At 48.3% G+C, this 72089-nt stretch overlaps 1 protein-coding gene across 1 annotated transcript; it reads right to left on the reverse strand.

Moving 5' to 3' along the window:
* Window positions 1-13946: 13946 nt before the first annotated feature.
* On the reverse strand, window positions 13947-47557 carry PLEKHM1 (pleckstrin homology and RUN domain containing M1). The gene is made up of 12 exons (XM_069750815.1): window positions 47446-47557; window positions 35979-36058; window positions 35340-35581; window positions 33978-34586; window positions 33278-33569; window positions 32869-33037; window positions 31932-32789; window positions 31714-31859; window positions 17605-17798; window positions 17214-17277; window positions 16942-17099; window positions 13947-15434 (listed from the first exon to the last, which is right to left on the reverse strand). The coding sequence occupies exons 2-12, from the start codon at window positions 36024-36026 to the stop codon at window positions 15326-15328; spliced, it is 2889 nt and encodes a 962-aa protein (XP_069606916.1). The 5' UTR covers window positions 36027-36058; window positions 47446-47557; the 3' UTR covers window positions 13947-15325.
* Between the last annotated feature and the right edge of the window lie 24532 nt (window positions 47558-72089).

The following is a 72089-nucleotide window of genomic DNA, read 5'->3' on the forward strand; positions in this document are numbered from 1 at the left end:
TTGGAGGGGAGATGCCAAATTGCGGCCTGAGGGAAGCTATCTCTGGGAACCATCTCACATGTGTCTCCAGAGGAAAATAATATATATTCATTAGTAGAGCGGCCATGCCCAATCAAACAGACCGCAATTATGATATTAACCTGGGAGGCCGGTCTGGAAACCTGACCTCAGACCAAAGCTATAAATTTAGGCTGCAGACAGAGAATTGTGTTCACATGTGAGGGCAGCCTGAGAAGCTGATGTGTTCCAATTCCATTCACCCCCCGCTCAGGGAGCAGAAAGCAAACTACCAGTTAGATGATTTCTGTAAGTTTTCTCCTGTTTATTTTGACATTGTTTGCATAAGTTGTATGTCTTTTTATTATCATATTTTTATACCTTTTTCTTATTGTAAGCATTGAACTTTTTGCTATTAAAGTTTAAAACTTTATTTTCTTGCAGCTCAGAGTCCACATTTAAAGGGCTGGGCGCATGATGGGTCATCTGGAGCGGTACAGCGGTTGATGGAAGTGGTGACAAAAAGGCCAGTGGTACAATGTTTGGAGGATGGATCCCTGGAGATTCTGGGGAAGTTACATCCGACTGTGCTGTTGATACGCAAGCTGTGGAGTAGATTGAGGCATATACGTGGGATCACGGATTTGACTAGATACTTGCCGCTATGGCATAACAACAATCTGAAGGAATTTGAGGCACTAGGGGTACTGATAGAGTGGCTGGGCAAAGGGATTCAGTATGTGTATCAAATAATTGAGCAAGGTGAACTGAAATCATTTTCCCAATTGCAGGCGGACTTTGGTCTTGGGACTGCAGGGGAGTATCAGTATTTGCGGATGAGGCATGCCTTTGGAGCTTAGAGTAGGGACGGAGGTATTAGGATTCAAAGGGATATAGTACTGGAGTATGTGTGTAATGACGGGACGACTGGAGGCAGGGCCGGCGTCAGCACCCGGCGCACCTGGGCAAATGCCGGGGCCCTGGGGAGAGAGGGGGGCCCACTCACGCGGTCATAGATACAGCTGGGAGAGCAGAGCAGGAGATAACATGCTCTCTCCGCCCACAAAGTCACTGCTGGCTGCGTTCTCTTAACCCCTATGTGCCAGCTCTGACACAAGCATCTTCTCACTCAGTCAGTGCAGCCAGGCAGGCACACATAGGGGTTAAGAGAAGGCAGCCAGTGTGACATTGTTTGTGGGCGGAGAGAGCACGTTCTCTGCTCTGATCTCCGCCCCTGGCTGGCTGCAGTGCTGCTGAAGTTATGAGGCAGATTCAGGAGGAGCTCCTAGTCCTACCAGTGCCTGAGTGAGTGGCGCTGCTATATACTACGTGGGCTGTGCTGCTATATACTACGTGGGCTGCGCTGCTATATACTACGTGGGCTGCTATATACTACGTGGGCTGCGCTGCTATATACTACGTGGGCTGTGCTATATACTACATGGGCTGCTATATGCTACGTGGACTGCTATATACTACATGGGTTGCTATATACTATGTGGGCAGTGTTATATACTACATGGCTGTGTTTATATGCGATCATGAATCGGGGTATGTGTTAAAGGGGGGCCCACTGAGACTCTTTCGCCCGAGGCCCTCAAAAACCTGGAGCCGGCCCTGGAGGGGTCATATCCACTCTGTATAAAGATTTGTTGCACACTTTCCTATTGGGGTTTCCAATAATGGCGAGAGCTAAATGGGAAAGGGATCTGGGTCCAATGGATAACGAGACTTGGGAGTCGGTGTTAGAATGGGTCCCAAGACTGTCGCTGAGTGAACCGTATAGACTGTTACAACTTTATGTGATACACAGAGTTTATAAGTCTCCGATGGTGCTATATAAGGCAGGATTGCGTAATGACTCTGAATGTCCGAGGTGTAAATCTACGGATGCTGATATTTTTCATATGATGTGGACATGTCCGAGGTTGGCTGCCTTCTGGGTGGTAGTTTTGAATCATATGGAAGGTGCGTATGGATGTAAGGTGCCAAGGGATCCAGTTGTCTGTTTTTTGGGATGCGTGGATGAGATTGGAGTAGATAAACACCTAAAGATAGCTATTGCCAGATTGTTATACATGGCTAGGAAGGTAATAGCTCGAAACTGGATTAGGGAAAAGCCGCCGTCAAGAGGAGAGATCCTCCAGTATGTGAAACAGGGCCTGACACTGGAAAAGGGGATTTATAAGAAGAGAGGGAAAATTGAAACGTTCAATAAATTATGGTCTTCATGGATTGCTATGGGATAGTAATGTAAAGTGTGGCTTATACGATCGGATGAGGGATTGGATATTCTATTGTCTTAATGATGGAAGTAATTAGCAAGGTGAGCTGCTTTGTGGGGTGGGGGCGGAGGGTCTTGGAATCGAAGGGGGTTGTTTGAAGGGGGGGGAAACTTTGTATTGAAAATGTGAATGTAACATGTTAATTGCCTTGTTATTCTTAATAAAAATCTATTTGAACAAAAAAAAAAAAAAAAGTTTAAAACTTTAACAAGTTGAACCTTGAATGTTCTAAAAGAATCCATAGCCAGAAGGTGTGTAAGCCTTATGAGTGATAGACATATTTTTATTAGTATTATTAGTTCCAGGACTCATCACCTGTGTATTCGATGAGTGGTGGCAGCGCGTATGAGCGGGTGTGTGGCCTGGGTCGGTGTGTGATTTATGCTCCCATTACAGCATAGGACAGAGGTCGAATGCTGGACTGAGAGTGGGGAGATAGATTAACCCTTGCAGGCACAACCCCAAGTCACGTGTAAGAGCAGGCACGTGACGAATAAGTGACACCACGGAAAAGGGATCCATGACAGAAGGTCTTTATTATTAAGGGAAAAAGAAATCTAAACCGACCGTGCCCTGTGTGAAAAAGTGACTGGCCCCAAAACCTAATAACTGGTTGGGCCGCCCTTAGCAGCAACAACTGCAATGAAGTGGCAATGAGTCTTTTACAACACTCTGGAGGAATTTTGGCCCACTCATCTTTGCAGAATTGCTGTAATTCAGCCACACTGGAGGGTTTCCAAGCATGAACCGCCTTGTTAAGGTCATGCCACAGCATCTCAAATCAGATTAAGGTCAGGACTTTGACTTAGCCACTCCAAAGTCTTAATTTTGTTTTTCTTAAGCCATTCCGAGGTGAACTTGCAGGTGTCTTTTGGATCATTGTCCTGCTACATAACTCATAAACAGATGGCCAGACACGCTCCTTAATGATTTTTTGGTAGACTGTAAAATTCATGGTTCCTTTTACCACAGCAAGTCTTTCAGGTCCTGAAGCAGCAAAGCAGCCCTAGACCAGCATAATTTACTGTTGGTATGATGTTCCTTTTCTGAAATGATGTGTGACTTCTACTGCAGATGTAATGGAACATACACCTTACAAAAAGTTCAACTTTCGTCTCGTCAGTCCACAGAGTATTCTCTCAAAAGTCTTGGGGATCATCAAGATGTTTTCTGGCAAAAATGAGACAAGCCCTTATGTTCCTATTGCTTAGCAGTGGTTTTAATCTTGAGCTCTTCCATGCAGGCCATTTTTGCCTAGTCTCTTTCTTATAGTGGAGTTATGAACACTGACCTTAATGTTGGCAAGTGAGGCCTGCAATTTTTTCTTTTGTGACCTCTTTGATAAGTCATCACCGTGCTCTTGGGGTAATCTTGATAGGCTGGACATTCCTGGGAAGCTTCACCACAGTTCCATGTTTTCTACATTTGTGGATAATGGCTCTCACTGTGGTTCGCTGGAGTCCCAAAACTTTAGAGATGGCTTTACAACCTCTTCCAGACTGATATATCTCAACTACTTCGTTTCTCATTTATTCCATAATTTGTTTGTATCACGGCATGATGCCTGGCTTTTGAGAATCTTTTGCTCTACTTCACTTTGTCAGACAGGTCCTATTTAAGTGATTTCTTGATTGAGAACAGGTGTGGCAGTAATCATGCCTGGGAGTGGCTATGGGATTTTAACTCAGCTTCCCAAAGATGTGATAAACCACAGTTAATTTATGTTTGAAAGGGAGGGGGGAAATCACTTTTTTTTTTTTTTTACACAGGGACCTGTAGGTTTGGATTTCCTTTTCCCTTAATAATAAAGACCTTCATTTAAAAAGTGCATTTTGTGTTTACTTGTGTTCTCTGTTTAATATTTAAATTTCTTTGGCTGATCTGAAACATAGTCTGACAAACATGCAAAAGAATAGGAAATCAGGAAGGGGGCAAACACTATTAACCCCTTTCTGACATCAGATGAAATAATCAGTCCATGTGCCCCGGGCCAATTTGACCAGGGATGGATTAATACTTCGGAATCAAGGGTGAAGGGGGGGGGGGGGGAAACAGATATAGAAGATGGAAGTGACTCCAGGGGAGGACCAGCGCATCCACCCTGATGGCTCTCGCGTCCCGTGATCGGGCCACAAACTCGGGTACCTTGGCATTGAACCAAGAAACCATCAGGTCTACGTCCGGAGTCCCTCAGCGAAGGCAGATCTGTTGGAAAATTTTCTGATGGAGAGACCACTCTCCCGAGGCCAGGCCCTGACGGCTGAGGAAATCTGCAGCCCAATTTTCCACTCCTGGAATGTGAACAGCCGATATGACCGAGTGGTTCCTTTCGGCCCAGCGAAGGATGTGTTCCACCTCGCGCATTGTGGCTTTGCTGCGAGTGCCCCCTTGATGATTGATGTAGGCCACAGCTGTGGCATTGTCTGACTGGATATGGATGGGGTGGCCTGCTGGAAGATGATGGAAACGATGCAGGGAAAGCCAAATCACTCGGCTCTCGAGGACATTGATGGGAAGATGAGACTCTTGCGGGGACCAACTCCCCTTGGCAGTGTGATGATGAAAAACAGCTCCCCATCCGAGGAGACTGGTGTCGGTCGTGACCACCAGCCAATGGACCGGGAGAAAGGACTTCCCATGAAGGAGGGAGGAACGGAGAGTCCACCACTGGAGTGCCTTCTTGACCCGTGGGGTCAGTCAACATTCGAAAAAAGTTGATTCAGCTCACCCATTAGAAGTTAAATCGCTGTGGTGGTATCATCCGAGCACGAAAATGACATCTCTGCCAGGACGTGGAAAATTTGAGAAGAAAAATGTAGGAATCCAGCTCCAGGATGTAAAATATCAAAAAATACTTTATTCAAACATTTAAAAATTGGAACAAGGGCTTACAAATGACCAGCAAAATAGTTAGGGAGCAGCCATGGACGACTGAACGCGTTTCGAACAACTGCTGTGTTCTTAGTCTTCAGTACAAAAGTGGAAAATCCACACCTTCTTTAAAGCTGTGCCCAACAGATGGAAGATAATTAGCAGACCACATGTGAAAATTACAATAAAAAAACAACTAATCAAATAAACACAGAATGTGAAAAAAAAACAATACAAACACATAGAATAAATCTACACATGAAGGAGAGAAATAATATAACTATAATTAATAATATAGCATCATTTATTTTCTGAGATTCAATCCCAAAGGTGCCCTGGTATTAAGACAAAGGATCCAAAAGGTTTCTCTATCACGCAGTTTCCTCTCTCTATCCCCACCTCGTATGTTTTTATAAATTTGTTCTATTGCAAAAACTCTCAAAGATGAGGTTTGTCTATTATGAACTTTTATAAAATGATTGGAAGCGTTAGACATGTCGAATGGTGGGTTGTACAATGTCATACAAATGTTCACGAAATCTGTCCTTGAGTTTTCTTATGGTAGAACCAACATAAAGCAGTTCACAATTTACACACTCAATGATGTAAACCACATAATCTGAATTGCAGTTTAAAAATTTTTTTATGATTTTTTTTTTAACACATGAAAAAGCTGCAGTTTTTTTTTTTTTGTATAAGAACAGGTTTTGCAAGGATATGTTCCACAATTGAAAAAGCCTTTTGTAGATAACCAATTTGAAAAACTTAGATGTAGTGGATTGGAAAAAACTTGGGGAAAGTGAGTTACCCAAAGTGGGCGCTCTCCTAGAGACTATTTTCACACCATTTGCAGTCAACATGGACGATCGAAGGAAAAAGGATTCTTGTCCCATGCATCCAAGAGTGCGTGTTGCAGTGGCCGAAGATGGAGTTGGGTGAACGGAAATGCTTCCATTGCGGCTACCATCTTCCCGAGAATCCTCATGGCGAAAAGGATGGAACAAGGAGATGAATGACAGAGCGCCCGGACTCCCTGTTGAAGAGCTAGGACCTTGTTCCAAGGGAGAATCACCAACCCTAAAGAAGTGTCCGGGATCATGCCCAGGAAGGAAATCTGCTGAGCCGGAACAGGAGAGGACTTGTTCAGGTTGATTAACCAGCCAAGCCGAGAAAGAGTATCCAAAGAAATGCAGACGCACTCCTCTCAGGCTTGGAAAGATGGCCCTTTGATCAGTAGGTCGTCTAGGTAAGGTTGAACGGCTAAGCCAAGGGTAGAGGAGTGTAGAATGGCCATGGCAGCCGCCATGACCTTTGTGAATATCCTGGGGGCGGTGGCGAGGCCGAAGGGCAAGGCTGTGAACTGAAAATGTTCTCCGCGAACTGCAAAGCGAACAAATCTTTGGTGAGGAGGAAAAATTAGGATGTGAAGATGCGCATCTCGAATGTCGATGGAGGCTAGAAACTCCCCTCGTTCCATCGAGGAAATGACGGAACGGAGGGACTCCATCCTGAAATGCCAGACTCTGATGAATCTGTTTAGAAGCTTTAAGTCCAGGATGGGTCTGACTGAACCATCCTTGTTTGGTAACGTGAACAGATTTGAGCAGAACTCTTGGAACCTTTCGTTCTCTAGGACCAAGCCCGCGTGCCCACCTTGGGTGAACGGTAAGAAAAGAATCGGGTTGGGGAGGGGAAAAAAATTCTATTTTGTACCCGAATTACACCAGATCTCTGATCCACTCGTCGTGAATGACTGCAAGCCAGACATGGCGAAAGAGTATTAGGTGGCAGCCTACTCTGATGGTGTCGTCCGGGCAAGGTTGCGAGTCATTTAGTCAAGGATCTGAAGGGTCTGGATCCCCCAGATCTGGACTGCTTGGGGCGGACCTTCCACGAGTGGTTGAGTTTGCGTGAGGACGGAGGACTCTTGTCCCCATGAGCGGGGCGCCCCAAACCAAGGGAACTAGACGTCGAGGACCACCCGTATTTGCTGTGAAAGGACCAAAAACGAGTCTGCAGCTGACGGCGGATAGGGAGCTAACTCTCTGCTGGGGGAGGTATTTACTCTTCCTGCCTGTAGCGTCCGAAATCAGTTGGTCCAGCTTTTCTCCGAATAAACGACCGCTGATGTTAAGGACTTTTTAGATGCAAAGTCCGCATGCCAGTTCCTCAGGCTTACTGCCCTTCTAATAGCTACTGCATTGGAAGCTGTAAGCAATTAGCCGCATCCAGGGAAGCATTTACTAAATAATCACCGGCCAAGAAATTTGATTGGCCAACTCCGCTACCTCAGAAGGAAGATCACTCTTCTGTATGGCCTTATGCAGGGAATCTGCTTAGTAAGTCACTGCTTTGGCTACCCAGGTCGCTGCAAAGGAGGGAGACGCTTCAAAAATCAAACGAGCGAGCCTGTCAATCAGACGATCTGTGGGATCTTTAATGGAAGATCCATCGGGTAGGGATAGCAGAGTCTTGGATGAAAAACGCGATACGGTAGGATCCACTGGAGGAGATTCTGTCCATTGTTTGCGGAGGTCAGGGGAGAAAGGATATCTGGTCTCCAACGATCTCTGACCTGCAAAGCGTTTGTCTGGGTGCTCCCTATGTCGCTGGACTATGTCCTGAAACTCAGGGTGATTGGCAAACACCCTATGAGGACGTTTAGACCTTTTAAAAGACATTGCAGTATCCAAGTGTGATGAAATAGGCTCTTCGTCGACCTGCAGTGACTGGTTGACAGCCTCAATCAGACTATCCACAGTAGCCTGATAACCTGGGGACTCTAGGTCAAGGGGCCCATCCAAATGATTCAGAGTCACGTTCGCTGTCCACTCCTGGAGCGGGAGAGCGAGAAACAGAACTAACGGACGCCGAAGCTACAGAGGGCCTGGGGGGTGAGCTATGTACCCGTTTCCTCAATGCCTGTCTGTGCGTTAAGCGAGGATGGCCCCTGCGGGCCGATGGTTCCCCTGATGTAGGGGAATTCTCTGAGACAGACGGATTAGCAGTCGTGGTCCTGGAAGTACTTGATGACCTTAGTCAAAGAGGCCATAGATTGCGGAAGTGACAAGGCCCACTCAGGAGGACTGGTCACCGTGGGTTCGGTTGCAGTGGGGGGCTCCTGAGCTCATTTGGGATCGCAAGCCTGACAGAGCGGAGCAGTATGCCCACTTGGTAACGCAGCCTGACAGGAGGTGCATGAAGCGAAAAACACTGTATGTGTTTCAGTGGTCTTTTTAGAGGTTTTAGGTAGAAACATGTTGTATCCTTGTTAACCCCCAAAATGCTGCAGGAAGCTAATTGTGCAGCTGAAAAACAGCAAAGTACTTGAGGAAAAAATTGGAGGGAAGCCTGGCAGAGCACTTACCCAGGACCTGTTCCCCGGAGAGTTCTGTCCCCAAGCGTGCAGCACCAGACCTCAAGGGTAGAGGAAACTTGCCGTGCTGAGCCTGCTGAGTGGCGAAATATGGCCGCCAAGAACAGGAGAAGCGCTTCTCGCAGCATGCGAGAAGCACCAGGTAGGTGGGAGGGACCGTCGGAGTGACGCACAGAAGGGGGCGGGATTACCGGATTGCGGCCTAGCAAGGGCGAAAGCCAGCCACTAGATTAGCGGTGCCCAGCCAGAAATGACCAATGGGCCCACAATGCGCTCAGGAGCCCCCCCAGGATGAAAAACTCACTGCCGGATGATCTGTGCAGTGCTGGATCTCCTCCTGGAGGAAGCGATGGGCAGATCTGCTACTCTGCACGCAGGTCTGGGCTGCAATAGGGACGGTGCAGGAACCCTCAGTCCACCATCCCTGAGAGTGACCGTCCAGCTCCCTGCAGCACCGCTTTTCCATCAGTGGTGGTGCAGTGGGAGCAGCACGGACTCCATGGGGGGAGAGCCTCTGTGTGTCCTAAGGGTTCACTCCCCTAGGATTTTACAGGGCAGGTTGTCCGTCTGTGGCCTGGCTCAGAAGGGGGTACATGGAGGAGACACTCTGTGTTCCAGTCTGTTGCAGGGAGATCGGCGCACTGAAGGGAACAGTCGCCCCTAAAATAGTTCAGGCCTGGCTTGACACGTCACAGGAGAGTTTACGGGGAGGTGACACTTGCCGTGTTCGCATGTTGTTGTTTGGGGGAGATTGACCCCTTGAAAAAGGGTCCGTCGCCCCAGTCTACCTCTTGCGCAAAAAGGTTTATAAAAAATATTTAATATAAAAATAATAAAGGTATGGTCTGAATAGCAGACCCCAGTGTGCCTCCTACGGACACGAAGCATGAATTGGTTCTATCCGGAGCCAGTGGGTGGTGTATACTGCAGAGGAGGAGGTAACCCTTTTTGTATTTATTTAGTGTCAGCCTCCTAGTGGCAGCAGCATACACCCACGGTCCTGTGTCCCCCAATGTAGCGAAGGAGAAAAAAGATATAAATGAGGTATCGCTGTAATCATACCGACCAGAAGAATAAAACTGCCTTATCAATTTTAACACAAACGGAATGGCATAGGCCCCCTACCCCACCTTCCCAAGAAAAACCCTGAATTGCTGGTTTTTGTTCATTCTGCCTCCCAAAAATCGGAATAGAAATGGACCAAAAATGTCATGTGCCCGAAAATGGTACTAATAAAAACGTCAACTCATCTCGCAAAAAAAAAAACCCTCAAATGACTGTGTGGCAAAATATGTGAAAATATATAACAATTATATATTATATAATATTATGTGAAAATATATATATTATGTGAAAATATGGAAAAAAATTATAGCTCTCCAAATGTGGTGATGCAAAACTACTTTTTGCAATAAAAAGTATCTTTTAGTGTGTGACAGCAGCCAAACTTAAAAACTCAACATAAATCTGGTATCACCTAATCACATACTGCACGAGGAGTGGCATAAAAAAAATAAATAAAACCAATTCTTCACCTGCTATTGATTTTTTTCATTCTGCCTTACAAAGATCGCAGTAAGGCTCGGCGCACATTTATCCTGCACTCTGTGCTGAGCGCTTACACCGGGGTTTCCCTGTAAATCTCTGAAATATGTGATTCAGAATGAACCTCTGGCGGAAGATTCACTATAAATGAGGCAGATTGAGGCACTGTTGATGCCGTCTAACCTGTGATCCTGAAATGTCCGTCTTTTTAGGGTTGCATAAACGTGCCATCGGCCACAGTTTTGTGCCACTCTGAAAAGAAGAACACCGCTGAACAGAGGCCAGACAGAGTCCACAGTAACTCTGCTGACTCAGTGAATGAATCCCCAGGGACTTTCATCTGAATCATGTCACTCAGAGATTTATATGGAAACCCCAAAGTAAGTGGTCAGTGTAGAGCCCCGGATAACTGTAATCCCAAATGTCATGTAAAATGTTCCCAATAAAAGCTTCAACTCAATCCACAAAAAAGCAAGCCCTCACTCAGATCTGTCATCTGTTAATGGAAATAAAGGGGGCTTCCACTTTACTGGTAGCACAAAGGCTCTGGAAAAGCAAAATGGCTCCTCACCCACCAAAAGAAATTCAGCAAATTCTCTGCTCTCATCCAAATGCCCCCTCCCTTCTGAGCACCACAGAGTACCTAAACCACATATTGCATCCACGTTTGGCATTTCTGAAGGGATGAAAGCCCGCCTAACTTACGGGTGCATGCCTCCAGAAGCACGGGCTGGGCATAATATACTGGTGACTACAGCGTACTGGTCACTACAACGCCAGTTTGCAATTTTCGGCAACATTTATTGCTGCTTGTTTCTGGAAAATACCCATGGAGTCAAAATCGTGACTACACCTGTAGATAAATTCCCTAAAGCCGGAGTCACACTAGCGTATAATACGAACGAGTGCTATGCGAGAAAACATCGCATCGCACTCGGACCAGTGTTAATCTATCTCAGACGTATTCTACGTGCGAGTGAAATCGCAGTACGCTGCAATTTTACGTGTATATCGGCCGAGCCTCGCCAATGCAAGTCTATAGGTGGAAGAAAAAACAGTACACCACACGGACCATCAGTGTGACTTGCGAGAAATACACACACATTGTCCTCATTTCAGCCCATTGAACCATTAAATTAATTGGGGAAAAGCAGTGAGAAATGTAAAGCCATATGCATGTCACACGGATTCCATACGGATACATAGGTGCAAGGAAATCTCATCAGCGCATTGCAAACGCATTACACATGGATGACCATACAGAGAAACAGACCGATTTTTCATACGTTAAGTGTGACTCCGGCCTAAGGGGTATAGTTTCCAAAATGGGGTCACTTCAGGGGGGACTCTGCTCTTCTAGCAATTAGGAGCTCTGTATATGGAGTCTGCAAACTGTTCTAGGAAAATCTGTGCTCCAGGAGGCAAATAGCGCTCCTTCCTCCCGAGTCTCTCCGTATGGCTAAGTAGTACTGTGCAGTCACATATGGGGTATTGCCATGTTCAGAAGAAATCATGGAACAAATTTTGGTGCCATTTTTACCCACTTCTTGTGAAAATCTAAAATCTGTCGCTAAAACAAAATTTTGCTGGTAAAAATGTATTTTTTTTCCTCACTGGCCAATGGTATAAAATTCTGTGACACACCCGAGGTGTCAATATGATCACTGCACCCCTAGATGAATTCATTGCAAGGTGTAGTTTGTAAAATGAGGTCACTTATGGGGAGTTCTGCTGTTCTGGCACCTCACGGGCTCTACCAGTGGATCATGGTACCTGCAAACCATAACAGTAAAATCTGGTGCTCCTTGCCTTCTGAGCTTTGCAGTGCGCCGGAAAAATATTTCCCAATTACATGTAGGGTAATGGCACACTCAGGAAAAAATGGACTTAAGTTTTACCATTTTAGAGGTAAAAATATAATTTATTCTTTCTTCACCGCTCAGTGATATAAAATTCTGTGAGGCACATGTGGTGTCAATATGATCACTGCACCACTACATGAATTCATTGTGGAGTGTAGTTTGTAATATGTCACAAAAAAAAAAAATCTCAGAATCACCGGGATCTGTTGAAGTATTCTAGAGTTATAACCACAAAATGACAGTGGTCAGAACTGTAAAAATTGGCCTGGTCATTAACATGCAAACCACCTTCAAGGATAAAGGGGTTAAAATTGCTGCAGTTTAGATTTAGTCTTCCTAGTCAGGCCGTCAAGGAAGTTTTTTTATTTTCAGACATATATTGGTCAATAAGTTTAGGCAGGTTCAGAGTCCCAATACTAAAATCGAGAAGCTGGAATACAAATGTAAAAGGTAAGCAGTATTAAAATGAATGGGAGACCGATACTATAAAAAGCAGCCAAAGTGGATGCTCGTTGAGGCCCAGAGGGTTAGTGATCCCCAGTCGGTAAACCCAGCTCGTCTACTTCTGAAGAATCTTTTTTTTCCAATCCCCTCCTCTCGGAGATGGTGCTAGGACTTCTATTACACTAAATTTAAAATCAAGATTTCCCCCCCATGTACCTCTCTGACGTGTCTTGAGACCGGGGTGTCGCATGCATTATGGATGTCCCCTATATGGCCACAGAGTCTTTTAAATTCTCTTTTGGTTTTCCCAATATATTTCAAGTGGGCAGGTGCATTTGCATAGATAGACTACACAAATGATAACGACAATGGAGTCAAGCAGCTAAGTTTGGTGGAGGTAGGGTAACGCTATGTGCTTGCTTTTCAGTGGATGGTTTAAGCGCCTTTGTTCCAGTGAAGGGAAATCTTAATACTTCGGCACAAGGCATTCTGGAGATTTGCAGCTTCAATCTTTGTTGGAACAGTTTGGGGAAGCTCCTTTTCTGTTCCCCAGTACTGTGCACAAAGCATAAACTTTAAAAGCCATGGATGGAGGGAGTTTTGCTGGAAGAACATGGCCGGCTGCGTGGAGCCTTGACCTCAACCCCATCTAACACCTTTGGGATGAACTAGAACAGAGATTGTGAGCTCTGCCTCTGCTCCAACTTAAGTTTCTGACCTCACAAGTGTTCTTCTAGGTTAATGGGCAAAAATTTCCAGACCCATCAAAAATCTTGTAGACAGTCTTCCTAGGCTGTTACAGCTTCAAAAGGGACTAACTCGATATTAATGGCTGTGGACGTAGAATGGAAGGTGATAAAAGCTCCCATAGGTGTAATGTAGAGGGGGCAGAACACTTGAGTCCTTATAGAATATATTTATTTACATTCTGTGGTTTTGGATTCCTCAGGTTCCCTTTGCATGACAAGCACACAGCATTTCACATGACTGGATGTCTGCAGCTATTGGTGGCTTCCTTATTGTGGTATTGTGAAACACAGAGTATCGCTCACTGTATAAGATGGCTCGGGCTGGACAGTGATGGAAGACAGAGCCGACATCTTATGTGAACACAGCCATGACCGAGACCGAGGGTGCCCATTCATCACATACAAAATAAGGACAGCGCCTCATCAGTTGGGTAATCATGATCAAGCACGTTTGATCGAAACGTCGCCACAGAAGGCAGAATAAAGGAGCTGTAAATTCACCAACTGATGAGGCGCTGTCCTTATTTTCTATGTGATGTCTGGACGTTTTCCAAGTATGACTTCTTGGATCTGACGTGCGCTTCTATTCTGGGTAAAGTTAACCTTGTATTGCCATGAGGTGCTGTGAACTATTTCTATTCTGATTGAGGGTGCCCATTCAGCGCAAAATGCCTAGAAAAGAAAATCTTTTCAAGCCTAAGCGATAGTAAGATGCCCTTCTCTGCCACAATCTCCAGTACCAAAGCCTGCTCTCTGACCTATGGTTATAACAATGCCACCCAATGAATACCGTTTTAAGTAACTACAGACAAGTCGATAAAATGAAACAAAGCCTTAAAATCACATTTATTACAATAATTATCGTACAGAAGACAAATAAAATAAGTGACGTCAGTGTAATAAAAAACGAAACATAAAACATTGTCAACTGGTAGGAAAGTGTTTGGCACATATGAAGTGAGGAGCAACTAGAGCAGTCGTCACCTCCACCTAGCAGAGTGTCTCCATCACAGCACTGGAATGAAGTGCACCGTCCTGATGGGAGGATACTGGCTCGGGTACACGAGCTGCACTGCACTAATGAGAGGACACTGGCCCGGGTAAACGAGCTGCACTGCACTGATGTTAGGACACTGACCCAGGTACATGCAAAGCACTGCCCTTATGGCTGGAGGACACAGGCCCGGGTACATGAGCTGCACTGCACTGATGAGTGGATGATAATTTGCCAGGCTTATCAGCTGCTCTGTTTTGATTGGTAAAGGACACTGGTCCAGGAATATGAGCTGTGTTGCCTTGATGGGTGAAAGACGCTGGTGTATAAAGTGCATCTCCCGCTGGGTGGAAGACACAGGTGTTGGCAGTATAAGCTGTACAGCCCTTATTTTAGAAAGATGCTGGCCCAGGATTGTATGAGCTACACTACACTGCTGGGTGCAGAACAATGGTACCTGGTGAACGAGGCGCACTGCTGGATGGAGGACACTGGTACCTGTGAACGAGGCACACTGCTGGGTGGAGGACACTGGTACCTCGTGAACGAGGCGCACTGCTGGGTGGAGGACACTGGTACCAGGAGAAATAGTTGCATTGCCCGTGTTCCCTACACAGCAGCAGCTTTAGGCGAATTAAGTAACAATGTTGTAGTCAGTATCACACTCACATCTGTCATGATGAAAGAATCTAAAATGTTACACCCCTCAAGGGAAGGGGAACCTGTACGACAAGCCTCTTCTATGTGGCTTGTAAACAAAACTGGCCAAGCTGTCAGACATTGGGGAACATTAGTTTGGTGTAAGATGGCGCATGACCTGCTCTCCATAGCCATGTTATGGATTGCCCAGAGGACAAGGCACAAGATCAGATGATTCTAGTCACTAAATACAAAAATACTTGATGATACAAAAATAACTCTATGGAGAGCGGGGAGCACGATGGTGGCCTCCTCCTGCCCAGTAGGGAGTCTCTTGGCAATGACTGGTTTGTTAAATGGAAGACTGCCTGGCAGCAGAGACAAATTGAGATGAGTGTCTCCTACCGTCACCTGAGCGAGCGCCCGCTGTGTACAGGGTCTGGGAGTTAGTGGCATCTATGTACACAATATACAAACTAAACCTATGTACAAGAATAAAGTGACGAGTATGATACCGTCCGGGTGTGCAAACTGAAGCAGAGGGGGCCGTGACTCCGGGAGACTCACACCAATACCCGCTTGTCATGGCACTTCTTCCGTCTCTCACATCGTGGGCACCGAATAGCAGGTGTTTTGCAAGGTTTATGAAAGACGGCTTTACAGTCACCACACCTAGGAGAGAAAAGAAGAGGCTGAGCCGCTATGTCCACCACCTTCTGGAAGGGGTGGGAAACACACATCATGGATGCACACAATATGTCTGCCTGTAACACGTTGCTTCCCAATATGCAATCAATCACTTCATGGCCAGGGAAGGTGAAGGTTGGTATGTGGTGATATCAGTGATAGTGTGATCTCCCTTCGGCAGGATCACTTCTTGAGGCAGACACCATGAGGTCAGCTACACACAGCTGTAGGAGAGTTCTCCTGTATGATACAATATGACGGTGACTAAAGGGGAGGATTGCAATTCTAATTCTTTGCAATATTTTTTCTACCCAGTGCCCTGAACAGTTCTCATGAAAGCAAAAACATTGTTATTCCTTGGTGCAACTTTACACCATCATGCGTCAGAACCAGGACCTGCGGAGGCCTTCATCTTCAGACAGAACACTAAAAGTACATACCTAACACTGGACATGTCCTCAATGTGCCTCTATCAGCTCTGACTCGATACAATGGCGGCTGATGCTTTAAAGTCAATATACCCAATAGCCGCAGCTCCTTATCTGCAGTCAGTGCCCAGCTCGCTACAAGTCTAAAACGGCCACTGCATATGCATGGGGAGCATTGTGATAAGTCTGGACCAGCCCTCCCTGGCCATTATCTGCCCCAGAATGGACACAGCACAGTTGTCATTAGTGCTGGCCCATCCACACCAATGGACAGGCTGGGTGGTATGGCTCAGACTTACAAAAGTTGTCCCTGTGACTCTGCAGTGTCCATTTTAGACATCAGAATGGGATGCCCATGACCGGTATGGAAGAAGTGGCAGCAGAAAGGAGGCCATGGAGGTTTGCTCTAAGCCTTGTATTTGGTAAGGTGCGGCCTCTAACGATTGAAGAGCACATAGCACGGATGATTGATCGGAAATCTGGAAATTTGGAAACAAGTGATAACTTGAACTTTGAGGGCACTATGAGAAAATACTGCTACTATGAAGAGGGGACAATACACGGTATTAAGAAATGGGGTATGTAAACTTTTGATCAGGGTCATTTGGATGTTTTGGGTTGTCATTATGATTTAAAAAGAGAAAACACAGTAGTTTGACAATAAATGGCTTCACCCAACCACTAATCATGAGTGGAGAAAAAGTTTTGCCGTTATAATTCATATTTTCAGAAAAAAGGCCAAAAAAAGCAAAGATTATGCCGGGGTATGTAAACTTTTGAGCACAACTGTACATCAAGCAGGCAGAAATATCACACTGCCGCCGATCAAGGCTCCTAGTTTGATTAGCTGGACTGGTGTGATGTCATCGTTGCCTCGTGTTGCACATGTGACGTCGCGCCAGGGTAGCAAATCAAAAGATCTGTGGATGGCGGGAAGTAGGAGGTGGTTCTCAGGCCTTCCGTCTGATGGTACTGAGCCCGACTATGTCCTGCAAATTGATTCACACCAACACTAGTAAGTTTTCCAGAGTGAATTGGACCGGATGACAGACAATAGTTCTCACCTTGTTGTGGTGTCAAACTGGAAAGGGTAGATGATCTCATCCTGGTTGCAGATCTGACAGATGAAACCTCTCTGACTGCACAGCTCACACTGGTAGACATGGCTGCTGGCAAACTCAAGGGCGGATTGGAGACAACAATCAAATCCTCCATTGGCGATCTGAAAAAACATGGACCATTACCCAGAGCAGAAATCTGACAGCGCAGGTCTGGCGTCACACACTTATGATAAGAGCCAGGGTTATATTAGGAGACATGGAGGCTGACACCACACCTGCATAAGGTCCCGCACGCTGTATGTGTGAGCACAGTCCAAGAGGTAATCGCGTTGGTCTAGGCTAAGAAGAAAAAAAAAAGCATTAATAACCATCATATCGTACTGCCCCATTTCTTTGATTCTTTCTGGATCTGTGCCATATTTCCTCCTAGAAGCCATGATGGGACTGAATACGGTAACTATGCATACACACAAATACCATGTGCAAAAATAACAGCTGAAAATCCTTCCATTGCCACTAGATGGCGCTGACAGACTAATAATAATGGAGGGAAATGATTACTATAAGAAATCAATACCATTCTTCCTGTGGTGCCATTTTTACCGCCCCAAGAGAGGACTTGTGTCACATTGGTGGGCGCAGCAGTGTGTGAGCATCCATATTCACCTTGTGCTGAGCTCCTGCAGTGCTCCGCTGCGACAGGTCATCAGATACTCCCCCAGCAGCCGCAGCTTCTCTCGGCTACTGCTGATCTCCCGCATTGTCTGTGTGTGATGATATAGTCGGTCATTTAAGCACTTGAGGTTAAAGATTGGCTCATCTTGCACCATCCTCAGGAAGTTTCGAGCTTGTCTGGACACCTGGAGAGTCAGAAGGGGGCGAGACATTCACTCGTCACTGAGCTCATCGCGATGAATAACAAGTTGTGTATCAAATGTCTTACAGAGGACAGAAAACATCCACCCAAGCACGAGGAAGAGATCAGTGACACAGAAACCACAGAGCAGCACCCCGTAATTACCACCAGCAGCCAAAAGGAACTTGTGACTCTTTCCAAAAGTGACTGCAAACGTACTTCGAGCCAGATTAGGTGTCACCACTGTGATGTTGCCCGTTTGGGTCATGAGACCCGAGGCGGTAATTCAGATGACAAAATGAAGCCACAGTACAGCTGATCCAATTCCTTCACTAAGGCTAAATTCACAAGAAAATAAGAAAGAAAAAAAGAATCCAGAAAAAAAAATAAAAAAATAATTTTTCATCTGTACAGGGAGTCCCGACTTACGTACGACCCCCTAGTTACACGTCGGAAGTTTAAAAAAAAAAAAAAAAGCCCTAGTACAGTCACCTCACCGCTGAACACTGCAGCTGCTGCCTGGTCTTCTTTCTGCTGTCGTGCACTGCATCTCCATTCTCTTCAGTATAAGACAGGCTCCCAGCCGTGTCCAGGCCGGACTCACCGATGTCATATTGTCATTGAAAGCTCAAGATGCACAGTAAGCTTTGGCCTGGACGAGGCAGCAAGTCCTGACCTATAATGAAGAGGCCAGAGATGCACCAGATTGCATCATGAGCTTGCGATATATACAGAATACTCACCTCTCCGGCCGCCCCACTGCTAGCCCCCCGGTCCTGATCCTTCCACTGTCAGGTGCCCCATATAAAAGACTTCCACCAGCGTCCAAGACCCAGAGGACACTTTGTGTGATAAGGTCACGACTATAATTGTGACATTACAACGTGCTGAAACCTCTGAGGACGCGACCATAAGTCCTGCATACTCAACAATGAATAGAAGTGGACCATATCCCGGTAGGGGAGCAGCGGGGCAGCCAGAGCAGCCTCATATTAAGGTTTATTTTTACTCCCGCCCTGTTCCTACATGCATACATATCTGGGTTACTAACAAAGCTACAGAAGGTATCAAGTTCATAACCCGGGGACTGGGTGTATTGTCATCCTTACAGCAACTGCTTTCATACATCAACAGTTAACCCCTTAAGCCCCAAGGCTGGTTTGCACATTAATGACCGGGCCAATTTTTACAATTCTGACCACTGTCCCTTTATGAGGTTATAACTCTGGAGCGCTGCAACGGATCCCGGTGATTCTGACATTGTTTTCTCGTGACATATTATACTTCATGATAGTGGTAACATTTATTTGATATTACCTGCGTTTATTTGTGAAAAAAAAACGGAAATTTGGTAAAAATTTTGAAAATTTAGCAATTTTCCAACTTTGAATTTTAATGCCCTTAAATCACAGAGATATGTCACACAAAATACTTAAGTAACATTTCCCACATGTCTACTTTACATCAGCACAATTTTGGAATCAAAAATTTTTTTTGTTAGGGAGTTATAAGGGTTAAAAGTTGACCAGCAATTTCTCATTTTTACAACACCATTTTTTTTTTTAGGGACCACATCACATTTGAAGTCATTTTGAGGGGTCTATATCATAAAAATACCCAAGTGTGACACCATTCTAAAAACTGCACCCCTCAAGGTGCTCAAAACCATATTCAAGAAGTTTATTAACCCTTCAGGGGTTTCACAGGATTTTTTGGAATGTTTAAAAAAAAAAAAAAAAAAAAAAAATGAACATTTAACTTTTTTTCACAAAAAATTTACTTCAGCTCCAATTTGTTGTATTTTCCCAAGGGTAATGGGAGAAAATGGACCCCAAAAGTTGTTGTACAATTTGTCCTGAGTATGCCGATACCCCATATGTGGGGGTAAGCCACTGTTTGGGTGCAACTTTTCAATGCAAAACTGACTGGAATTGAGATGGAACGCCATGTTGCATTTGGAGAGCCCCTGATGTGCCTAAACATTAAAACCCCACAAGTGACACCATTTTGGAAAGGAGACCCCCTAAGGAACTTATCTAGATGTGTGGTGAGCACTTTGACCCACCAAGTACTTCACAGAAGTTTATAATGCAGAGCCGTAAAAATAAAAAAAAACAGGATTTTTGGTTGCTTACCGTAAAATCTGTTTCTCGGAGCCTTCATTGGGGGACACAGGAACCATGGGTGTATGCTGCTGCCACTAGGAGGCTGACACTATGCAAATAAAAAAGTTAGCTCCTCCTCTGCAGTGTACACCCTACCGACAGGAAGTAGGATATTCAGTTAGTGAGAGGGCAGTAGGAGAAGCAACGTGTAAAAGAGAAAGAATAATATAATAATAAACTTTATCTATATAGCGCCAACAAATTCCACGGCGCTCCACAGATTAACAGTTTCAAACACTGAAAGAGTGTTCAAAGAACTCAAACGTAAACAGTAAACAGAGCTGTTCAACTTGGGAGGGTGCTGTGTCCCCCAATGAAGGCTCCGAGAAACAGATTTTACGGTAAGCAACCAAAAATCCTGTTTTCTCTATCGCCTTTCATTGGGGGACACAGGAACCATGGGACGTCCCAAAGCAGTCCCTGGGGTGGGAAAAACAGACTTTCATCAGGTCCGAGGACTCACCACTGCCGCCTGCAGGATCCTTCTGCCCAGGCTGGTGTCCGCCGAAGCATAGGTATGGACCTTGTAAAGTTCAGCGAAATGTGTGGATGGAAGACCAGGTTGCCGCTTTGCAAAGCCGTCGGCGAAAGCCCTGTGACGTACCGCACAGGAAGCGCCAACTGCCCGGGTAGAGTGAGCCTTTATCTCAGGAGGAGCACTCTGTTCTTGACCCGGTAAGCTTCCAAAATGGCCGTTCTGATCCAGCGAGCAATAGTCGCCTTGGAAGCCGGCAGGCGTCCACGCGCGCCATCAGGGATGGCGAAAAGAGAATCCATCTTTCGGAAAGCGGCCGTGCTAGCAAGGGAGATCCTCACTGCCCTGCCGAGGTCCAGCCTGTTCAACGATCGCTCCAGAGGATGAATCGGAGCTGGACAAAAGGAAGGTGGAACGATGTCCTCGTTAAGGTGGAAAGGTGAAAACCACCTCATGAAGGAAGGAAGGCAGAGGCCTGGGACCACCTTGTCCTGGTGGAACATCAAGAAAGGAGGTCGGCAAGAAATGGCCGCCAACTCGAAAACGTGGCGGATCGAAGTGATGGACCTGAGAAAAGCCACCTTCCGAGATAGAACTGACATGGAAAACTCCCTGAGAGGCTCAAAGGGGGGAACCCCCGAGAACGACCAGCACAACCTTTAAATCACATGAATCCACAGAGGCCCTGTATAGAGGGACAGCGTGGGCTACTCCTTGAAGGAAGGTCTTAACCTGTGGCTGAGAAGATAACGTCTTCTGAAAGGGAAGAAGAGCGCAGGAACCTGGTCCTTTAGGGAACTAAGAACGAAGCCCGAATCCAGTCCTGCCTGAAGGAAAACCAAATGGAAGGCAGGGAAAAGGACATAGGTGAAAAGCGGTTGGACTCGCACCAACGAAAGTAAGCCTTCCAGGTACGATAGTAGATCCTGGAAGACAAAGGCTTCCTAGCCTGGATTATAGTGTGACTCATCCGGGCCGAAAGGCCGGACGCTCTTAGAACTGTGGTGTCCACAGCCACGCCGTTAAACTGAGCGACCGATAATTCGGGTGGCAAATCGGACCGTGGGACAGCAGATCGGATCTGTCTGGAAGGCACCAGGGGCGTCCGCGAGAAGATTGACGATGTCCGCAAACCAAGACCTCCTGGGCCAATCCGGGACGATCAGAATGACCGGCACCCCTTCCGCCTAGATCTTTTTTGGACAGCTTGGAAAGCAAGGGAAGGGGTGGGAACCGATAGGGGAGCACGAACTGCGACCAAGGAATGGCCAGAGTGTAAACACCACTGCGAGAAAATAGCGGGACCTTGGGACGACCCGAGGGACATTCCTGTTCAATCGGGACGCCGTGAGGTCCACCTTTGGAGTCCCCCATCGAAGAGCAATCAGGTAGGAGACCTCCTGAAGTAAGGACCATTCCCCTGCCGCGAGGCCCTCGCGGCCGAGGAAGTCGGCGGCCTAATTGTCCACACCGGGGACATGCACTGCGGATCTCACAAGGACCGTAGCCTCTGTCCAGAGGAGGATCCTGGGATCTCGGCAGAGGCCAGAGAACTCAGAGTCCACCCCTGGAGGTTGACATATGCCACTGCTGTGTCATTGTCTTTCTGGATTCGAATTGGCAGACTGCTGAGAATCCTTACCCAGTGAAGGAAAGACAGAAAGATGATCCGGAACTCGAGGACATTGATCGGCAGAGAGGACTCCTGCGTGATGTGGACATGTCCGAGGTTGGCTGCCTTCTGGGTGGTAGTTTTGAGTCGTATGGAAGGTGCGTATGGATGCACGGTGCCAAGGGATCCAGTTGTCTGTTTGTTGGGATGCGTGGATGAGATTGGAGTGGATAAACACCTAAAGATAGCTATAGCCAGATTGTTGTATATGGCTAGGAAGGTGATAGCTAGAAACTGGATTAGGGAAGAGCCGCCGTCAAGAGGAGAGTTCCTCCAGTATGTGAAACAGGGCCTGACACTAGAAAAAGGGATTTATAAGAAGAAAGGGAAAACTGAAACGTTCAATAAAATGTGGTCTCCATGGATTGCTATGGGATAGTAATGTGAAGTGTGGCTTATACGAATGGTTGAGGGATTAGATACTCTATTGTTTTAATGATGGTAGTAATTAACAAGATGAGCTGCTTTGTGGGGTGGGGGTGGGGGGCTTTGGGATCGAAGGGGGCTGTTTGAAGGGGGAGGGGGAGGGGGGAAATACTCTATATTGAAAATGTAAATGTAACATGTTAATTGCCTTGTTATTCTTAATAAAAATTTATTTGAATAAAAAAAAAAAAAAAGAGAGGACTCCTGCGCCGACCAACAACCCTGAAAAGAACAGGTGACAAAGTCCCGCGCCTCCGCCGAGCAGGCTGGCGTCCGTCGTCACCACCTACCAGGGAACTGGAAGAAAGGATATGCTGTGAAGGATCTGCTCTGGGATAAGAGAAGTGACCTCGGCCACCAGTCGAGGAACCGTTTGACCCGGGAGAAAGCCGGATCGTACGATGCAGGGAGAAGACAGATGTGTCCCCCTGTGATAGAATAGCCTGCTGAAGAAGTCTTGAATGAAACAGGCGAAGGGAAAATTGCTTCCGATGTTGCAACCAACCTCCTTAGGACCTTTATGGCCCATCGGAAAGGAGGGGAGCCGAGAACCCTGGAGAAAGCGAACTTCCCGACAAAGGAGGGAAATCCTGTCTTCGGGAAGGAAGACTCTGGTCAGACAAGTGACGAAGAACATGCCCAGAGATACGAGGCGCTGAACAAGACGAGACTTCTTCCTATTGACGAGCCACCCGCAACGGCTAGAGCGTCGGGGAAGATGGATAGACTTTCGGGAGCCTGAAACCGAAATTCCTGAGCCTCCATGGAAGTGATTATTGAATGAGGGAATATCATCCTGAAGTGTCTCAAGACGAAACTTCCTGTTAAGCAATTTGAGATCCGGACTGAGACGAACCTTGTAGTCCTCTTTCAGTACAAAGAGATTCGAAGAGAAGCCTGTGAACCGTTGAACCGTTCCTGTTCTGGGGCGGGAACGATTACCCCGGATTTAAGGAGGGAAACAATGGCTGTAAAGAAACCCGGGACTAGAGCGGGGTCTCTTGGAGGTTGGGATTCGAAGAAAACGATCCCAGGGCCGTGAAATTAATCTATTTTATATCCAGAAGATACAAGTTCCCTGGCCCATGCGTCCTCTACTGAGGAGACCCAGACGTCCCTGAGGAACAGGAGACGGCTGCCCAGCCTGGGAAATGGGCTGGGGTCTAGTCGTGGGTCATGCCTAGGTGTAACTTCCATTAGAAGATAAACTTGGCACACACAGTGTGTGCCAAGTTTATCTTCTAATAGTATATGGTTTGGGCACTTACTTGAGCACCACATTACTTAGTTGTGCTTACGGTTACCATTTGTAGGTGGAATTTCCAGTCCTGGACCTGGAGAATCCACCTTAGGAGTAGCGGGAACGCCAGGAAGGAGTGAGTCGAAGAATACCTTCTTCTCTTAACGTGCCTGTGGCCCCTGCTGTTGCGAAAAAGGAATCGGATGCTGCAAAACGACGAGAAAAGCCGAAAGGACCGAAGTTGCCGCCTAAGAAGAGAACTGGTGCCGCCAGTGGCGTCCTTAATAATTTGGTCCAGCTTGGAACCGAAAAGACGTGATCCTTAAAAAAGGCAGGCTCGTAAGGGACTTCTTTGATGACTCTTGAGCCAAACAGAGCGACGGCTGGCAACAACATTACTGTGCGCCTGAGCGGCAGAAGACACGACGTCCAGGGAACAAATTATTCCCCGGCGTGAGTAATCTGGGTGGCAACTTCCGCCATCCAGTCTGGTGGACCTCTAGCCTGAATGCCCCAACGGAGTTGTTTAGCCCCTTCGGATACAGACTTCGAAACCCAAGTGGAAGCGAAAGCCGGGCATAGGGATGATGCGGCAGCTTCGAAAGCCGAATTCACGAAGGATTCCATGATCCTATCGATGGAATCTGTCAGAGTCGCCCCACCGGACAGCGTGAAGACTGTGTTGGTGGCAAGTCTAGCAGCGGCGGATCCACAGAGGGAGAGGTCGTTCTCTATCGCCTCTTATTCCGGTTGGCGATGAGGTCCAGAGGAAAGAGATATGAGACTCCAAGACGCTTGCCTCTGTGAGAACGTCTGGTCGAATTCGCTCTTTCTCTGGCCAGAAGCTCCTCGATTCAGGATGAGGAGCGAATCCCTTGGGAGGTAGTTTAGACCATCTAAACGAAACCGCCTGATCTGCGGGTTCCGTCGAGGAATCTTTGATGCCACAGGTCAGATTGGACGCTCCAATGAGGCCTTGAACCATATCCCTCATGTTATGATTTGGTTCGACTCCGGACCCAAATTATCCTCCGAAGGCGCATCAGAGAAAACCTCGCCTAACTCCGGGGGGGGTGTTTGGATCAGGGGGAAGTCGACCACAGAGAAGGACTGTGGGGAGAGATGGACCGAGAAGAGAACTCAGACCGGCGTTCCCGTCTGGATCTTTCACGGCCTGTATTGGAAGACTCGGACGGAGCTTCTTGCGACCGGCTGGCTACTGCAGAAGTCTGCAGGGGCAACCGATCGAGCACGGACACAAGGGTCTGGGACACCCGTGTGAGATCCGCTATTGATAGAGACAGAGGGGAGGCCCAGCCTGGGGTGGGGACTTCGCTCTGAGGCGGAGCAGCAGGGGGGGTCTTGGGTGGTGAACATAATGTGGGTTGCTGCAGGCCTGCCTGAGGGAAGCTTGCGGTTACAAGACGCACCCTGAAAGTGTTTCACTAAGACACAGGAAAAAGTAGGAGGTCGGGAGCGACCTTCCTTAAAATTAGACCGAACGGGCCCCTGAGGTAAATGTCAGAAGATTAGGGGACCGGGGATTGAGTCAAACTGCGGTGCAAAGGTACTCACGGCAGACGCTGCGGGATCCAGATGGAAGGCTGCACGGCCTTGAAGATGCTCCTCAGGAACGATAGCCCCTAGGAGAACAGGCAGACACACCTGGGGCACTCTTGTCCGAAACTTGCTGCAAGTCTGAAGAACAGCAGTGGGGAGATGCGAGGATGCCAGAATCTTGCGCTCTTAAGATGGGCGAAGAAAAACGTTCCTGGCACTGAAATAAGCATCTGTGGCTGCCTGGGAGTGGTGGGCGGGGCTTAACCGCCAGGCCAGGAGCACCAAGATGGCGGCAGTGGGCGGAGCTTGCCGATAATAGTCGGGCGGGAGAAAAGCCCGCCCGAGGGAAAGGAAGTGGGAGGAGACGCAGCGGCGGCGGGAGAAGTGCGGACGCCGGGAAAAGCGGCGCGGTTGCCTGCAAGGCCGCTGCGCCGTGGCAAAAGGGCACAGTGCAGCCGGAGGAGGAAGCGGCGGCAGTGCCTGCAAAGCTGCCGCGCCAGAAGAAAACGGTGCAGCCGCAGGAGAAAGCAGCGAGGCAGCCGCGCCGTGTCAGAAAAGAATAGTGCGGCCGTAAGAGGAAATCGGCGCGGCTACCGCAAGGCCGCCGCGCCGGGACAGAAACAGTGCGGCCGCAGGGGAAAAAAGGCAGAGGCTGTCGCACGACTGCCGCACCGGGACAGAGCACAGAGTGGGGAGAAAAAAGGCAGCGCAGCCGCCTGTAGGGCCAAGAACAGCGCGGCCGCCAAGGAAGTAGCGCGGCTGCCACGCGAATGGGGCGACGACCCCCGCCCCATGAGAAAATGTCAACCAGGTCAATGCAGCCTGGAAAAATATCCCAAGGGACCCCCAAATGACTGCCCTGGAACTGAGGAAGGACCCAGAGGTACTTTGGAATACTCACCTAAAAAATCCCACGCCGTCCTTACTAACCTCATTCTGTGGGAAAATATCAGACATCCAGGGAGCTGATGGACGTCCTCGTCTCCTCCAACCGACAGGCTCTGGTGGGCGAGTGGGTGGGGGACGGAGCCAGGACCGGACTTTTAAGCACGCTTGTGTGCTAGGATCTTGGTCCTGCTGTGGGATCTATGAGGATACGGGGTGGCAGTACACGCTGTACTCATAGTCCATAATGTGGGACTACAGGTGTGACTGTTCACCCTGTATCTCTCCGGAAAATCTGAAAGGAAAACGACGGACATTGAGGTAGATAAGGGTCTAATGAAAGACCCGTGTCCACCTCCTACTGACACTAAGCTAAACTGAATATCCTACTTCCTGTCGGTAGGGTGTACACTGCAGAGGAGGAGCTAACTTTTTTATTTGCATAGTGTCAGCCTCCTAGTGGCAGCAGCATACACCCATGGTTCCGGTGTCCCCCAATGAAAGGCGATAGAGAAATCATATTTTTTCACAAAAATTATCTTTTTGCCCCCAATTTTTTATTTTCCCAAGGGTTAGAGAAGAAATTGGGACCCCAAAAGTTGTTGTGCAATTTGTTCTGAGTATGCTGATACCCCATATGGGGGGGTAAACCACTGTTTGGGCGCATGGCAGAGCTCGGAAGGGAAGGAGCGAAGTTTGACTTTTCAGTGCAAAATTGACTGGAATTGAGATCGGATGCCATGTTGCGTTTGGAGAGCTCCTGATGTGCCTAAACATTGAAACCCCCCACAAGTGACACCATTTTGGAAAGAAGACCCCCCCAAGGAACTTATCTAGATGTGATGTGAGAGCTTTGAACCCCCAAGTGTTTCACTACAGTTTATAACGCAGAGCTGTGAAAATAAAACTACTTTTTTTTTTCACAACAATTATTTTTTAGCCCCCAGTTTTGTATTTTCCCAAGCGTAACAAAAGAAATTGGACTCTAGAAGTTGTGGTCCAATTTGTCCTGAGTACACTGATACCCCATATGTGGTGGGGGGAACCACCGTTTGGGCACATGGCAGAGCTCGGAAAAGAAGAAGCGCCGTTTGGAATGGAGACTTAAGGTACCTTCACACATAACGATATCGTTAACGATATCGTTGCTTTTTGTGACGTAGCAACGATATCGTTAATGAAATCGTTATGTGTGACAGCGACCAACGATCAGGCCCCTGCTGGGAGATCGTTGGTCGCTGAATAAAGTCCAGAACTTTATTTCGTCGCTGGACTCCTGCTGACATCGCTGGATCGGCGTGTGTGACACCGATCCAGCGATGTCTTCACTGGTAACCAGGGTAAACATCGGGTAACAAAGCGCAGGGCCGCGCTTAGTAACCCGATGTTTACCCTGGTTACCATGCTAAGGCTATGTGCACACGTAGGAAATGTGGTGCAGAATTTTCTGCACTAAATCTGCATCTGCAGATTTGATGCAGTTTCTATGCAGTTTCTGCGCAGTTTCTGTGCAGTTTCTGTGCAGTTTCTGTGCAGTACAATGTAAATCAATGTGAAAAGAAAAAAGATGTGCACATGGTGCAGAAAAATCTGCGCAGAAACGTTGCAGAACTGCACAAAAGAAGCGACGTGCACTTCTTTGAAATCTGCAGCGTTTCTGCGCAGATTTTTCTGCACCATGTGCACAGCTTTATTTTTTTCACATTGATTTACATTGTACTGTAAGGCTATGTTCACACTTTGCAGATTCCACTGCGGATTTTTCCGCAGCAGAATTCCAAAATCCGCAGTGAAAACCGCAGCGCGTTTTCACTGCGGATTTATCGCGGTTTTTACTGCGTTTTCTCCTGCGGATTTTCAACTGCAGTTTTCTATTGGAGCAGCTGAAAATCCGCAGAAAAGAAGTGACATGCTGCGGAATGTAATCCGCAGCGTTTCCGCGCGGATTTTTCTGCAGCATGTGCACAGCGTTTTTTGTTTCCCATAGGTTTACATTGAAATGTAAACTCATGGGAAACTGCTGCGGATCCGCAGCGGTCAAATCCGCTGCGGATCCGCAGCAAAATCCGCAAAGTGTGAATATAGCCTAAATCACAGTGCAGTTCTGCTGCGTTTCTGCAGCAGAAAAATCTGCTGCAGTTCTGCACCAATTCTGCACTAAATCTGCATCATGTGCACATACCCTAAAAGTAAAAAAAAAAAAAACACTAGATACTTACCTAACGCTGTCTGTCCTCCAGCGCTGTGCTTTGCACTCCTCCTGTACTGGCTGTGAGCCGGAAAGCAGAGCGGTGACGTCACCGCTCTGCTTTCCGGCTCACAGCCAGTACAGGAGGAGAGCAGAGAAGCAGAGCACAGCGCTGGAGGACAGACAGCGGTAGGTAAGTATCTAGTGTTTGTTTTTTTTAACTTTTAGCATGGTAACCAGGGTAAACATCGGGTTACTAAGCGCGGCCCTGCGCTTAGTTACCCGATGTTTACCCTGGTTACCGGCATCGTTGGTCGCTGGAGAGCGGTCTGTGTGACAGCTCTCCAGCGACCAAACAACGACGCTGCAGCGATCCGGATCGTTGTCGGTATCGCTGCAGCGTCGCTTAATGTGAAGGGGCCTTTAGATGGAATGGTCTGCAGGCGTCACATTGCATTTGCAGAGCCCCTGATGTACCTAAACAGTAGAAACCCCCCACAAGTGACCTCATATTGGAAACTAGCCCCCAAGAAACTTATCTAGATGTGTTGTGAGAACTTTGAACCCCCGAGTGTTTCACTACAGTTTATAATGCAGAGCCGTGAAAATAAAAAATCATTTTTTCCCCCATAAAATTGGTTTTTAGCCCCCCAAATTTTTATTTTCCCAAGGGTAACAAGAGAAATTGGACCCCAAAAGTTGTTGTCCAATTTGTCCTGAGTACGCTGATAGCCCATATGTTGGGTTACACCCCTGCTTGGGCGCACGGGAGAGCTCAGAAGAGAAGGAGCACTGTTTTACTTTTTCAACGCAGAATTGGCTGGAATTGAGATCGGACGCCATGTCGCGTTTGAAGAGCCCCTGATGTGCCTAAACAGTGGAAACCTCCCAATTATAACTGAAACCCTAACCCAAACACACCTCTAACCCAAACACACCCCTAACCACACCCCTAAATCCAACACACCCTTAACACTAATCCCAACCATAACCCTAACCCTGGACACACCCCTAACCCTAATCCCAACTGTAAATGTAATCCAAACCCTAACTTTAGCCCCAACCCTAACTGTAGCCCTAACCAACCCTAACCCTAGCCCTAACCCCAACCCTAACCCTAACCCCAAACCTAACCGGAAAATGGAAATAAATACATTTTTTTTTAATTTTATTATTTTTCCCCTAACTAAGGGGGTGATGAAGGGGGGTTTGATTTACTTTTATAGCGGGTTTTTTAGCAGATTTTTATGATTGTCAGCTGTCACACACTAAGGCTGTGTGCACACGATGCAGATTTGGTGCAGAATATTCTGCATAAAATCTGCATCTCCTGGCAGAATCTGCAGGTGCGTTTTTTGTGCAGATTTTACCAATGGATTTCTCTAATGGAGGGGTGCAGAAACGCTGCAGAACTGCACAAAAGAAGTGACATGCACTTCTTTGAAATCTGCAGCGTTTCTGCACAGATTTTTCTGCACCACGTGCACAGCTTTTTTTTTCACATTGATTTACATTGTACTGTAATCACAGTGCAGTTCTGCAGTGTTTCTGCTGCAGAAAAATCTGCTGCAGTTCTGCACTAAATCTGCATCGTGTGCTCATACCCTTAAAGACGCTTTTTATTGCAAAAAATAGTTTTTGCATCTCCACATTTTGAGAGCTATAATTTTACATATTCTGGTCCACAGAGTCATGTGAGGTCTTGTTATTTGCGGGACGAGTTGACGTTTTTATTGGTAACATTTTCAGGCATGTGACATTTTTTGATCGCTTTTTATTCCGATTTTAGTGAGGCAGAATGACCAAAAACCAGCTATTCATGAATTTCTTTTGGGGGAGGCGTTTATACCATTCCACGTTTCGTAAAATTGATGAAGCAGTTTTATTCTTCGGGTCAGTACGATTACAGCGATACCTCATTTATATCTTTTTTTATGTTTTGGCGCTTTTATACAATAAAAACTATTTTATAGAAAAAAATAATTATTTTGGCATCGCTTTTTTATTTTTTTGCTGATGATGCTGTGTTGCAGCTCGTTTTTTGCAGTACAAGTTGACCTTTTCAGCGGTACCATAGTTATTTATATCCATATTATTGATCGCGTGTTATTCCACTTTTTGTTCGGCGGTATGATAAAGCGTTGTTTTTTGCCTCTTTTTTTTTTTAACGATGTTCACTGAAGGGGTTAACTAGTGGGACAGTTTTATAGGTTGGGTCGCTACGGACGCGGCAATACTAAATATATGTACTTTTTTTTAATTTAGATAAAGAAATGTATTTATGGGAACAATATATATATTTTTTTATTTTGGAAATTTTTTTTTTTTTACACGTATTTTTTTTTTAACTTTATAACATTGCCCCGGGGGAGGGATATCATGTTATAGGGTCAGATCGCTGATCTGACACTTTGCACAGCACTGTGTCAGATCAGCAATCTGACAGGCAGGGCTGCAGGCTTACCAGCGCTTGCTCTGAGCAGGAGCTGGTAAGCCACGTCCCTGCAGGACACGGAAGCAGCCCCGTGGCCATTTTTGCCATTTTGGATCCAGGGCCTGAAGGGAGAAGGAGGTAGGAGACCCTCGGAGCAACGCGATCACATCGCGTTGCTCCGAGGGTCTCAGGGAAGCACGCAGGGAGCCCCCTCCCTGCGCGATGCTTCCCTATGCCGCCGGAACGCTGCGATCATGTTTGATCGCAGTGTTCCGGGGGTTAATGTGCCAGGAGCGGTCCGTGACTGCTCCTGGCACATAGTGCCGGATGTCAGCTGCGATAGTCAGCTGACACCTGTCCGCGATCAGTCGCGCTCCCCCCGTGAGCGCGGCCGATCGCATATGACGTACTATCCCGTCACTGGGAATTAAGTCCAAGGTCACCTCGACAGGATAGTACGTCATATGGGATTAAGGGGTTAATAAAATTTACAAGCCCAAATGCAGTTAATTGCATACAGATTATGCAGATTATCTGAATGAGATCAGATTTTTTAAAGACTTTTTTTTTTTAGCAAGAGTGTCATCCAAAATACAGAAGAGAATAGTGCAAGCTGAGATTTTTAACTGGACAATGGTCCGAGTGAGGTCAGTTTTTTTTGTTTTTCATTGAAAACAATCAGACTGAAAATATGAACAAGTAAACGTACTTTAACGAAGAGAAGCAGATGATACATAGGCAGTGAAGTAAAGAGCATGCCCATCTACAGGAAGTCAAGCAACCAGAACAGGAGGTGCCAGCTGCTCCCAACCACCAGGAATTAAGCAGCTGAGGCCCTGACGTGAGGGAGCAGACAAATCCCAGCTGTACTCACCGGTCGTTCTAGCAAATCCCAGTTATGCACAATTCTGGAGGGGATGATGGACACTTCATCCTGATGACACAAGTTGCAGTAATACAAGCTAGAAAACGCGCACAACTTTGCTTTCCCAAAGTTAAATCCAATCTGTTTATGGCAGCCTGAAACAAAAGGAGACATGTAATAAACCATGCACAGCGGCAGCTACGTCTTACTCCCAGGCCCTCACCCACCTGCACACTTAAAGTTCTGCGTGTCCAGACCCCGCTCGGTGGGAATATGCAGGAGGTACTGGAAGAGCGAGTGATCCCTGACGTGAGGTTTTATGTGGAAGCTCGCCACCCTCAGAAAAAGCATAGCGTCGTCTTCCAACTCAAGGAACACAGCGCGGACAAGCTCTCTCCAGGTTTTGGATTCAGCTGTGTTTTCCGCCTGTAACTGCAAGGAGCCCTTGGTGGTCACCAGCCGGAAGCAGGAGAGGCTCCCGAGGCCGGTGTCCGGAAGAATGTCTTTCACCATCTCAGCGGTGTATATGTTGTACAGAACCTTCTCGCTGTTCCGCAGCTGGAAACATTTCAGAGCTTGCGTCGAGAGTGAAAAAATGAACCTCGACCACGACTTGTGCAACTTCATATACAGAACGGACTCTTTCAAAACATCTGGCTCCATTTCCACCTGGAAGGTCCAGTCAAATACTTGGCAGGGGGACGCCCTCTCCCTGGGAAGTGCTGGACTTTGTGGGGAATCCGGCCACTGTATCACCTCCCAGCAGTCATCATTCTGGGGTCGAAATTTGTGCACTGCTTCTTGTATTCTGTCCACCCAGTCCTGGGCCTCGTTCTTAGACGGTGCCCTCATATACAATTTTTTACTTGGAAAGTGAAGATCAAAGCGACCATCGCTGTGTGCAGGACCCACTGACTCACAGCGAAGCAGAGAACAGCTCTCAGGGCAGTTCTGCTCATCTCCTTCCACATGCAGGCGAAACTCATATGGTGTCAGCTCACAGAAATAAGGCTTATATAGACCTAAGGCATTTTTACGCTCCAGGGATCCCAGCATCAGAAGGCCACGGAACGGGTTGGGCAGCCCTGTGGGAAATAATATGGGAAGAATCAGGAAAAGGACAGAGATAAGTCACAGTGAGAGCACTGAACAGATTGGAATTACCTATCTGCCTGCGGTGGACCACATTAAAGACTGCGCCAGGAGGCTTCAGGGGCTCAGAGCTGGCGACTTCTGGCAGCTTAGAGGCCAAGGGTCCAATACTGGATTCATCTACTACAATACCAGGAGATTCTGTATGGAAATCATCTTCAGAGATCCAGCTTGGGCTTTTCTGAACAAATTGGGGGGAATAATAAAAAAAAAAAAAATAGAAGAAACACAGAAGAATAACTTGGCTCTACTTTGTTCACATTACTATTGAGACAGTAACTGAGGGCAGGTTCTGCCAGACAGAGATTGAAGGCAAAGGGTGATATGCCAGTTAAGACAGAGAGTCAGAAAATGAGAGAAACTGCTCGCATAGAAGATTTCCTTCAGCACAACAATCACTGACACTACATCGGGTACTCACTGGCAGTTCTGCAGTTGAAGATGAATTTTCTGAAAAAGACCTATTGCTAAGAGGGACGGAAACAGGATGGGCATCCACACAATGTTCCGGTGTGGAAGGAGAGGAGTGCCCTCCAGTGACACTCAGCTCGGCATCTGGAGTGTTTTCAGGGACAGGAACCGTCTCAGGTGCGTCTGCTGCTGGCGTCTTTGACAGTTCCTTGTATTCTTCATGAGCTTTGAGGATTTGAGGGATGGGGAAAACATACAGAGACTGCAAAGTTGTTTCGCCAGACGTCCCAGTGTTCGTGTCCCTGGGGATATAGAGTGTCAAAGATCAGCTGTCAGCACCTAGCATCTACCCTACTGACATCCAAACCACAAGATCGCCGTTGTGTTGGTGTATTTTTTTTTAGTGTTGTTTCTGGACTCAGAAGCGAAAAATGCCTTTTACCACAACATACCTCAGTTTTGTGATGTAGTTTTTGACACTTTTTTTTTTTAAGAAGCTAAAACATTTTTTTTTTAATAAAAACTGCATTGCAAATCTGCGGCAACTGGAAATAAAACTATGTGTTTTTTGGCTACTGCTAATAAATAGGCTATCAGACTGATGGCATGTGACACAAGGCTGAGACATTTACATGAGCTGCAGTTCAGAAAACAGAAGTGGAAATAAGCTCTGTATCCTGCCTTGGTTAACCAACCCCTCCCGTACTCACTGCATGCCAGCCGGGGCGCCCTCCAAGGCATCACAAGGGTCTGGAATTTGTAGGGGAAACGAAGAGCTCTTGGGGGACGCAGGAGTCACTGGGCCTTGGTTTACTGATGGTTCATCAGACCCCAAGCTGGAAGAAAGCTGGGATGACGTGCTGCTATTATCCAGGCTCAGAGAAGACGACTCCAGCTGCCCCTTAGTGTTACTGATCATTGAATGGTTGGTGTCATCAGACCCAGAAGAATGGGAGACAGAGTCCAGGGATTTCCGCCTGTGTGGCTCATACTGCACAACACGCTCAGCGTCCTCAGGCCACAGCCCCGATAACGTCAGTGGGGACGCAGTCCACTCGCTCAGGATAGAAGACTTGTAAGACAGACAGAATATCAGGGAGGACAAACCCTGCAGGTAGCTGAGGACAACAACACAATCCTCAGCATCCAGCAGTAGTGCAAACGGCTGGTAGTACTCCACCAAGCGAGACTTCTCCCTCTGTAGTGTGAGGAAATAGCACTCCATCAGAGACTCATTCAGGGCCAGGCGCAACCAGGAGCGGCAGCGGCCAACGTCACTGCTTATGTAACTGATGGTCTCCAGCTGAGTGATGACATCACTGCAAGAAAAAAAAGACATGGAGAAGATGACGTACCGACTGCTGACTGGAGGGAAATAGTATACAGAGTAACGAGTGGACAGTATTCAGAGGACAGATCGGTATATACAGTAATGAGTAGACAGTATACAGAGGACAGAATGGTATATATAGTAATGAGGGGACAGTATACAGAGGACAGAAGGGTGTATATAGTAATGAGGGGACAGTATACAGAGGACAGAAGGGTGTATATAGTAATGAGGGGACAGTATACAGAGGACAGAAGGGTGTATATAGTAATGAGGGGACAGTATACAGAGGACAGAAGGGTGTATATAGTAATGAGGGGACAGTATACAGAGGACAGAAGGGTGTATATAGTAATGAGGGGACAGTATACAGAGGACAGAAGGGTGTATATAGTAATGAGGGGACAGTATACAGAGGACAGACCGATACACAAAGTAATGACGGGACAGTATAATGACGGGACAGTATACAAAGTAATGAGGGGACAGTATACAAAGTAATGACAGGACAGTACACTGGGGAAAGACCAGTATACAGAGTAATGTCGGGACAGTATTCAGAGGACAGACCAGTATATAGAGTAATGTCGGGACAGTATTCAGAGGACAGACCAGTATACAGAGTAATGACAGGAGAGTATAATGATGGGACAGTATACAGAGTAATGACAGCACAGTATACAGAATAGTGACGGGACTGACTATACAGTGTAATCTTGAAATTGATCCTCCATGCACTGACCGGTGAGTGACAGCCTTCAGAAGAGGCCAGAAGGCCGGCTGGGGTAATGGAATATGACGCCCCTTGTTCCTCCTGTCGGTTTGGGTTCTGATAAACTTCTCTTTCAGTCCATGGATGAAGACGGCCTCCAGCGCCACACACAGTGCATTTGCATCGTCATCGTCGCTCGTGATTACATCATCAGTCGTCACATAACGAATCTGAAGGGCTCGGAGTGAAGACGATAACTTTTTTGTGATATTCTGCCATTATGAGAAGAAAACAGTATTACAGGAAATCCATGAGAGGTTTTACATTCCCACCTGAAAAGGGAAAGCAATAACTCAGCTAGAAATGTCCACATGCAACTTTCTTGCACACAACAGAAACTTGTAAAAACTATAAAATCTAACTGGAAGACATATGGGGGAACCCTGTCACCTGTGTGCATCAATCATCACGAGAGCTGTGAAGAATGCCCTAACTAAGCTTGAGAAGGGCCTAGAATAGCAATAAAATAACCCTGCACCACATGTGATGCCAGAACATGTCAGTCCTCTCATCTGTTCACCCACAATATGATTTGTGACAATGATTAAACAAATCCATCATTGTGTGAACTGAGAAGAGGAATGACACCTTAATACGTGACCCCCATACCTGTTTGACATCTCTGGGGTCCGGTATCGGGGCCAGTGGAGAGTACATGTCAGCGCTCCTACACAATCCAGTCACATGTCCTGCAAGGAAAGGAGAAGCTAAATGTGGAGACAAAGGCAGAGATTCCTGATAACACCCCCTACTATTGGCAAAGTCCAAGAGCAAACAATGCCAAAGAAAGCATCCAGAACACTCCCAATTAACACTCCCTGCAGTTATAAGCCCTACACAAAGAAGCATCCAACACCCCCAACAGTAAGGTGAAACCTAACACCAGTCCCTGCACCCCTCACCAATCATCAACAATGAGCCCATATCCAGCAGTGACAAGTTTACTTAGCTACCCCAAGATAAGCAAAACAGAAACCCCACAAAACATCCAATACATGCCGAGCAACACCCCCAAATCACAAATACTGTCCTCACTGTCCAACATCCCAACAATCGCCTGCAACAGGAAACACCGAATGCCCCAACAGCAAAACTACAAAAAGCATCTAAAATATACCCAGCAACAACCCCTATACCTAGAAATACCCACAACATAAAAAAAGACTGATAGAAAGCAACACCCCAACAACATCCCCAAATCAACCACAATACCCTCACTGAGCAAAGCCCACACACCCCCTACAGCCTATATCATCCCCCATGACATGTAAAAGCAACGTAGAAAGAAGGAAGGAAGGGAGCACAGACCTGCTGTGTCCAGGCGTATAAAGTCCAAAAAAGAAGAGAATGTTCAACTTCACCGAATCCGTAAAAAAAAAAAGTTTTCTTTATTCACAATCTTTAAACAGAGGATATAGACTTCAGCACAAACCATATGGGTAAGAATCTCAATGCGTTTCTGGAGGCTAAGCTCCCCTAATCATGACAAGTCTGTACTCTCTATGTTTAAAGTTTGTGAATAAAGCAAACTCTTTTTTACGGATTTGGTGGAGCTGGACATTCTCTTCTTTTATGTAAAAGCAACACCCCACAACATACAACACACAGCAACTTCTATTCTACATCTAGGAACACCCCAACAACATTCCCTACATCTAGGAACGATCCAACAACATTCCCTACATCCAACCCTACCCCTACATCTAGGAACACTCCAACAACATTCCCTACATCCAACCCTACCCCTACATCTAGGAACACCCCAACAACATTCTCTACATCCAACCATCCCCCTACATCTAGGAAAGCTCCAACAACATTCCCTACATCCAACCCTACCCCTACATCTAGGAACACTCCAACAACATTCCCTACATCCAACCCTACCCCTACATCTAGGAACACCCCAACAACATTCTCTACATCCAACCATCCCCCTACATCTAGGAACACCCCAACAACATTCCCTACATCCAACCCTACCCCTACATCTAGGAACACCCCAACAACATTCCCTACATCCAACCCTACCCCTACATCTAGGAATACCCCAACAACATTCCCAACATACAACCCTCCCCCTACATCTAGGAACGCTCCAACAACATTCCCAACATCCAACCCTCCCCCCTACATCTAGGAATGCTCCAACAACATTCCCAACATCCAACCCTCCCCCCTACATCTAGGAACGATCCAACAACATTCTCTACATCCAACCCTCCCCCCTACATCTAGGAACACCCCAACAACATTCCCTACATCCAACCCTCCCCCCTACATCTAGGAATGCTCCAACAACATTCCCAACATCCAACCCTCCCCCCTACATCTAGGAACGATCCAACAACATTCCCTACATCCAACCCTCCCCCCTACATCTAGGAACACTCCAACAACATTCCCAACATCCAAACCTCCCCCCTACATCTAGGAACTATCCAGCAACATTCCCTACATCCAACCCTCCCCCCTACATCTAGGAACGATCCAACAACATTCCCTACATCCAACCCTCCCCCCTACATCTAGGAAGGCTCCAACAACATTCCCAACATCCAACCCTACCCCCTACATCTAGGAACGATCCAACAACATTCCCTACATCCAACCCTCCCCCCTACATCTAGGAACACCCCAACAACATTCCCAACATCCAACCCTCCCCCCTACATCTAGGAACACCCCAACAACATTCCCTACATCCAACCCTCCACCTACATCTCCTACATCTAGGAACGCCCCAACAACATTCCCTACATCCAACCCTCCCCCTACATCTAGGAACACCCCAACAACATTCCCTACATCAAACCCTCCCCCCTTACATCTAAGAACACCCCAAAAACATTCCCTACATCCAACCCTCCCCCTACATCTAGGAACACCCCAACAACATTCCCTACATCCAACCCTCCCCCTACATCTAGGAACACCCCAACAACATTCCCTACATCCAACCCTCCCCCCTACATCTAGGAACACCCCAACAACATTCCCTACATCCAACCCTCCCCCTACATCTAGGAACACCCCAACAACATTCCCTACATCCAACCCTCCCCCTACATCTAGGAACACCCCAACAACATTCCCTACATCCAACCCTCCCCCTACATCTAGGAACACCCCAACAACATTCCCTACATCCAACCCTCCCCCTACATCATTCCCTACATCCAACCCTCCCCCCACATCTAGGAACACCCCAACAACATTCCCTACATCCAACCCTACCCCTACATCTAGGAACACCCCAACAACATTCCCTACATCCAACCCTACCCCTACATCTAGGAACACCCCAACAACATTCCCTACATCCAACCCTCCCCCCTACACCTAGGAACACCCCAACAACATTCCCTACATCCAACCCTACCCCTACATCTAGGAACACCCCAACAACATTCCCTACATCCAACCCTCCCCCCTACATCTAGGAACACCCCAACAACATTCCCTACATCCAACCCTCCCCCTACATCTAGGAACGATCCAACAACATTCCCTACATCCAACCTTCCCCCCTACATCTAGGAACGATCCAACAACATTCCCTACATCCAACCCTCCCCCTACATCTAGGAACGATCCAACAACATTCCCTACATCCAACCCTCCCGCCTACATCTAGGAACGATCCAACAACATTCCCTACATCCAACCCTCCCCCTACATCTAGGAACACCCCAACAACATTCCCTACATCCAACCCTCCCCCTACATCTAGGAACACCCCAACAACATTCCCAACATCCAACCCTCCCCCCTACATCTAGGAACACCCCAACAACATTCCCTACATCCAACCCTCCCCCCTACATCTAGGAACACCCCAACAACACTCCCTACATCCAACCCTCCCCCTACATCTAGGAACGATCCAACAACATTCCCTACATCCAACCCTCCCCCTACATCTAGGAACACCCCAACAACATTCCCTACATCAAACCCTCCCCCCTTACATCTAAGAACACCCCAACAACATTCCCTACATCCAACCCTCCCCCTACATCTAGGAACACCCCAACAACATTCCCTACATCCAACCCTCCCCCTACATCTAGGAACACCCCAACAACATTCCCTACATCCAACCCTCCCCCCTACATCTAGGAACACCCCAACAACATTCCCTACATCCAACCCTCCCCCTACATCTAGGAACACCCCAACAACATTCCCTACATCCAACCCTCCCCCTACATCATTCCCTACATCCAACCCTCCCCCCACATCTAGGAACACCCCAACAACATTCCCTACATCCAACCCTACCCCTACATCTAGGAACACCCCAACAACATTCCCTACATCCAACCCTACCCCTACATCTAGGAACACCCCAACAACATTCCCTACATCCAACCCTCCCCCCTACACCTAGGAACACCCCAACAACATTCCCTACATCCAACCCTACCCCTACATCTAGGAACACCCCAACAACATTCCCTACATCCAACCCTCCCCCCTACATCTAGGAACACCCCAACAACATTCCCTACATCCAACCCTCCCCCTACATCTAGGAACGATCCAACAACATTCCCTACATCCAACCTTCCCCCCTACATCTAGGAACGATCCAACAACATTCCCTACATCCAACCCTCCCCCTACATCTAGGAACGATCCAACAACATTCCCTACATCCAACCCTCCCGCCTACATCTAGGAACGATCCAACAACATTCCCTACATCCAACCCTCCCCCTACATCTAGGAACACCCCAACAACATTCCCTACATCCAACCCTCCCCCTACATCTAGGAACACCCCAACAACATTCCCAACATCCAACCCTCCCCCCTACATCTAGGAACACCCCAACAACATTCCCTACATCCAACCCTCCCCCCTACATCTAGGAACACCCCAACAACACTCCCTACATCCAACCCTCCCCCTACATCTAGGAACGATCCAACAACATTCCCTACATCCAACCCTCCCCCCTACATCTAGGAACGATCCAACAACATTCCCTACATCCAACCCTCCCCCTACATCTAGGAACACCCCAACAACATTCCCAACATCCAACCCTCCCCCCTACATCTAGGAACACCCCAACAACATTCCCTACATCCAACCCTCCCCCTACATCTAGGAACGATCCAACAACATTCCCTACATCCAACCCTCCCCCCTACATCTAGGAACACCCCAACAACATTCCCTACATCCAACCCTCCCCCCTACATCTAGGAACACCCCAACAACATTCCCTACATCCAACCCTCCCCCTACATCTAGGAACGATCCAACAACATTCCCTACATCCAACCCTCCCCCCTACATCTAGGAACGATCCAACAACATTCCCTACATCCAACCCTCCGCCTACATCTAGGAACGATCCAACAACATTCCCTACATCCAACCCTCCCGCCTACATCTAGGAACGATCCAACAACATTCCCTACATCCAACCCTCCCCCTACATCTAGGAACAATCCAACAACATTCCCTACATCCAACCCTCCCCCCTACATCTAGGAACACCCCAACAACATTCCCAACATCCAACCCTCCCCCCTACATCTAGGAACACCCCAACAACATTCCCTACATCCAACCCTCCCCCTACATCTAGGAACACCCCAACAACATTCCCTACATCCAACCCTCCCCCTACATCATTCCCTACATCCAACCCTCCCCCCACATCTAGGAACACCCCCAACAACATTCCCTACATCCAACCCTACCCCTACATCTAGGAACACCCCAACAACATTCCCTACATCCAACCCTACCCCTACATCTAGGAACACCCCAACAACATTCCCTACATCCAACCCTCCCCCCTACACCTAGGAACACCCCAACAACATTCCCTACATCCAACCCTACCCCTACATCTAGGAACACCCCAACAACATTCCCTACATCCAACCCTCCCCCCTACATCTAGGAACACCCCAACAACATTCCCTACATCCAACCCTCCCCCTACATCTAGGAACGATCCAACAACATTCCCTACATCCAACCCTCCCCCTACATCTAGGAACGATCCAACAACATTCCCTACATCCAACCCTCCCGCCTACATCTAGGAACGATCCAACAACATTCCCTACATCCAACCCTCCCCCTACATCTAGGAACGATCCAACAACATTCCCTACATCCAACCCTCCCCCTACATCTAGGAACACCCCAACAACATTCCCAACATCCAACCCTCCCCCCTACATCTAGGAACACCCCAACAACATTCCCTACATCCAACCCTCCCCCCTACATCTAGGAACACCCCAACAACACTCCCTACATCCAACCCTCCCCCTACATCTAGGAACGATCCAACAACATTCCCTACATCCAACCCTCCCCCCTACATCTAGGAACGATCCAACAACATTCCCTACATCCAACCCTCCCCCTACATCTAGGAACACCCCAACAACATTCCCAACATCCAACCCTCCCCCCTACATCTAGGAACACCCCAACAACATTCCCTACATCCAACCCTCCCCCTACATCTAGGAACGATTCAACAACATTCCCTACATCCAACCCTCCCCCCTACATCTAGGAACACCCCAACAACATTCCCTTCATCCAACCCTCCCCCCTACATCTAGGAACGCCCCAACAACATTCCCTACATCCAACCCTCCCCCTACATCTAGGAACACCCCAACAACATTCCCTACATCCAACCCTCCCCCCTACATCTAGGAACGATCCAACAACATTCCCAACATCCAACCCTCCCCCTACATCTAGGAACACCCCAACAACATTCCCTACATCCAACCCTCCCCCTACATCTAGGAACACCCCAACAACATTCCCTACATCCAACCCTCCCCCCTACATCTAGGAACACCCCAACAACATTCCCTACATCCAACCCTCCCCCTACATCTAGGAACACCCCAACAACATTCCCTACATCCAACCCTCCCCCTACATCATTCCCTACATCCAACCCTCCCCCCACATCTAGGAACACCCCAACAACATTCCCTACATCCAACCCTACCCCTACATCTAGGAACACCCCAACAACATTCCCTACATCCAACCCTACCCCTACATCTAGGAACACCCCAACAACATTCCCTACATCCAACCCTCCCCCCTACACCTAGGAACACCCCAACAACATTCCCTACATCCAACCCTACCCCTACATCTAGGAACACCCCAACAACATTCCCTACATCCAACCCTCCCCCCTACATCTAGGAACACCCCAACAACATTCCCTACATCCAACCCTCCCCCTACATCTAGGAACGATCCAACAACATTCCCTACATCCAACCTTCCCCCCTACATCTAGGAACGATCCAACAACATTCCCTACATCCAACCCTCCCCCTACATCTAGGAACGATCCAACAACATTCCCTACATCCAACCCTCCCGCCTACATCTAGGAACGATCCAACAACATTCCCTACATCCAACCCTCCCCCTACATCTAGGAACACCCCAACAACATTCCCTACATCCAACCCTCCCCCTACATCTAGGAACACCCCAACAACATTCCCAACATCCAACCCTCCCCCCTACATCTAGGAACACCCCAACAACATTCCCTACATCCAACCCTCCCCCCTACATCTAGGAACACCCCAACAACACTCCCTACATCCAACCCTCCCCCTACATCTAGGAACGATCCAACAACATTCCCAACATCCAACCCTCCCCCTACATCTAGGAACACCCCAACAACATTCCTTACATCAAACCCTCCCCCCTTACATCTAAGAACACCCCAACAACATTCCCTACATCCAACCCTCCCCCTACATCTAGGAACACCCCAACAACATTCCCTACATCCAAACCTCCCCCTACATCTAGGAACACCCCAACAACACTCCCTACATCCAACCCTCCCCCCTACATCTAGGAACACCCCAACAACATTCCCTACATCCAACCCTCCCCCTACATCTAGGAACACCCCAACAACATTCCCTACATCCAACCCTCCCCCTACATCATTCCCTACATCCAACCCTCCCCCCACATCTAGGAACACCCCAACAACATTCCCTACATCCAACCCTACCCCTACATCTAGGAACACCCCAACAACATTCCCTACATCCAACCCTACCCCTACATCTAGGAACACCCCAACAACATTCCCTACATCCAACCCTCCCCCCTACACCTAGGAACACCCCAACAACATTCCCTACATCCAACCCTACCCCTACATCTAGGAACACCCCAACAACATTCCCTACATCCAACCCTCCCCCCTACATCTAGGAACACCCCAACAACATTCCCTACATCCAACCCTCCCCCTACATCTAGGAACGATCCAACAACATTCCCTACATCCAACCTTCCCCCCTACATCTAGGAACGATCCAACAACATTCCCTACATCCAACCCTCCCCCTACATCTAGGAACGATCCAACAACATTCCCTACATCCAACCCTCCCGCCTACATCTAGGAACGATCCAACAACATTCCCTACATCCAACCCTCCCCCTACATCTAGGAACACCCCAACAACATTCCCTACATCCAACCCTCCCCCTACATCTAGGAACACCCCAACAACATTCCCAACATCCAACCCTCCCCCCTACATCTAGGAACACCCCAACAACATTCCCTACATCCATCCCTCCCCCATACATCTAGGAACACCCCAACAACACTCCCTACATCCAACCCTCCCCCTACATCTAGGAACGATCCAACAACATTCCCTACATCCAACCCTCCCCCCTACATCTAGGAACGATCCAACAACATTCCCTACATCCAACCCTCCCCCTACATCTAGGAACACCCCAACAACATTCCCAACATCCAACCCTCCCCCCTACATCTAGGAACACCCCAACAACATTCCCTACATCCAACCCTCCCCCTACATCTAGGAACGATCCAACAACATTCCCTACATCCAACCCTCCCCCCTACATCTAGGAACACCCCAACAACATTCCCTACATCCAACCCTCCCCCCTACATCTAGGAACACCCCAACAACATTCCCTACATCCAACCCTCCCCCTACATCTAGGAACGATCCAACAACATTCCCTACATCCAACCCTCCCCCCTACATCTAGGAACGATCCAACAACATTCCCTACATCCAACCCTCCGCCTACATCTAGGAACGATCCAACAACATTCCCTACATCCAACCCTCCTGCCTACATCTAGGAACGATCCAACAACATTCCCTACATCCAACCCTCCCCCTACATCTAGGAACGATCCAACAACATTCCCTACATCCAACCCTCCCCCCTACATCTAGGAACACCCCAACAACATTCCCAACATCCAACCCTCCCCCCTACATCTAGGAACACCCCAACAACATTCCCTACATCCAACCCTCCCCCTACATCTAGGAACACCCCAACAACATTCCCTACATCCAACCCTCCCCCTACATCATTCCCTACATCCAACCCTCCCCCCACATCTAGGAACACCCCAACAACATTCCCTACATCCAACCCTACCCCTACATCTAGGAACACCCCAACAACATTCCCTACATCCAACCCTACCCCTACATCTAGGAACACCCCAACAACATTCCCTACATCCAACCCTCCCCCCTACACCTAGGAACACCCCAACAACATTCCCTACATCCAACCCTACCCCTACATCTAGGAACACCCCAACAACATTCCCTACATCCAACCCTCCCCCCTACATCTAGGAACACCCCAACAACATTCCCTACATCCAACCCTCCCCCTACATCTAGGAACGATCCAACAACATTCCCTACATCCAACCTTCCCCCCTACATCTAGGAACGATCCAACAACATTCCCTACATCCAACCCTCCCCCTACATCTAGGAACGATCCAACAACATTCCCTACATCCAACCCTCCCGCCTACATCTAGGAACGATCCAACAACATTCCCTACATCCAACCCTCCCCCTACATCTAGGAACACCCCAACAACATTCCCTACATCCAACCCTCCCCCTACATCTAGGAACACCCCAACAACATTCCCAACATCCAACCCTCCCCCCTACATCTAGGAACACCCCAACAACATTCCCTACATCCAACCCTCCCCCCTACATCTAGGAACACCCCAACAACACTCCCTACATCCAACCCTCCCCCTACATCTAGGAACGATCCAACAACATTCCCTACATCCAACCCTCCCCCCTACATCTAGGAACGATCCAACAACATTCCCTACATCCAACCCTCCCCCTACATCTAGGAACACCCCAACAACATTCCCAACATCCAACCCTCCCCCCTACATCTAGGAACACCCCAACAACATTCCCTACATCCAACCCTCCCCCTACATCTAGGAACGATCCAACAACATTCCCTACATCCAACCCTCCCCCCTACATCTAGGAACACCCCAACAACATTCCCTACATCCAACCCTCCCCCCTACATCTAGGAACACCCCAACAACATTCCCTACATCCAACCCTCCCCCTACATCTAGGAACGATCCAACAACATTCCCTACATCCAACCCTCCCCCCTACATCTAGGAACGATCCAACAACATTCCCTACATCCAACCCTCCCCCTACATCTAGGAACACCCCAACAACATTCCCAACATCCAACCCTCCCCCTACATCTAGGAACACCCCAACAACATTCCCTACATCCAACCCTCCCGCCTACATCTAGGAACACCCCAACAACATTCCCTACATCCAACCCTCCCCCCTACATCTAGGAACACCCCAACAACATTCCCAACATCCAACCCTCCCCCCTACATCTAGGAACGATCCAACAACATTCCCTACATCCAACCCTCCCCCTACATCAAGGAACACTCCAACAACATTACCAACATCCAACCCTCCCCCCTACATCTAGGAACGATCCAACAACATTCCCTACATCCAACCCTCCCCCTACATCAAGGAACACTCCAACAACATTACCAACATCCAACCCTCCCCCCTACATCTAGGAACACCCCAACAACATTCCCAACATCCAACCCTCCCCCCTACATCTAGGAACACCCCAACAACATTCCCTACATCCAACCCTCCCCCCTACATCTAGGAACACCCCAACAACATTCCCTACATCCAACCCTCCCCCCTACATCTAGGAACACCCCAACAACATTCCCTACATCCAACCCTCCCCCTACATCTAGGAACGATCCAACAACATTCCCTACATCCAACCCTCCCCCCTACATCTAGGAACGATCCAACAACATTCCCTACATCCAACCCTCCCCCTACATCTAGGAACACCCCAACAACATTCCCAACATCCAACCCTCCCCCTACATCTAGGAACACCCCAACAACATTCCCTACATCCAACCCTCCCGCCTACATCTAGGAACACCCCAACAACATTCCCTACATCCAACCCTCCCCCCTACATCTAGGAACACCCCAACAACATTCCCAACATCCAACCCTCCCCCCTACATCTAGGAACACCCCAACAACATTCCCTACATCCAACCCTCCCCCCTACATCTAGGAACACCCCAACAACATTCCCTACATCCAACCCTCCCCCTACATCTAGGAACGATCCAACAACATTCCCTACATCCAACCCTCCCGCCTACATCTAGGAACACCCCAACAACATTCCCAACATCCAACCCTCCCGCCTACATCTAGGAACGATCCAACAACATTCCCTACATCCAACCCTCCCCAAATCCAGAATCTCCACTCAATGTCCAACAACCCAACACATCTACAATAAGAGACCACTAACAGGTGCACACCAAACATTCACAGAGCATGAAACTGTCCCCAGCAACACCCCTATGTTTGAAAAAAACCACATGTAATAACCCAAACACCCAGCAAAGTAAGAAACACCCCACAATACACACCCGGCAACGGCCCTAGCGTATAGAAACACCCAACACAAACCAAGCCCTCAGCAACACTCGGTAACACCCCAGAGACCGCGAAGCCCTCAGAACGTTCCTGCTTCCCAAAAACCAACAACAGCGACCCCTAGAGGCGCCTTCGCCCGGCACAATGCGGCCATATTACTATCCCTATGACCTATGGCTAGTGCTGCGGACCCCACGACCTCTACCTGAGGGGCCACACCGGCGGCAGATACTTTACACGGGATCCACACAGAAAACAACAGCCGGTATCCGGTCACGTGCACAGCTGCTGGAGTGACCAACCAGAGCAGGGCGGGGCCTCCACATCACATGACCTGTTTCAGTTCGAGATCACGTGGAGTGTAAGCCGCGCGAGTCAGTGACGACATCTGTCTGCAGTGAGTGCACTTCACAAAGATTCATCAGGAGCCGCATATCGCCAGCGACCGAGCACGGGGCCCTCATATATACCCAGCGACCGAGCATGGGGCCCCCATATATATATATACCCAGCGACCGAGCACGGGGCCCCCATATATATATATACCCAGCGACCGAGAACGGGGCCCCCATATATATATATATATATATATATATATATATATACCCAGCGACCGAGCACGGGGCCCCCATATATATATATATACCCAGCGACCGAGCACGGGACCCCCGTATATATATATACCCAGCGACCGAGCACGGGGCCCCCATATATATATATATACCCAGCAACCGAGCACGGGGCCCCCATATATATATATATACCCAGCGACCGAGCACGGGGCCCCCATATATATATATATACCCAGCGACCGAGCACGGGACCCCCGTATATATATATACCCAGCGACCGAGCACGGGGCCCCCATATATATATATATACCCAGCGACCGAGCATGGGGCCCCCATATATATATATACCCAGCGACCGAGCACGGGGCCCCCATATATATATATATACCCAGCGACCGAGCATGGGGCCCCCATATATATATATACCCAGCGACCGAGCACGGGGCCCCCATATATATATATACCCAGCGACCGAGCACGGGGCCCCCGTATATATATATACCCAGCGACCGAGCACGGGGCCCCCATATATATATATATACCCAGCGACCGAGCACGGGGCCCCCGTATATATATATACCCAGCGACCGAGCACGGGGCCCCCGTATATATATATACCCAGCGACTGAGCACGGGGCCCCCATATATATATATACCCAGCGACCGAGCACGGGGCCCCCATATATATATATACCCAGCGACCGAGCACGGGGCCCCCATATATATATACCCAGCGACCGAGCACGGGGCCCCCGTATATATATATACCCAGCGACTGAGCACGGGGCCCCCATATATATATATACCCAGCGACCGAGCACGGGGCCCCCATATATATATATACCCAGCGACCGAGCACGGGGCCCCCGTATATATATATACCCAGCGACCGAGCACGGGGCCCCCATATATATATATACCCAGCAACCGAGCACGGGGCCCCCATATATATATACCCAGTGACCGAGCACGGGGCCCCCATATATATATACCCAGTGACCGAGCACGGGGCCCCCATATATATATATATACCCAGCGACCGAGCACGGGGCCCCCATATATATATATACCCAGCGACCGAGCACGGGGCCCCCGTATATATATATACCCAGCGACCGAGCACGGGGCCCCCATATATATATATACCCAGTGACCGAGCACGGGGCCCCCGTATATATATACCCAGTGACCGAGCACGGGGCCCCCGTATATATATATACCCAGCGACCGAGCACGGGGCCCCCATATATATATATATATATACCCAGCGACCGAGCACGGGGCCCCCATATATATATATATACCCAGCGACCGAGCACGGGGCCCCCGTATATATATATACCCAGCGACCGAGCACGGGGCCCCCATATATATATATATATATATACCCAGCGACCGAGCACGGGGCCCCCATATATATATATACCCAGCGACCGAGCACGGGGCCCCCATATATATATATACCCAGCGACCGAGCACGGGGCCCCCGTATATATATATACCCAGCGACCGAGCACGGGGCCCCCATATATATATACCCAGTGACCGAGCACGGGGCCCCCGTATATATATACCCAGTGACCGAGCACGGGGCCCCCGTATATATATATATACCCAGCGACCGAGCACGGGGCCCCCATATATATATATATACCCAGCGACCGAGCACGGGGCCCCCATATATATATATACCCAGCGACCGAGCACGGGGCCCTCGTATATATATACCCAGTGACCGAGCACGGGGCCCCCGTATATATATACCCAGTGACCGAGCACGGGGCCCCCGTATATATATATATATATATACCCAGTGACCGAGCACGGGGCCCCCGTATATATATATATATATACCCAGCGACCGAGCACGGGGCCCCCGTATATATATATATATATACCCAGTGACCGAGCATGGGGCCCCCATATATATATATATATACCCAGCGACCGAGCACGGGGCCCCCATATATATATATATATATATATACCCAGCGACCGAGCACGGGGCCCCCGTATATATATACCCAGCGACCGAGCACGGGGCCCTCATATATACCCAGCGACCGAGCATGGGGCCCCCATATATATATATATATATATATATACCCAGCGACCGAGCACGGGGCCCCCATATATATATATATATATACCCAGCGACCGAGCACGGGGCCCCCGTATATATATATACCCAGCGACCGAGCACGGGGCCCCCGTATATATATACCCAGTGACCGAGCACGGGGCCCCCGTATATATATATATACCCAGCGACCGAGCACGGGGCCCCCGTATATATATACCCAGTGACCGAGCACGGGGCCCCCGTATATACAGTGGGGCAAAAAAGTATTTAGTCAGTCAGCAATAGTGCAAGTTCCACCACTTAAAAAGATGAGAGGCATCTGTAATTTACATCATAGGTAGACCTCAACTATGGGAGACAAACTGAGAAAAAAAATCCAGAAAATCACATTGTCTGTTTTTTTATCATTTTTTTTGCATATTATGGTGGAAAATAAGTATTTGGTCAGAAACAAACAATCAAGATTTCTGGCTCTCACAGACCTGTAACTTCTTCTTTAAGAGTCTCCTCTTTCCTCCACTCATTACCTGTAGTAATGGCACCTGTTTAAACTTGTTATCAGTATAAAAAGACACCTGTGCACACCCTCAAACAGTCTGACTCCAAACTCCACTATGGTGAAGACCAAAGAGCTGTCAAAGGACACCAGAAACAAAATTGTAGCCCTGCACCAGGCTGGGAAGACTGAATCTGCAATAGCCAACCAGCTTGGAGTGAAGAAATCAACAGTGGGAGCAATAATTAGAAAATGGAAGACATACAAGACCACTGATAATCTCCCTCGATCTGGGGCTCCACGCAAAATCCCACCCAGTGGGGTCAGAATGATCACAAGAACGGTGAGCAAAAATCCCAGAACCACGCGGGGGGACCTAGTGAATGAACTGCAGAGAGCTGGGACCAATGTAACAAGGCCTACCATAATTAACACACTACGCCACCATGGACTCAGATCCTGCAGTGCCAGATGTGTCCCACTGCTTAAGCCAGTACATGTCCGGGCCCGTCTGAAGTTTGCTAGAGAGCATTTGGATGATCCAGAGGAGTTTTGGGAGAATGTCCTATGGTCTGATGAAACCAAACTGGAACTGTTTGGTAGAAACACAATTTGTCGTGTTTCGAGGAAAAAGAATACTGAGTTGCATCCATCAAACACCATACCTACTGTAAAGCATGGTGGTGGAAACATCATGCTTTGGGGCTGTTTCTCTGCAAAGGGGCCAGGACGACTGATCCGGGTACATGAAAGAATGAATGGGGCCATGTATCGTGAGATTTTGAGTGCAAACCTCCTTCCATCAGCAAGGGCATTGAAGATGAAACGTGGCTGGGTCTTTCAACATGACAATGATCCAAAGCACACCGCCAGGGCAACGAAGGAGTGGCTTCGTAAGAAGCATTTCAAGGTCCTGGAGTGGCCTAGCCAGTCTCCAGATCTCAACCCTATAGAAAACCTTTGGAGGGAGTTGAAAGTCCGTGTTGCCAAGCGAAAAGCCAAAAACATCACTGCTCTAGAGGAGATCTGCATGGAGGAATGGGCCAACATACCAACAACAGTGTGTGGCAACCTTGTGAAGACTTATAGAAAACGTTTGACCTCTGTCATTGCCAACAAAGGATATATTACAAAGTATTGAGATGAAATTTTGTTTCTGACCAAATACTTATTTTCCACCATAATATGCAAATAAAATGTTAAAAAAACAGACAATGTGATTTTCTGGATTTTTTTTCTCAGTTTGTCTCCCATAGTTGAGGTCTACCTATGATGTAAATTACAGACGCCTCTCATCTTTTTAAGTGGTGGAACTTGCACTATTGCTGACTGACTAAATACTTTTTTGCCCCACTGTATATACCCAGTGACCGAGCACGGGGCCCCCGTATATATATATATACCCAGCGACCGAGCACGGGGCCCCCGTATATATATACCCAGTGACCGAGCACGGGGCCCCCGTATATATATACCCAGTGACCGAGCACGGGGCCCCCGTATATATATATATACCCAGCGACCGAGCACGGGGCCCCTGTATATATATACCCAGTGACCGAGCACGGGGCCCCCGTATATATATATACCCAGCGACCGAGCACGGGGCCCCCGTATATATATATACCCAGCGACCGAGCACGGGGTCCCCATATATACCCAGCGACCGAGCACGGGGCCCCCATATATATATATATACCCAGCGACCGAGCACGGGGCCCCCATATATATATATATATACCCAGCGACCGAGCACGGGGCCCCCGTATATATATATACCCAGCGACCGAGCACGGGGCCCCCGTATATATATACCCAGTCACCGAGCACGGGGCCCCCGTATATATATATACCCAGTGACCGAGCACGGGGCCCCCGTATATATATATATACCCAGCGACCGAGCACGGGGCCCCCGTATATATATACCCAGTGACCGAGCACGGGGCCCCCGTATATATATACCCAGTGACCGAGCACGGGGCCCCCGTATATATGTATATACCCAGCGACCGAGCACGGGGCCCCCGTATATATATACCCAGTGACCGAGCACGGGGCCCCCATATATATATATACCCAGCGACCGAGCACGGGGCCCCCGTATATATATATATACCCAGCGACCGAGCACGGGACCCCCGTATATATACAGTGGGGCAAAAAAGTATTTAGTCAGTCAGCAATAGTGCAAGTTCCACCACTTAAAAAGATGAGAGGCGTCTGTAATTTACATCATAGGTAGACCTCAACTATGGGAGACAAACTGAGAAAAAAAAATCCAGAAAATCACATTGTCTGTTTTTTTAACATTTTATTTGCATATTATGGTGGAAAATAAGTATTTGGTCAGAAACAAACAATCAAGATTTCTGGCTCTCACAGACCTGTAACTTCTTCTTTAAGAGTCTCCTCTTTCCTCCACTCATTACCTGTAGTAATGGCACCTGTTTAAACTTGTTATCAGTATAAAAAGACACATGTGCACACCCTCAAACAGTCTGACTCCAAACTCCACTATGGTGAAGACCAAAGAGCTGTCAAAGGACACCAGAAACAAAATTGTAGTCCTGCACCAGGCTGGGAAGACTGAATCTGCAATAGCCAACCAGCTTGGAGTGAAGAAATCAACAGTGGGAGCAATAATTAGAAAATGGAAGACATACAAGACCACTGATAATCTCCCTCGATCTGGGGCTCCACGCAAAATCCCACCCCGTGGGGTCAGAATGATCACAGGAACGGTGAGCAAAAATCCCAGAACCACGCGGGGGGACCTAGTGAATGAACTGCAGAGAGCTGGGACCAATGTAACAAGGCCTACCATAAGTAACACACTACGCCACCATGGACTCAGATCCTGCAGTGCCAGACGTGTCCCACTGCTTAAGCCAGTACATGTCCGGGCCCGTCTGAAGTTTGTTAGAGAGCATTTGGATGATCCAGAGGAGTTTTGGGAGAATGTCCTATGGTCTGATGAAACCAAACTGGAACTGTTTGGTAGAAACACAACTTGTCGTGTTTGGAGGAAAAAGAGTTGCATCCATCAAACACCATACCTACTGTAAAGCATGGTGGTGGAAACATCATGCTTTGGGGCTGTTTCTCTGCAAAGGGGCCAGGACGACTGATCCGGGTACATGAAAGAATGAATGGGGCCATGTATCGTGAGATTTTGAGTGCAAACCTCCTTCCATCAGCAAGGGCATTGAAGATTAAACGTGGCTGGGTCTTTCAAAATGACAATGATCCAAAGCACACCGCCAAGGCAACGAAGGAGTGGCTTCGTAAGAAGCATTTCAAGGTCCTGGAGTGGCCTAGCCAGTCTCCAGATCTCAACCCTATAGAAAACCTTTGGAGGGAGTTGAAAGTCCGTGTTGCCAAGCGAAAAGCCAAAAACATTACTGCTCTAGAGGAGATCTGCATGGAGGAATGGGCCAACATACCAACAACAGTGTGTGGCAACCTTGTGAAGACTTACAGAAAACGTTTGACCTCTGTCATTGCCAACAAAGGATATATTACAAAGTATTGAGATGAAATTTTGTTTCTGACCAAATACTTATTTTCCACCATAATATGCAAATAAAATATTAAAAAAACAGACAATGTGATTTTCTGGATTTTTATTTCTCAGTTTGTCTCCCATAGTTGAGGTCTACCTATGATGTAAATTACAGACGCCTCTCATCTTTTTAAGTGGTGGAACTTGCACTATTGCTGACTGACTAAATACTTTTTTGCCCCACTGTATATACCCAGCGACCGAGCACGGGGCCCCCTTATATACCCAGCGACCGAGCACGGGGCCCCCATATATATATATACCCAGCGACCGAGCACGGGGCCCCCATATATATATATATATATATACCCAGCGACCGAGCACGGGGCCCCCGTATATATATATACCCAGCGACCGAGCACGGGGCCCCCGTATATATATATATATACCCAGCGACCGAGCACGGGGCCCCCGTATATACCCAGTGACCGAGCACGGGGCCCCCATATATATATATATATACCCAGCGACCGAGCACGGGGCCCCTGTATATATATACCCATTGACCGAGCACGGGGCCCCCGTATATATATATACCCAGCAACCGAGCACGGGGCCCCCATATATATATATATACCCAGCAACCGAGCACGGGGCCCCAATATATATATACCCAGCGACCGAGCACGGGGCCCCAATATATACAGTTAGGTCCATATATATTTGGACAGAGACAACATTTTTCTAATTTTGGTTATAGACATTACCACAATGAATTTTAAACAAAGCAATTCAGATGCAGTTGAAGTTCAGACTTTCAGCTTTCATTTGAGGGTATCCACATTAAAATTGGATGAAGGGTTTAGGAATTTCAGCTCCTTAACATGTGCCACCCTGTTTTTAAAGGGACCAAAAGTAATTGGACAATTGACTCCAAGGCTATTTCATGGACACGTGTGGGCAATCCCTTCGCTATGTCATTCTCAATTAAGCAGATAAAAGGCCTGGAGTTGATTTGAGGTGTGGTGCTTGCATTTGGAAGGTTTTGCTGTGAAGTAAACATGCGGTCAAAGGAGCTCTCCATGCAGGTGAAACAAGCCATCCTTACGCTGCGAAAACAGAAAAAACCCTTCCGAGAAATTGCTACAATATTAGGAGTGGCAAAATCTACAGTTTGGTACATCCTGAGAAAGAAAGAAAGAAAGCACTGGTGAACTCATCAATGCAAAAACACCTGGGCGCCCACGGAAGACAACAGTGGTGGATGATCGCAGAATTATCTTCATGGTGAAGAGAAACCCCTTCACAACAGCCAACCAAGTGAACAACACTCTCCAGGAGGTCGGCGTATCAATATCCAAATCTACCATAAAGAGAAGACTGCAGAAAAGTAAATACAGAGGGTTCACTGCATGGTGCAAGCCACTCATAAGCATCAAGAATTAAAAGGCTAGACTGGACTTTGCTAAAAAACATCTAAAAAAGCCAGCACAGTTCTGGAAGAACATTCTTTGGACAGATGAAACCAAGATCAACTTCTACCAGAATGATGGAAAGAGAAAAGTATGGCGAAGGCGTGGTACAGCTCATGGTCCAAAGCATACCACATCATCTGTAAAACATGGCGGAGGCAGTGTGATGGCTTGGGCATGCATGGCTGCCAGTGCCACTGGGTCACTAGTGTTTATTGATGATGTGACACAGGACACAAGCAGCCAAAAGAATTCTGAGGTATTCAGAGACATACTGTGTGCTCAGATCCAGCCAAATGCAGCAAAACTGATTGGTCGTCGTTTCATACTACAGATGGACAATGACCCAAAACATAAAGCCAAAGCAACCCAGGAGTTTATCAAAGCAAAGAAGTGGAATATTTTTGAATGGCCAAGTCAGTCATCTGATCTCAACCCAATTGAGCATGCATTTCACTTGTTAAAGACTAAACTTCAGACAGGAAGGCCCACAAACAAACAGCAGCTGAAAACCACTGTAGTATAGGCCTGGCAGAGCATCAAAAAGGAGGAAACACAGCATCTGGTGATGTCCATGAGTTCAAGACTTCAGGCAGTCATTGCCAACAAAGGGTTTTCAACCAAGTACTAAAAATGAACATTTTATTTAAAAATTATTGAATCTGTCCAATTACTTTTGGTCCTTTTAAAAACAGGGTGGCACATACTAAGGAGCTGAAACTCCTAAACCCTTCATCCAATTTTATTGTGGATACCCTCAAATGAAAGCTGAAAGTCTGAACTTCAACTGCATTGGAATTGTTTTGTTTAAAATTCATTGTGGTAATGTCTATAACCAAAATTAGAAAAATGTTGTCTCTGTCCAAATATATATGGACCTAACTGTATATACCCAGCGACCGAGCACGGGGCCCCCGTATATATATATACCCAGCAACCGAGCACGGGGCCCCCATATATATACCCAGCAACCGAGCACGGGGCCCCAATATATATATACCCAGCGACCGAGCACGGGGCCCCCGTATATATATATACCCAGCGACCGAGCACGGGGCCCCCATATATATATACCCAGCGACCGAGCACAGGGCCCCCGTATATATATACCTAGCGACCGAGCACGGGGCCCCCATATATACCCAGCGACCGAGCACGGGGCCCCCGTATATATACCCAGTGACCGAGCACGGGACCCCATATATACCCAGCGACCGAGCACGGGGCCCCCGTATATATATACCCAGCGACCGAGCACGGGGCCCCCATATATATATACCCAGCGACCGAGCACGGGGCCCCCATATATATCCCCAGTGACCGAGCATGGGGCCCCCATATATATATATCCCCATTGACCAAGCACGGGGCCCCCATATATACCCAGCGACCGAGCACGGGGCCCCCGTATATATATACCCAGCGACCGAGCACGGGGCCCCCGTATATATCCCCAGTCACCGAGCACGGGGCCCCCATATATATCCCCAGTCACCGAGCACGGGGCCCCCATATATATCCCCAGTGACCGAGCACGGGACCCCAATATATATCCCCAGTGACCCAGCACGGGACCCCAATATATATCCCCAGTGACCGAGCACGGGACCCCAATATATATCCCCAGTGACCGAGCACGAGGCCCCCATATATATCCTCAGTGACCGAGCACGGGGCTCCCATATATATCCCTATGTATGTATCATCTCTATGCTGATGACACACAGATCTACATCTCTGGACCAAATATCACCTCCCTACTAACCAGAATCCCTCAATGTCTGTCCACTATTTCATCATTCTTCTCCGCTAGATTTCTGAAACTTAACATGGACAAAAGAGAATTCATCATCTTTCCCCCATCTCACGTGACCCCCCCAACGAACCTGTCTATTACAGTAAATGGCTGCCCACTCTCCCCAGTCCTAAGGGCTCGCTGCCTCGGGGTAATCCTTGACGCTGATCTCTCCTTCAAACCACATATCCAAGCCCTTTCCACTTCCTGCCGACTTCAACTCAAAAATATTTCACAAATCCGTTCATTCCTCAACCAAGAATCTGCAAAAACCCTAGTCCATGCCCTCATCATCTCTCGCCTTGACTCCTGCAACCTCCTGCTCTGTGGCCTCCCCTCGAACACTCTCGCACCCCTCCAATCTATTCTAAACTCTGCTGCCCGACTAATCCACCTGTCCCCCCGCTATTCCCCAGCTTCTCACCTCTGTCAATCCCTTCACTGGCTCCCCATTACCCAGAGACTCCAGTACAAAAGTCTTACCATGACATACAAAGCCATCCACAACCTGTCTCCTCCATACATCTGTGACCTCGTCTCCCGGGACTTTCCTGCACGCAACCTCCGATCCTCACAAGACCTTCTTCTCTACTCCCCTCTTATCTCCTCTTACCACAATCGCATACAAAATTTCTCTCTCGTATCACTCCTACTCTGGAACTCTCTACCACAGCACATCAGACTCTCACCTACCATCGAAACCTTCAAAAAGAACCTGAAGACCCACCTCTTCCGACAAGCCTACAACCTGCAGTAACCACCGTTCGACCATACCGCTGCATGACCAGCTCTATCCTCACCTACTGTATTCTCACCCATCCCTTGTAGATTGTGTGCCTTCGCGGACAGGGTCCTCTCTCCTTCTGTACCAGTTATGAGTTGTTTAAGATTACTGTACTTGTTTTTATTATGTATACCCCTCCTCACATGTAATGTGCCATGGAATAAATGGCGCTATACCAATAATTAATAATAATGTCCCTAGTGACCGAGCACGAGGCCTCCATAAATATCCCCAGTGACGGAGCATGGGGCCCCCATATATATCCCCACTGACCGAGCACGAGGCCCCTATATTTATCCCCAGTGACCGAGCTCGGGGCCCCCATATATGTCCCCAGTGACCAAGCACGTGGCCTCCGTATATCCCCAGTGACCCAGCACGGGGCCCCCATATATATCCCCAGTGACCGAGCACGAGGCCCCCATATACAGTGGGGCAAAAAAGTATTTAGTCAGTCAGCAATAGTGCAAGTTCCACCACTTAAAAAGATGAGAGGCGTCTGTAATTTACATCATAGGTAGACCTCAACTATGGGAGACAAACTGAGAAAAAAAAATCCAGAAAATCACATTGTCTGTTTTTTTAACATTTTATTTGCATATTATGGTGGAAAATAAGTATTTGGTCAGAAACAAACAATCAAGATTTCTGGCTCTCACAGACCCGTAACTTCTTCTTTAAGAGTCTCCTCTTTCCTCCACTCATTACCTGTAGTAATGGCACCTGTTTAAACTTGTTATCAGTATAAAAAGACACCTGTGCACACCCTCAAACAGTCTGACTCCAAACTCCACTATGGTGAAGACCAAAGAGCTGTCAAAGGACACCAGAAACAAAATTGTAGCCCTGCACCAGGCTGGGAAGACTGAATCTGCAATAGCCAACCAGCTTGGAGTGAAAAAATCAATAGTGGGAGCAATAATTAGAAAATTGAAGACATACAAGACCACTGATAATCTCCCTCGATCTGGGGCTCCACGCAAAATCCCACCCCGTGGGGTCAGAATGATCACAAGAACGGTGAGCAAAAATCCCAGAACCACGCAGGGGGACCTAGTGAATGAACTGCAGAGACCTGGGACCAATGTAACAGGGCCTACCATAAGTAACACACTACGCCACCATGGACTCAGATCCTGCAGTGCCAGACGTGTCCCACTGCTTAAGCCAGTACATGTCCGGGCCCGTCTGAAGTTTGCTAGAGAGCATTTGGATGATTCAGAGGAGTTTTGGGAGAATGTCCTATGGTCTGATGAAACCAAACTGGAACTGTTTTGTAGAAACACAACTTGTCGTGTTTGGAGGAAAAAGAATACTGAGTTGCATCCATCAAACACCATACCTACTGTAAAGCATGGTGGTGGAAACATCATGCTTTGGGGCTGTTTCTCTGCAAAGGGGCCAGGACAACTGATCCGGGTACATGAAAGAATGAATGGGGCCATGTATCGTGAGATTTTGAGTGTAAACCTCCTTCCATCAGCAAGGGCATTGAAGATGAAACGTGGCTGGGTCTTTCAACATGACAATGATCCAAAGCATACCCCCAGGGCAACGAAGGAGTGGCTTCGTAAGAAGCATTTCAAGGTCCTGGAGTGGCCTAGCCAGTCTCCAGATCTCAACCCTATAGAAAACCTTTGGAGGGAGTTGAAAGTCCGTGTTGCCAAGCGAAAAGCCAAAAACATCACTGCTCTAGAGGAGATCTGCATGGAGGAATGGGCCAACATACCAACAACAGTGTGTGGCAACCTTGTGAAGACTTACAGAAAACGTTTGACCTCTGTCATTGCCAACAAAGGATATATTACAAAGTATTGAGATGAAATTTTGTTTCTGACCAAATACTTATTTTCCACCATAATATGCAAATAAAATGTTAAAAAAACAGACAATGTGATTTTCTGGATTTTTTTTCTCAGTTTGTCTCCCATAGTTGAGGTCTACCTATGATGTAAATTACAGACGCCTCTCATCTTTTTAAGTGGTGGAACTTGCACTATTGCTGACTGACTAAATACTTTTTTGCCCCACTGTATATTCCCAGTGACTGAGCACGAGGCCCCCATATATATCCCCAGTGACCGAGCACGAGGCCCCCATATATATCCCCAGTGACCAAGCACGTGGCCTCCGTATATCCCCAGTGACCCAGCACGGGGCCCCCATATATATCCCCAGTGACCGAGCACGAGGCCCCCATATATATTCCCAGTGACTGAGCACGAGGCCCCCATATATATCCCCAGTGACCGAGCACGAGGCCCCCATATATATCCCCAGTGACCAAGCACGTGGCCTCCGTATATCCCCAGTGACCCAGCACGGGGCCCCCATATATATCCCCAGCGACCGAGCACGAGGACCCCATATATATCCCCAGTGACCGAGCACGAGGCCTCCGTTTATCCCCAGTGACCGAGCATGGGGCCCCCATATATATCCCCAGTGACCGAGCACCGGACCCCCATATATATCCCCAGCGACCGAGCACGGGGCCCCCATATATATCCCCAGCGACCGAGCACGGGGCCCCCATATATATCCCCAGCGACCGAGCACGAGGCCTCCGTTTATCCCCAGTGACCGAGCATGGGGCCCCCATATATATCCCCAGTGACCGAGCACCGGACCCCCATATATATCCCCAGCGACCGAGCACGGGGCCCCCATATATATCCCCAGTGACCGAGCACGGGGCCCCCATATATATCCCCAGTGACCGAGCACAAAGCCCCCATATATATCCCCAGTGACCGAACATGGGGACCCCATATATATCCACACTGACCGAGCACGAGGCCCCTATATATATCCCCAGTGACCGAGCTCGGGGCCCCCATATATGTCCCCAGTGACCGAGCATGAGGCTCCCATATATATCCCTAGTGATCGAGCACGGGGCCCCATATATATCCCCAGTGACCGAGCACAGGGCCCCCATATATATCCCCAGTGACCGAGCACGGGGCCCCCATATATATCCCCAGCGACCGAGCACAAGGCCCCCATATATATCCCCAGTGACCGAGCATGGGGCCCCATATGTATCCCCAGTGATGGAGCACGAGGCCCCCATATATATCCCCAGTGACCAAGCACGGGGCCCCTATGTATATCCCCAGTGACCGAGGCCCCCATATATATCCCCAGTGACCGAGCACGAGGCCCCCATATATATCCCCAGTGACCGAGCACGAGGCCCCCATATATATCCCCAGTGACTGAGCATGAGGCCCCCATATATATCCCCAGTGACCGAGCACGAGGCCCCCATATATATCCCCAGTGACCGAGCACGGGGCCCCCATATATATCCCCAGCGACCGAGCACGAGGACCCCATATATATCCCCAGTGACCAAGCACGAGGCCTCCGTTTATCCCCAGTGACCGAGCACGAGGCCCCCATATATATCCCCAGTGACCGAGCACGGGGCCCCCATATATATCCCCAGTGACCGAGCACGAGGCCCCCATATATATCCCCAGTGACCGAGCACCGGACCCCCATATATATCCCCAGCGACCGAGCACGAGGACCCCATATATATCCCCAGTGACCAAGCACGAGGCCTCCGTTTATCCCCAGTGACCGAGCACGAGGCCCCCATATATATCCCCAGTGACCGAGCACGGGGCCCCCATATATATATATATATATACCCAGCGACCGAGCACGGGGCCCCCATATATATATATATACCCAGCGACCGAGCACGGGGCCCCCGTATATATATATACCCAGCGACCGAGCACGGGGCCCCCATATATATATATATATATATACCCAGCGACCGAGCACGGGGCCCCCATATATATATATACCCAGCGACCGAGCACGGGGCCCCCATATATATATATACCCAGCGACCGAGCACGGGGCCCCCGTATATATATATACCCAGCGACCGAGCACGGGGCCCCCATATATATATACCCAGTGACCGAGCACGGGGCCCCCGTATATATATACCCAGTGACCGAGCACGGGGCCCCCGTATATATATATATACCCAGCGACCGAGCACGGGGCCCCCATATATATATATATACCCAGCGACCGAGCACGGGGCCCCCATATATATATATACCCAGCGACCGAGCACGGGGCCCTCGTATATATATACCCAGTGACCGAGCACGGGGCCCCCGTATATATATACCCAGTGACCGAGCACGGGGCCCCCGTATATATATATATATATACCCAGTGACCGAGCACGGGGCCCCCGTATATATATATATATATACCCAGCGACCGAGCACGGGGCCCCCGTATATATATACCCAGTGACCGAGCACGGGGCCCCCATATATATATATATATATACCCAGCGACCGAGCACGGGGCCCCCGTATATATATATACCCAGCGACCGAGCACGGGGCCCCCGTATATATATATACCCAGCGACCGAGCACGGGGCCCTCATATATACCCAGCGACCGAGCATGGGGCCCCCATATATATATATATATACCCAGCGACCGAGCACGGGGCCCCCATATATATATATATATATATATACCCAGCGACCGAGCACGGGGCCCCCGTATATATATACCCAGCGACCGAGCACGGGGCCCTCATATATACCCAGCGACCGAGCATGGGGCCCCCATATATATATATATATATATATACCCAGCGACCGAGCACGGGGCCCCCATATATATATATATATATACCCAGCGACCGAGCACGGGGCCCCCGTATATATATATACCCAGCGACCGAGCACGGGGCCCCCGTATATATATACCCAGTGACCGAGCACGGGGCCCCCGTATATATATATATACCCAGCGACCGAGCACGGGGCCCCCGTATATATATACCCAGTGACCGAGCACGGGGCCCCCGTATATACAGTGGGGCAAAAAAGTATTTAGTCAGTCAGCAATAGTGCAAGTTCCACCACTTAAAAAGATGAGAGGCATCTGTAATTTACATCATAGGTAGACCTCAACTATGGGAGACAAACTGAGAAAAAAAATCCAGAAAATCACATTGTCTGTTTTTTTATCATTTTTTTTGCATATTATGGTGGAAAATAAGTATTTGGTCAGAAACAAACAATCAAGATTTCTGGCTCTCACAGACCTGTAACTTCTTCTTTAAGAGTCTCCTCTTTCCTCCACTCATTACCTGTAGTAATGGCACCTGTTTAAACTTGTTATCAGTATAAAAAGACACCTGTGCACACCCTCAAACAGTCTGACTCCAAACTCCACTATGGTGAAGACCAAAGAGCTGTCAAAGGACACCAGAAACAAAATTGTAGCCCTGCACCAGGCTGGGAAGACTGAATCTGCAATAGCCAACCAGCCTGGAGTGAAGAAATCAACAGTGGGAGCAACAATTAGAAAATGGAAGATATACAAGACCACTGATAATCTCCCTCGATCTGGGGCTCCACGCAAAATCCCACCCAGTGGGGTCAGAATGATCACAAGAACGGTGAGCAAAAATCCCAGAACCACGCGGGGGGACCTAGTGAATGAACTGCAGAGAGCTGGGACCAATGTAACAAGGCCTACCATAATTAACACACTACGCCACCATGGACTCAGATCCTGCAGTGCCAGATGTGTCCCACTGCTTAAGCCAGTACATGTCCGGGCCCGTCTGAAGTTTGCTAGAGAGCATTTGGATGATCCAGAGGAGTTTTGGGAGAATGTCCTATGGTCTGATGAAACCAAACTGGAACTGTTTGGTAGAAACACAATTTGTCGTGTTTCGAGGAAAAAGAATACTGAGTTGCATCCATCAAACACCATACCTACTGTAAAGCATGGTGGTGGAAACATCATGCTTTGGGGCTGTTTCTCTGCAAAGGGGCCAGGACGACTGATCCGGGTACATGAAAGAATGAATGGGGCCATGTATCGTGAGATTTTGAGTGCAAACCTCCTTCCATCAGCAAGGGCATTGAAGATGAAACGTGGCTGGGTCTTTCAACATGACAATGATCCAAAGCACACCGCCAGGGCAACGAAGGAGTGGCTTCGTAAGAAGCATTTCAAGGTCCTGGAGTGGCCTAGCCAGTCTCCAGATCTCAACCCTATAGAAAACCTTTGGAGGGAGTTGAAAGTCCGTGTTGCCAAGCGAAAAGCCAAAAACATCACTGCTCTAGAGGAGATCTGCATGGAGGAATGGGCCAACATACCAACAACAGTGTGTGGCAACCTTGTGAAGACTTATAGAAAACGTTTGACCTCTGTCATTGCCAACAAAGGATATATTACAAAGTATTGAGATGAAATTTTGTTTCTGACCAAATACTTATTTTCCACCATAATATGCAAATAAAATGTTAAAAAAACAGACAATGTGATTTTCTGGATTTTTTTTCTCAGTTTGTCTCCCATAGTTGAGGTCTACCTATGATGTAAATTACAGACGCCTCTCATCTTTTTAAGTGGTGGAACTTGCACTATTGCTGACTGACTAAATACTTTTTTGCCCCACTGTATATACCCAGTGACCGAGCACGGGGCCCCCGTATATATATATATACCCAGCGACCGAGCACGGGGCCCCCGTATATATATACCCAGTGACCGAGCACGGGGCCCCCGTATATATATACCCAGTGACCGAGCACGGGGCCCCCGTATATATATATATACCCAGCGACCGAGCACGGGGCCCCTGTATATATATACCCAGTGACCGAGCACGGGGCCCCCGTATATATATATACCCAGCGACCGAGCACGGGGCCCCCGTATATATATATACCCAGCGACCGAGCACGGGGTCCCCATATATACCCAGCGACCGAGCACGGGGCCCCCATATATATATATACCCAGCGACCGAGCACGGGGCCCCCATATATATATATATATATATACCCAGCGACCGAGCACGGGGCCCCCGTATATATATATACCCAGCGACCGAGCACGGGGCCCCCGTATATATATATATATACCCAGCGACCGAGCACGGGGCCCCCGTATATACCCAGTGACCGAGCACGGGGCCCCCATATATATATATATATACCCAGCGACCGAGCACGGGGCCCCTGTATATATATACCCATTGACCGAGCACGGGGCCCCCGTATATATATATACCCAGCAACCGAGCACGGGGCCCCCATATATATATATATACCCAGCAACCGAGCACGGGGCCCCAATATATATATACCCAGTGACCGAGCACGGGGCCCCAATATATACAGTTAGGTCCATATATATTTGGACAGAGACAACATTTTTCTAATTTTGGTTATAGACATTACCACAATGAATTTTAAACAAAGCAATTCAGATGCAGTTGAAGTTCAGACTTTCAGCTTTCATTTGAGGGTATCCACATTAAAATTGGATGAAGGGTTTAGGAATTTCAGCTCCTTAACATGTGCCACCCTGTTTTTAAAGGGACCAAAAGTAATTGGACAATTGACTCCAAGGCTATTTCATGGACACGTGTGGGCAATCCCTTCGCTATGTCATTCTCAATTAAGCAGATAAAAGGCCTGGAGTTGATTTGAGGTGTGGTGCTTGCATTTGGAAGGTTTTGCTGTGAAGTAAACATGCGGTCAAAGGAGCTCTCCATGCAGGTGAAACAAGCCATCCTTACGCTGCGAAAACAGAAAAAACCCTTCCGAGAAATTGCTACAATATTAGGAGTGGCAAAATCTACAGTTTGGTACATCCTGAGAAAGAAAGAAAGAAAGCACTGGTGAACTCATCAATGCAAAAACACCTGGGCGCCCACGGAAGACAACAGTGGTGGATGATCGCAGAATTATCTTCATGGTGAAGAGAAACCCCTTCACAACAGCCAACCAAGTGAACAACACTCTCCAGGAGGTCGGCGTATCAATATCCAAATCTACCATAAAGAGAAGACTGCAGAAAAGTAAATACAGAGGGTTCACTGCATGGTGCAAGCCACTCATAAGCATCAAGAATTAAAAGGCTAGACTGGACTTTGCTAAAAAACATCTAAAAAAGCCAGCACAGTTCTGGAAGAACATTCTTTGGACAGATGAAACCAAGATCAACTTCTACCAGAATGATGGAAAGAGAAAAGTATGGCGAAGGCGTGGTACAGCTCATGGTCCAAAGCATACCACATCATCTGTAAAACATGGCGGAGGCAGTGTGATGGCTTGGGCATGCATGGCTGCCAGTGCCACTGGGTCACTAGTGTTTATTGATGATGTGACACAGGACACAAGCAGCCAAAAGAATTCTGAGGTATTCAGAGACATACTGTGTGCTCAGATCCAGCCAAATGCAGCAAAACTGATTGGTCGTCGTTTCATACTACAGATGGACAATGACCCAAAACATAAAGCCAAAGCAACCCAGGAGTTTATCAAAGCAAAGAAGTGGAATATTTTTGAATGGCCAAGTCAGTCATCTGATCTCAACCCAATTGAGCATGCATTTCACTTGTTAAAGACTAAACTTCAGACAGGAAGGCCCACAAACAAACAGCAGCTGAAAACCACTGTAGTATAGGCCTGGCAGAGCATCAAAAAGGAGGAAACACAGCATCTGGTGATGTCCATGAGTTCAAGACTTCAGGCAGTCATTGCCAACAAAGGGTTTTCAACCAAGTACTAAAAATGAACATTTTATTTAAAAATTATTGAATCTGTCCAATTACTTTTGGTCCTTTTAAAAACAGGGTGGCACATACTAAGGAGCTGAAACTCCTAAACCCTTCATCCAATTTTATTGTGGATACCCTCAAATGAAAGCTGAAAGTCTGAACTTCAACTGCATTGGAATTGTTTTGTTTAAAATTCATTGTGGTAATGTCTATAACCAAAATTAGAAAAATGTTGTCTCTGTCCAAATATATATGGACCTAACTGTATATACCCAGCGACCGAGCACGGGGCCCCCGTATATATATATACCCAGCAACCGAGCACGGGGCCCCCATATATATACCCAGCAACCGAGCACGGGGCCCCAATATATATATACCCAGCGACCGAGCACGGGGCCCCCGTATATATATATACCCAGCGACCGAGCACGGGGCCCCCATATATATATACCCAGCGACCGAGCACAGGGCCCCCGTATATATATACCTAGCGACCGAGCACGGGGCCCCCATATATACCCAGCGACCGAGCACGGGGCCCCCGTATATATACCCAGTGACCGAGCACGGGACCCCATATATACCCAGCGACCGAGCACGGGGCCCCCGTATATATATACCCAGCGACCGAGCACGGGGCCCCCATATATATATACCCAGCGACCGAGCACGGGGCCCCCATATATATCCCCAGTGACCGAGCATGGGGCCCCCATATATATATATCCCCATTGACCAAGCACGGGGCCCCCATATATACCCAGCGACCGAGCACGGGGCCCCCGTATATATATACCCAGCGACCGAGCACGGGGCCCCCGTATATATCCCCAGTCACCGAGCACGGGGCCCCCATATATATCCCCAGTCACCGAGCACGGGGCCCCCATATATATCCCCAGTGACCGAGCACGGGACCCCAATATATATCCCCAGTGACCCAGCACGGGACCCCAATATATATCCCCAGTGACCGAGCACGGGACCCCAATATATATCCCCAGTGACCGAGCACGAGGCCCCCATATATATCCTCAGTGACCGAGCACGGGGCTCCCATATATATCCCTATGTATGTATCATCTCTATGCTGATGACACACAGATCTACATCTCTGGACCAAATATCACCTCCCTACTAACCAGAATCCCTCAATGTCTGTCCACTATTTCATCATTCTTCTCCGCTAGATTTCTGAAACTTAACATGGACAAAAGAGAATTCATCATCTTTCCCCCATCTCACGTGACCCCCCCAACGAACCTGTCTATTACAGTAAATGGCTGCCCACTCTCCCCAGTCCTAAGGGCTCGCTGCCTCGGGGTAATCCTTGACGCTGATCTCTCCTTCAAACCACATATCCAAGCCCTTTCCACTTCCTGCCGACTTCAACTCAAAAATATTTCACAAATCCGTTCATTCCTCAACCAAGAATCTGCAAAAACCCTAGTCCATGCCCTCATCATCTCTCGCCTTGACTCCTGCAACCTCCTGCTCTGTGGCCTCCCCTCGAACACTCTCGCACCCCTCCAATCTATTCTAAACTCTGCTGCCCGACTAATCCACCTGTCCCCCCGCTATTCCCCAGCTTCTCACCTCTGTCAATCCCTTCACTGGCTCCCCATTACCCAGAGACTCCAGTACAAAAGTCTTACCATGACATACAAAGCCATCCACAACCTGTCTCCTCCATACATCTGTGACCTCGTCTCCCGGGACTTTCCTGCACGCAACCTCCGATCCTCACAAGACCTTCTTCTCTACTCCCCTCTTATCTCCTCTTACCACAATCGCATACAAAATTTCTCTCTCGTATCACTCCTACTCTGGAACTCTCTACCACAGCACATCAGACTCTCACCTACCATCGAAACCTTCAAAAAGAACCTGAAGACCCACCTCTTCCGACAAGCCTACAACCTGCAGTAACCACCGTTCGACCATACCGCTGCATGACCAGCTCTATCCTCACCTACTGTATTCTCACCCATCCCTTGTAGATTGTGTGCCTTCGCGGACAGGGTCCTCTCTCCTTCTGTACCAGTTATGAGTTGTTTAAGATTACTGTACTTGTTTTTATTATGTATACCCCTCCTCACATGTAATGTGCCATGGAATAAATGGCGCTATACCAATAATTAATAATAATGTCCCTAGTGACCGAGCACGAGGCCTCCATAAATATCCCCAGTGACGGAGCATGGGGCCCCCATATATATCCCCACTGACCGAGCACGAGGCCCCTATATTTATCCCCAGTGACCGAGCTCGGGGCCCCCATATATGTCCCCAGTGACCAAGCACGTGGCCTCCGTATATCCCCAGTGACCCAGCACGGGGCCCCCATATATATCCCCAGTGACCGAGCACGAGGCCCCCATATACAGTGGGGCAAAAAAGTATTTAGTCAGTCAGCAATAGTGCAAGTTCCACCACTTAAAAAGATGAGAGGCGTCTGTAATTTACATCATAGGTAGACCTCAACTATGGGAGACAAACTGAGAAAAAAAAATCCAGAAAATCACATTGTCTGTTTTTTTAACATTTTATTTGCATATTATGGTGGAAAATAAGTATTTGGTCAGAAACAAACAATCAAGATTTCTGGCTCTCACAGACCCGTAACTTCTTCTTTAAGAGTCTCCTCTTTCCTCCACTCATTACCTGTAGTAATGGCACCTGTTTAAACTTGTTATCAGTATAAAAAGACACCTGTGCACACCCTCAAACAGTCTGACTCCAAACTCCACTATGGTGAAGACCAAAGAGCTGTCAAAGGACACCAGAAACAAAATTGTAGCCCTGCACCAGGCTGGGAAGACTGAATCTGCAATAGCCAACCAGCTTGGAGTGAAAAAATCAATAGTGGGAGCAATAATTAGAAAATTGAAGACATACAAGACCACTGATAATCTCCCTCGATCTGGGGCTCCACGCAAAATCCCACCCCGTGGGGTCAGAATGATCACAAGAACGGTGAGCAAAAATCCCAGAACCACGCAGGGGGACCTAGTGAATGAACTGCAGAGACCTGGGACCAATGTAACAGGGCCTACCATAAGTAACACACTACGCCACCATGGACTCAGATCCTGCAGTGCCAGACGTGTCCCACTGCTTAAGCCAGTACATGTCCGGGCCCGTCTGAAGTTTGCTAGAGAGCATTTGGATGATTCAGAGGAGTTTTGGGAGAATGTCCTATGGTCTGATGAAACCAAACTGGAACTGTTTTGTAGAAACACAACTTGTCGTGTTTGGAGGAAAAAGAATACTGAGTTGCATCCATCAAACACCATACCTACTGTAAAGCATGGTGGTGGAAACATCATGCTTTGGGGCTGTTTCTCTGCAAAGGGGCCAGGACAACTGATCCGGGTACATGAAAGAATGAATGGGGCCATGTATCGTGAGATTTTGAGTGTAAACCTCCTTCCATCAGCAAGGGCATTGAAGATGAAACGTGGCTGGGTCTTTCAACATGACAATGATCCAAAGCATACCCCCAGGGCAACGAAGGAGTGGCTTCGTAAGAAGCATTTCAAGGTCCTGGAGTGGCCTAGCCAGTCTCCAGATCTCAACCCTATAGAAAACCTTTGGAGGGAGTTGAAAGTCCGTGTTGCCAAGCGAAAAGCCAAAAACATCACTGCTCTAGAGGAGATCTGCATGGAGGAATGGGCCAACATACCAACAACAGTGTGTGGCAACCTTGTGAAGACTTACAGAAAACGTTTGACCTCTGTCATTGCCAACAAAGGATATATTACAAAGTATTGAGATGAAATTTTGTTTCTGACCAAATACTTATTTTCCACCATAATATGCAAATAAAATGTTAAAAAAACAGACAATGTGATTTTCTGGATTTTTTTTCTCAGTTTGTCTCCCATAGTTGAGGTCTACCTATGATGTAAATTACAGACGCCTCTCATCTTTTTAAGTGGTGGAACTTGCACTATTGCTGACTGACTAAATACTTTTTTGCCCCACTGTATATTCCCAGTGACTGAGCACGAGGCCCCCATATATATCCCCAGTGACCGAGCACGAGGCCCCCATATATATCCCCAGTGACCAAGCACGTGGCCTCCGTATATCCCCAGTGACCCAGCACGGGGCCCCCATATATATCCCCAGTGACCGAGCACGAGGCCCCCATATATATTCCCAGTGACTGAGCACGAGGCCCCCATATATATCCCCAGTGACCGAGCACGAGGCCCCCATATATATCCCCAGTGACCAAGCACGTGGCCTCCGTATATCCCCAGTGACCCAGCACGGGGCCCCCATATATATCCCCAGCGACCGAGCACGAGGACCCCATATATATCCCCAGTGACCGAGCACGAGGCCTCCGTTTATCCCCAGTGACCGAGCATGGGGCCCCCATATATATCCCCAGTGACCGAGCACCGGACCCCCATATATATCCCCAGCGACCGAGCACGGGGCCCCCATATATATCCCCAGCGACCGAGCACGGGGCCCCCATATATATCCCCAGCGACCGAGCACGAGGCCTCCGTTTATCCCCAGTGACCGAGCATGGGGCCCCCATATATATCCCCAGTGACCGAGCACCGGACCCCCATATATATCCCCAGCGACCGAGCACGGGGCCCCCATATATATCCCCAGTGACCGAGCACGGGGCCCCCATATATATCCCCAGTGACCGAGCACAAAGCCCCCATATATATCCCCAGTGACCGAACATGGGGACCCCATATATATCCACACTGACCGAGCACGAGGCCCCTATATATATCCCCAGTGACCGAGCTCGGGGCCCCCATATATGTCCCCAGTGACCGAGCATGAGGCTCCCATATATATCCCTAGTGATCGAGCACGGGGCCCCATATATATCCCCAGTGACCGAGCACAGGGCCCCCATATATATCCCCAGTGACCGAGCACGGGGCCCCCATATATATCCCCAGCGACCGAGCACAAGGCCCCCATATATATCCCCAGTGACCGAGCATGGGGCCCCATATGTATCCCCAGTGATGGAGCACGAGGCCCCCATATATATCCCCAGTGACCAAGCACGGGGCCCCTATGTATATCCCCAGTGACCGAGGCCCCCATATATATCCCCAGTGACCGAGCACGAGGCCCCCATATATATCCCCAGTGACCGAGCACGAGGCCCCCATATATATCCCCAGTGACTGAGCATGAGGCCCCCATATATATCCCCAGTGACCGAGCACGAGGCCCCCATATATATCCCCAGTGACCGAGCACGGGGCCCCCATATATATCCCCAGCGACCGAGCACGAGGACCCCATATATATCCCCAGTGACCAAGCACGAGGCCTCCGTTTATCCCCAGTGACCGAGCACGAGGCCCCCATATATATCCCCAGTGACCGAGCACGGGGCCCCCATATATATCCCCAGTGACCGAGCACGAGGCCCCCATATATATCCCCAGTGACCGAGCACCGGACCCCCATATATATCCCCAGCGACCGAGCACGAGGACCCCATATATATCCCCAGTGACCAAGCACGAGGCCTCCGTTTATCCCCAGTGACCGAGCACG

Source organism: Ranitomeya imitator, chromosome 2 (genome assembly GCF_032444005.1).
Source record: "Ranitomeya imitator isolate aRanImi1 chromosome 2, aRanImi1.pri, whole genome shotgun sequence".
NCBI classification, from domain to species: domain Eukaryota; kingdom Metazoa; phylum Chordata; class Amphibia; order Anura; family Dendrobatidae; genus Ranitomeya; species Ranitomeya imitator.

Excerpts from the sequence above, each read along its gene's own strand:
- PLEKHM1 (XM_069750815.1), bottom strand. The coding sequence starts at position 36,026 with ATGTACTCTCCACTGGCCCCGATACCGGACCCCAGAGATGTCAAACAG. Across the intron at positions 34,587-35,339 it reads CTGAAGGCTGTCACTCACCG|TGATGTCATCACTCAGCTGG; the intron begins GTCAGTGCATGG and ends TTTTTCTTGCAG. Across the intron at positions 33,038-33,277 it reads CTTCAACTGCAGAACTGCCA|AAAAGCCCAAGCTGGATCTC; the intron begins GTGAGTACCCGA and ends CAATTTGTTCAG.